Source organism: Mustela lutreola, chromosome 2, assembly GCF_030435805.1.
Source record: "Mustela lutreola isolate mMusLut2 chromosome 2, mMusLut2.pri, whole genome shotgun sequence".
Classification (NCBI taxonomy): domain Eukaryota; kingdom Metazoa; phylum Chordata; class Mammalia; order Carnivora; family Mustelidae; genus Mustela; species Mustela lutreola.
The window spans coordinates 134614460-134686548 of NC_081291.1; positions in this window are offsets into that span (position 1 = coordinate 134614460).

A 72089-nucleotide genomic window follows, 5' to 3' on the forward strand; every position below is an offset into this window, starting at 1 on the left:
TAATTCAAAAGAAATAGGATCACGTCAGTAGACACTGCCAGAAGAAGCAAGTCCACCTTCTTCACCCAGCCCCATCTTTTGTCCTCTCTTCTTATACTCCAAAATAATGATCACAGATTGTGGTGGAGATTCTGGATAAATCACAACTTCTTTAAACCCTAGAGCTGACTGGAGTCTTGGAGCCAATCAAACAGGGTGTACTTTCACACAGACTAAAAAAAAAAATAAATAAATAAATAAAATCTTTCTCAATAATAGAACAAAAGTCTTCCCTAATTAAAAACAAAACAAAACAATTTTTTGAAGATTTTATTTATTTATTTGACAGATGGAGATCACAAGTAGGCAGAGAAGCAGGCAGAGAGAGAGGAGGAAGGAGGCTCCCCGCTGAGCAGAGAGCCCAATGCAGGGCTCGATCCCAGGACCCTGGGATCATGACCTGAGCCAAAGGCAGAGGCTTTAACCCACTGAGCCACACAGGCACCCCAGCAAGTTTTTTTAAGAGAGAGAGTGAAAGTGGGCACATTCGGGCCCTGAGAAGAAGGGGGAGGGGCAGAGAAGAGGGAGTGAGAGAATCTTAAGCAGGCTCCACACCAAGCATGAAGCCCAATGTGGGGTTCAATCTCATGATTCTGAGATCATGACCTGAGCTGATATCAAGAGTCAAATGTTTAACCAACAGAGCCACCCAGGTGCCCTTAAAATTCTTTTTTAAAGTTTAACATTTTTGTGTTAATTCATCTTTTGCATATTTTATAATTTTCTTAAATGAATAATTGGATTATTTCCAATTGAGAGCTATAATAAATAAAGGTATTATAACCATTTGCATAAGTCTTTGTGTTTCTTTTTCCTATTATAAATACCTAAGTTTTGAATGAATGGGACATTTGATAGATTTATGATCTCACTTTTAATTACTGCCAACCTTTTTCTAAATGGATTATGCCATTTTGCATCTCTGCTAGCAGTGGATAAAAGTAACAGCCCACATGTTTGACAATATTTATGTTTATTCTTATTTTCTAATTTTTCTAAGTGCTTTTTTTGTCTTTTGAAAATTGAGATGGTTGTGAGGATTAAATGAGATAATGTTTTTAACATAAATCATGTATCTGACTTCAATAAATATTAGTTATTATAATTATTACTCTGGTTTTCTCAGTGTAACTATTTCCTTCAACTTTGTAACCCCAGAACATATGCACAGCGGCTTTCGCACAGTAAATAATCAATAAATCTTTGCTAATTATTAAGGTAAGAATTGTAGAGGGTGAGAAAGTGTCTGAAAAGGCACATCAAAAGTGGTGATGTTGACACCATTGTATCTGCTCCTATGTGGCATCACTAGCATGTAGGGAGAGGATAGGACTACACTCTTTACAATAGCACATGTGGGGGTCAATTCTGGTGACTAAATTCTCATCGACAGGTTTGGTTAAGTGCTATAATTTCTTTTGTTTTTTTATGAAGATATAACTGACATATAAAATTATAGGATACTTCGCATCATGGTGATTTGATACATGTATAACATTGAGCTAGGACTTCTCCCCACCACTAGTTAAGTTTCATATCCATCACTTTACATATTTAACCTTGTTTTGTTTTGTTTTTTGTTTTTAGTAAGAACACTTAAAGTCTAGCTCTTAGCAAATTCTAATTATACAATAAAGTGTTATCACCACCTTTTACATTTTGTCCTCGGATTTTACTTGTCTTAGAGCTGAAAGGCTGTGCCCTTTTACCAAGCTCTCCTTCCAACTTTGTTTTGTAAACATAAGTTTAAATTTTTTTCTAGTGATCCATCTTACTTAAATAATCTTTATGGAAGGAAATGCCAAATATTTTCTAATGCTTCAATATAATGACTATTCTGAGTAATATCTTTTGGGTATAGTTTCACTGAATTTTTATTTCATTAGGACAGGATCCTAGAAGTAAAATTAATGAGTAAGGGAATGTAAACAGTTTTAAGACAGAATTATTGTTCAAAACCAAATGGAGACTGGGCGCCTGGTTGACTCAGCCAGTTAAGAGCCTGCCATTAGATCAGATCATGCTGGGTTCATGCTCCTCTTTACATTGGCTGCCTGCTCAGTGGGGAGCCTGCTTCTCCTTCTCCCTCTGTCCTTCCCCTGCTTCATTCTCTTCCTTCCTTCATTCTCTTCCCCTGTCCATTCTCTCTTTCTCTATCCCAAATAAATAAAATCTTTAAAATTTAAAAAAAAAAAATGGAGATGACCCTTAAAAATTTTCTGGGCAGGCAAAACCTATTTAGTCATATAAACAAAGCTTTATTTAATTTATTTTGCAAGATCGATTTGGGTCATTTCTTGTTTATGCTTCTGGAAATCACAAGCAGAACTTGAACTGTTTCCCAAGGTTGAAATGAGATAACCGCTGACCAATTCCCTATTATTTAAGAAAATTCTATTATAACCAATCACTCTGAAGAATACATAGTCATTGCTTTCTCACTATATCAGCTGCTTTATGACAATATTCCCCTGACCTTCATTTCATATTTTGGTTTGAGTGCTCCTTCCTGGTTTACAAACTGCATATTTGGTGTGTATGCAATAAACTTTTACTAATCAGCCAACTGATGAATGGTTTTACTTCTGTTATTTTTTAACTGTTGATATGATCTTGCAGAATGGAATATTCCTCCAAATAACTTATTGACTCAAGAAATAAATATTTCCCTTCTGCAAAATTTACATGGTTTCAAATCATTCTCACATAATTATGTGTAAATTTTCTATCTGTTCCTCCAAAATAACAGATATTTTTTTTTTCTCTAACAAATTCCTTGAAAGTTCTTCCAGCTAGCTAGAAATTATTAGAGAGGCCAAAGGAGAGGCAACAAGCATAGCAAAGCCAGGGTTCTTGGCATTAGCAGCCTCACCAGTAACTCTGGAATAAGAAAAACTAGATTCCAACAGATTAAAAGCAAAAATCCCACCTTTCCTGAAACTTCAGACATTTTCAGCATTGCCCTTTTATATTTATCATGTAAGCAGTTTTCATTGCAGTTATTTGTGCTAGTGCTGGGGAAGAACAAGAAGACATGAGCCTGGGTGACCCATGAGCTGAACCCCACAATCAGAAGCTCCTCACCCCTCCTTTGCCCTTAGAAGACATTTTCTACCTTCCTTTCCTGTTCTCAGAAGCTGCCCCAAGGATGTACTCTTGAGACAGTGATGTGGTGTTGAGATCACCTAAATGTTATACAAGATAGAACCCAGGTAAGGCCTCTATTTGAATTTTCAAAACTTAGCAAGCAGATATGGAAATCTAGTTTTCTTGCAACCTCTGAAGACGAGCATGATACAAAAGTTTGGGTGCTTACAAAACTTGCCATCTACCAACCTGTCTTTCTTTGGTCTTTTCCTGTTCTCCTTCACCCTGAAAGCTCCCAACGAGGAGCGGGGGCAACAATTGGCTCACCAGCCAGAGACTGGAAAATGGGACTTGGCAAAGAGACATCCAAGAGAGAAATCCTGCATTGGTTGGTGACCTCTACAGAAGAAGTGGTCCCTATGTCAGGTGATTGTGGACCACCTTGGGAGTACACGGATATCCTGAAAACACTGTTAGCTTCAATGGGCTTGCTTGAGGAACTGAACACAGCACACTGCCGCAAAGAAAATCCTAGGAAAGTGATGAGAGTGGAGAGGCAGGTGTTGTGGTGATTGACAAAGAAAGAGACAAAAAACTTGGCGCGAGGCAATCACTAATAAAAAGGAAAACAAAAACACAGCAAGAGCAATCCCAGCCAGGGGGCAGTTCCTAGTCTAGGACATGGTCATGATGAGCGAATATATAACCATGGAGTTTATGGATGTAGCTGTCAATTCCAGCCAAAAGCCAGGGAAAGTATCAAGGCATGGTTAGTGCAACTATGGGATATGAGAGGATACACATTTCTCTGACTAGGCAGGAGGCAGAGAAAATGAGCAAATTACCACACACTCTGCCCTTTAGCAATGCTTGCATGGTAGAAAGAGGTTAGCTATCTTTGAAGTACTGACTCCCTTATAGACTGTATTATTCTAGCTTGCAGGAAGGCTTGACCCAAGGACATGGCCTCCCTGGGCATGAGGAACCCTGGAAACCTATAGAGGAGGTGCAGCAAATTCTTAGGGAACTGGGAATGATACAAGGCCCTGTCTTTGAAGGCCCTGTCAGACCACATTCACTGCAGAAATAAAAGCTAAGATTCTCTAATCCACCTCCATAATCTGGTAGAGGACAGTGAAATCCATTCTAAATTGAGTTGTGGGAGAAAATATTCATGATGCTGAGCAATCCATTGTTGATCTGGTAGAATCTGACAAATCCTGAGAATGGGTCTAGGCTATGGAAAAGACCTGAGACAGAGAAGTTTCTCAAATAGCCAAACTGGGTATAAAGGAACCAGCAAAAATCACCTGACAGCAAATGTGGTTTGACCTCACTGCTTCAGGAACCCACTGAACAGACAGACAAATAACCCAACACTGTGTTGATCAGTCTGTGAAATGCCTCAAAATCTGAACACTTCAGACCTGCCCCATCTGCCCCAACCCTCCCTGATGCCCCACCTGCTCCAGCAGGAATACACTTCTTATTTGAGGTGGGTGCAGGCCAAGATCACCTCCAACAGAGGGCCACTGCAGATGATCAGAGGCCTCAGGTGGAGCTCACGAGTCACTGGTCCTCCAGTGACTCTGGTCGATACTGGAGCCTAATATACTCTAATACATGGTAAGCCTCAGAAGTTTTCTGGCTGCTTTGACACCATTAATGGTTACAGAGGACAAACATTTTTTGGCCTGAAAGATCCTTCTGACACTTCACACTGGAGATTCTACCTGAAGAATATAAGGTTTTCATGTCTCCAGTTCCAGAGAAGAGATTGGGCATTGATGTTCTACAAGTTTAAACTCTACTGGTGAATTCCACCTCTGGACTAGAGGAATCAAACCAGTGCTAAGGGGAAACACCAACTGGGAACCCATAAGTCTACCACGCCTTAGAGTAGTTACTTTCAAACAATATACATTTCCCAGGGTGAATAAGGAGATAGGAGAAACTGTACCAAGAACTGTACCAAGTGGGTATTACACAGTCTGCCCACAGGGCTTCAACAGCCTCACAGGGCCAGTTAAAGAGCCAGATGGCTCATGGCAGGTGATGGGGAACTACTGAAAACTAAGCAAGGCAGTTCCCCTGTTTCTGAGACTGCCCAACACTGCCACTAGATACCTTAGCAATGGTCCTAGGAGTGGACCATGCGGTGCTGGTTTTAACCTTTTTCCGAATACCCCTGGCCACTGAGACACACGATCAATTTGCCTTCACAGGGGCGGGGCAACAATGGGTCTTTCAAGTGAAAACCCTATATTCTTCAGGTAGAATCTCCAGTGTGAAGTGTCAGAAGGATCTTTCAAGCCAAAAACTGTTTGTCCTCTGCTTCCCAAAGTACTACCTGCACACCCCTTCCACAAATCATGGGGTGGTAGCCTGAGACTTGTCCCTGTTCCCCTTCCCCACATCAGAAAAACAAGCCATTACATTGACGATATAATGTTAGCATGTGAAGACTCACCCCCGTGGCAGGACACTCTGACATCTTTGCTGGAACATCTGCAAGGAAGAGGATGGGCCCACAAAATATTCAAGGCCCAGGCAACCACCACAGGTTTTCAGAAGTCATTTGTTCAGGTAAGACTCGTGGCATCCCAGAAGCAGTGATTAATAAGGTGTGAGCTTATCAGCACCATAACAATGTAAAAAAGATATAAGATTTTGTAGGGATTTGGGGATTTGGAGGGCTTTTGTTCCTCACCCAGTACAATGCCTGCATCCCCTGGTAAAGAAAAGGCACTTGTGGGACTAAGGATCAGAACAGCAAACCGCCTTTGAGAAGGCAAAAATACTATTGAAACAAATTAAAGCTCTGGGCATCTCCTAAGCAGGGTGACAACTTGAGTTAGATACAACTACAATCCAGAAGGTATGGGTTGAGCTCTGTGGCAGAAATGAGAGAAGGGGAGAATGCCCCTGGGATTCTGGCATCAGTTCAGGAAGGGAGCAGAAACTCAAAATACCCTGGCAGAGCAACCGTTCCTGAAAGTGTAGTGTATGCAGACCTCCTCAATGTACAGCCTCCCAGTAAGAGATAAACCTCAGCAGCCAATGGGCCAAGCTCAAAGCCATTCACCTTGTGGTAACTCCTGACTCCTGGCTCTTAACCCTTTGTACTGACAGTTGGGCCATTCTAAAGACAGTAAGAAGTCTGGACAATGGGAAGTCAAAGGGTGGATGATCAAGACTGGACCTTTGTGGAGTCAAGATGTGGAGTGGTGGGGAGACATTTGCGTTCAACTGCAGAACTTAGCAAAAGAGCATGGCATTAAATAGAGGGTCTGGGGGGAGGGGGGAAGGGAGAGGGTGATTGAGTTATGGGCATTGGGGAGGGTATGTGCTATGGTGAGTGCTGTGAAGTGTGTAAGCCTGGCGATTCACAGAACTATACCCCTGGGACTAATAATACATTATATGTTAATAAAAATTTAAATAAATAAATGAATAAATAAATAAATAGAGGGTCCATCTCCCCTGTAGCAGCAGGGTTGGTAGAAAAGAAAACTGGAACATTGAAGCAGCAAATTAAGTTATTAACTGTTAAAACTTCCTTGGTTGGATGGACTGAAGTATTGTCCTAGGCTTTAATACATTTCAGTGATCAACCCCTAGGGCCTGTTGCCCCATATGCCAGACCAGGGATGCCTACCAAGCCACCCAGTACTATAAAGGTATAGAAGTTGTGGGAAACAGCCATTGGCTTGACTCTTCTGGTAGATTAATGTGCCATGCTACTGAGAACATCAGGCCCCATCATGTCTAGGAAAGGAATTATCTACTGGAATTTGCAATGGTATGTCCCTCTGGGATTGGTGGTGAGTTACTTCATACTCCTGAGGGGAACAATCAGTCTCCACTAGGATCCCACTATCCTGCTGCAAGCTGGACTTGTTGAAATGCATTACAGTTATAAAAGAACACACACCATTAAAAGAGGGGAGAAGGTATGGATTTTGATCTGGCATATCCTGCCCCCAGTCTGTCTCCACATGCCTGACAGTGCTGCTTCCCCCAACCAACAACTAAGTCAATCTCCTAAAACTGCCGATCTCCCTCTTCAAGGTCAGGTGGACATGTACAACCATTTGACTGCTGTTATTGTTCCCTCCATTGGCCTTGAGGACATTATAGCACACATAGAATCCTTTACTAAATTCATCCAGCCAGCTTTGAATGCCAGTGACAAAAGTATTTAATTTCAGAACACTGAAATAAATATAATACAAAAAGCTATCTTCTAAAATAGGATGGCCTTGGACATTATTACTGCTTTTCAAGGAGTCACCTGTGCCATTATCCAAATAGAATGCTGTATGTTTGTACCTGATGAGTCTGCTAAGGTTATCATCTTTATTAAATTACATGAAAATACAAGTGAATACCTTGAGTGATCCGACCTCCAGCCTAGGGGATTTAATAAATCAGTGGTTTGAATTGTGGGGCTCTTGGTGGAAAAAGTTGTCACTGATTTTGGGAATCATTGTTTTAACCTGTGTTTTCTCTTGCATGTACCTGTTTTGTTGCTATGACATCTGCATCCAATGCAGCCAGACTGCTGCCAAAGAAGCTGCCTCTATGCCAGTGAAACCCCTTGCTGACCGGTCAGGGCAAACTGTGGAAGAGGGGCTCATGTAAGTCATCAGGGGTGAAGTGTTGAAAGAGATCATTGAGAGGACTTAACCCCTAGTTGACCCATGAGCAGCACCCTGGCCATTGGAGGTTCGTCATCCCCTCTATCTTTGGAGTGTGCATTGTTCTTGCCTTCCTCACTCCCAGAAGCTGCCCCAAGAACATAGCCTTGAGATAGTGATATGGTGCTGAGGCCATCTATATGGTATATGTGACTGAATGCAATTAAATCCTCTATATAAACTAAGATTTGGCAGGTGGGTGCAGAGATCTACTCATCTTGTGGCTGCCTAAGACAAGTCTTGTATGTAGGTTCCCTTGCTTATTAAACATGCCATCTACCAACCTAGAATGATCTGCCTTTTTCTTTGGTTTCTCTCCTCCTCCACATACAGGGATAGTTTTAGATTTCACCCAGGGAACCCCCAAATGGCTTGCTAAAGAACTAGTGTGGTCAGGAGTACATTTTACAGCTGTGAATTTTAACAAAGCGAACCAAAGAAATAATTATTTGCATAGCTGAGAATTATACCAACACTGTTGTATATAAATTATATTGCTCAACATATAGTAACTGCTACAGCACAAACAATAAAAATCAATGCATTAATATCCGAGTGTAAGTTCATATGATAAAAACAAGTAAGTCTGGCAGTCAAGATACAATGAATTAGAAGCATTTTCCAGTCATCATCTGAAATGTAAGAGGCAGAGAAATGTTATGGATTATTCTGGTTGGAGCCAGAAGTCATCAAGTACAGCTGGTTGTCAAAACCTAAGATGGGGCAGAGAGAAACAAAGCAAATGTGCAGTTCATTATAAAAGAAGCTGGTAGCAAAATGAACCCAGAGGAACACCATCATTCAAGGTGATAGTAACAGCAATGCACAGTAACAGCGGCAATGAACACCAAAGATAGATCTCAGCAGCAGACAGAAAACCCAGAAAGTAGAGTGGACCTAGTCAGATATCTACACAGACTATATTTCTCCTTCCTAGCAGAATAGTACCTTCTGTAGTAATCATCTTTCCTCCCCATGAAGCCCTTGTGTTGTCAGAAGAATCTCTCCCAAGTATAGTCTTGAGCACTAAGTTTTGATTTTAAGCAGTCATTTATTCCCTTCCTTGATTTTACATTAGAGTTATGTGGAATGTATTTTGTTTTGTTATTTTCAAATAGCAATACCCAGGGTTTGTCCCAGGGATTATGTTTTTCTTAAGAAGATTTTTATGGGGATGCCTGGGTGGTTCAGTGGGTTAAAGCCTCTGCCTTAGGCCCAGGTCATGATCCCAGGGTCCTGGATTGAACCCCGAATCGGGCTCTGCTCAGCAGGGAGTCTGCTTCCCCCCCCACTACCACCGCCTGCCTCTCTGCCTACTTGTGATCTCTGTCTGTCAGATAAATAAATAAAATATTTAAAAATAAATAAATAAATACATAAAAAGACTTTCATGTATTTATTTGAGAGAGAGAGAAAGCACACAAGCAGGAGAAGGGGCAGAGGATGGGGGAGAAGCAAACTCCTTGCTGAGCCGCAAGCCCAATGTGGGGCTTCATCCCAGGACTCTAGGATCATGACCTGAGCTGAAGGCAGATGCTTAACCAACTGAACCACCAGTGCCCGGCAGAGATTATGTTTCACTGGGTAAATAGGAACATAGGACCTTCTATAAATATGGGAGAGAGAAAATCTTAAGAGCACTCCCTGCTGAGTACAGAGACCCTGAGATCATGACCTGAGCTGAAACCATGAGTCAGACACTCAACAAACTAAGCCACCTGGAGGCCCCTATATATTTAATTACCCTTCCCTTGAAAGCTTTAAAAAAAAAAAAAAAAGTATTTAGGACTAAGTACCAATTAAATCTATCAGAACTTCTGAATTTGAGAATAAGACACAGGTACTTTTTTAGAAACAACATTTTTAAAAAAATACATACATACATACATACATACATACATACATACAACTTTACAGATAAATATAATCTACAAAGAAAGTTAAGATCAACATATCTAAAGTGGAATATCATCCCCTTTATAGGGATTGGTTTAGAAAAGGATATAAAACTCAAATTGCCAAAATATTACAAAGGGAAATGATGGGTAGGTGGAGGAAAAGAAAATTTCTGTCTCATGAGAAATATCCTCTAGAACCAGGCTGTCCAATATGGTAGCCACTGGCCACATGTGGCTATTAAAATGTCACTAGTACAACTAAGAAATGGAGTTTTTAATTTTACTTAATTAACTTAAATTTAAATTTAAAACTGATACTCCATTTCATTATTGGAAAACTTTCAAATATATATTTTTTAAAAAACTTTAAAATATAAATCAACTTTCTCAACTGTATATTTTATACATTATACATCAAATATTTCTGATGAAAATTTAGTGTCCAAATCAAGATAGCCAATGTTAGGGTATGGAGTGGACTACCCCTCAGTTAGACAGAGAACACTCTCAATAATGCAAGTCACACAGCAAGGTTTATTTCCAGCTACCTGGGGCCCAAGTATTCACCCAGCGCAGTGGGTTTCAACAAGGACCCCAAGCACTCAAAGCCAAGGGCTTATATAGCATTTTCAAGGCATGTCTTCATAGCTACATACATATCTTGCGCCCCACTTTGACAGTTTAACTTTGTTTAAACTTTTGCCACCCCGGCGTCACCCTGGAGCCATCCTGGTAGTTAATTGAGATTTAGGTTTAGAAGAAATTTAACTTTATTTACATTTCCTTCTGCCTCAGCCTCCTTCAGTTTTATGGTGGGGAGGGCGACCTTAGGCCTTGAGGAACTGAGCCACTAGTCTCTGGAAATTGGGCCTTTGAAGAGATAGCCTTTTTGTTGTAAATCACCAGGACATTTGCAAACTAAGGGAGACTCCTGTCTTGTAGGATTGTGATCTCTGCAAGTTAACTATTAGTTTTCTTTAACATCTGGTCCCTGTGGCACCATGGCCTAACTGCCCTGGTGGTATATGATTAAGTTGTTTCTTAGGTTTTAGCTACTTTCTCTTATCTCAAGTTAAGTGCGCCCTGTGGGCTGGTTAGGGACGCTCAGTAAAATGTCTTCCCGGGCTTCAGGATGGCCATTCTTATGCTAACCCACTCTTACAGTGCAAGGTGGCAGCTTTTGCTTTGCCAAGATGGCTATAATTATGTCAGGGCTAGACTTGAGGTGGGTACAGCCTTGTTTATCTTGGCCTCCACACCTGGAGCTGGCTCCTGGGACTTGTTTGTAAGTCCCTTGGGGGAAGAGGAGCAAGGACAGTTTAAGGGTTAAACAACAAAGTTATTGTTTAACTTCAATGGAAGCCTCTGGCTAAATTAGAAATATAAAATAGATCCTTACACCAATACCAATTGATTTCTAAGATTTAGCTGAAAAAGGTAATGTAAAATATCTCAGTAATTTGTTTTGTGGATTATATGCTGGAATAAGAATATTTTGAATATATTGGGTTAAATAAAATATATTATTAAAGTGAATTTTGCCTGATTCTATTTGCTTTTTAAGCATAGTGTCTAGAAATTTTTAAGTTATAAATGTGGCTTCTTTTAGATTTTCTGGACAGTACTGGTTAGATATGAGTGAAATTAAGGCATGTTGCTGCCATAGCCCTCTAGACACCAGCATGAGGATAAAATCACAGAATATGGCAAAGTCAGGCTGAGGACAGAAAAATGGAACAAGAGCCTCGTAGAAATCTGCTGTTTTTGCCAGACTACCAGACATTTTCAATTATTTCTCTGTCCCTCCTGTGTTTGTTATCTTTGATATTTAACTACCCTGAACCCATTAACAGTTTAAAATAATAGGTAATAGGTAATTACTATTTTATGGTTTCCTTGGGGCAGGAATCTAGATTAACCTTAGCCAGGTAGTTCTGCTTTAAGGTGTCTCACAAGCTTGTAATCAAGAAGTCAACCAGGACTTCAATCTCATTTGATTGCTTGACTAGGGAAGGATCTGCTTCAGGGATCACGCATCTTTTATTGTCAGGATTCAATTTCTCATAGGTTTTTGAATGATACCCTCAGTTCTACACTGGCTATTGGCCAAGGGCCTCCCTCAGCTCCTTGTCATATGGGCCCCTACACAGGACAGCTTACAGCATGCTAGCTGGTTTCCTCAAACAAGAGAGAAAACTCAAGATGGAAGTTATCCTGTCTCTGATTATTAATTGGAACTGAGAGTCCACTGCTTTTGCCATATCTGATTTATTTAAAGTGAGTTACTAGGTCCATCCATGCAAAAGGAGGCTGATCATACAACAGCATGAATATTAGGGGAAAATCATCAAGGGACCATCTTAGAGGCTGCCAAACACACTTCTTGATGCACTCCATCCCAGCCTCAAAGGTAACCACTACTCTAAAGTTTGTAATTATTTATAGACAAGTAATTATACTTTTATTTCAAATTAATGATTCACAAATAATACATATTGGGTTGTTTTAAATAGATCCATTTGATATTCCCCCTCCACACTATATTTATAAGTTATAGCCATGTTGACGTTGATGCTGAGTAATCTAGTTCATATAATTTACTTGTTATCTAATATTTCATTATATGAATAAGCCATAGTTAATTTATGCAGTCATCTACTAAAGTATATTTAGTTTTTTTTTCCACAGTTAATTTAATACAAATAGTGTTGCAAACGACATTTTTCTAAATGGCCCCTGTGCATATATGTGAGAGTCTCTCTAGACCTGGGATTACTGGGATATAGAGAATATGCAACTTCTTATTCGTTAGATACTACAAAATTCCCTTCCAAAAAGAGATGTTAATTTGCCATCTTGTTGGCAAAGTGTATGAGTTCCTGTTTTACTACTACTTGAGTTTATTGGATTTAACTACATTTTTCCATTTTGATGGCTAAAAAATCACATTTTGTTATGGTGATAATTTACACCTCCCTTATTACACATGAAGTTGTACATATTCAGTTCACTCTTTTATTTATGTTTTGCTGTACAGATTCCATTAGTTGAGGCTTATTTATATACTTTGTCTCTTTTCTAATTGGTTCTTTTTTGTCTTTTTCTTATTAGTTATTGGGGCTTTCTATGCATTCTTGATACAAACATGTTATCTAATCTATGGTTGAGAGATATATGACTTGTCTTATTTTTTTAAATTTTTCATGTCAATTAACACAAAATGTTTACATTTTAGTGTGTTCAATTTATGGCATTGCTCCTTTTATAGTTTCTCCTTTTTGTATTTTGTCTAAGGAAATACTCCTACACTAAATTCACAAAAATATTTTGTGTTTTACTTTCCTCTTTTGACTCAATTATCCATTTGGGAAAAAATGTAGTTTTTGTTATTGTTTTTACTGTTTCTAGGCATTTAGTAGTAGGAGAATTTTCAGATTCATCTCAGTCTTTTCTCTTGCTTGAGCAGAAATAGTCCATCTCATACTTTAAACTACTCTGATTTTTTTTATTACTTGTAATAAAAAGCATCCTTAATGAAACAAGTAGCAAAAAAATGCATAGAATTCAATAAAAAATAAACTGTTCAACAATTTAAAGTGCTACAGAAAGCTCAAGAAATATAAAATGAAAAAGTGTTAACTTGTCATTGGTGATAACAAATCTGGGAAGTAGTGTGGATGGCAGCCAAATGTCATGAATTGAAAACTGTACTAATCATTAATTCTGTTCTCTGGTTGTTTCCACCTCTCAGTCCCCCAGGATCATGATGAAATTGCACTTCCTGGTTCCCTTGTTACCATCTGACTAGTTTTGGCCAATGAGTTGTGAGGGGAAGTCACATGCATCCCTTTTGGATTGACTATGTCATTGTAAACACATCCAGGGATCTTTCCCATCAGCACAGCAAACAGCAAGTTTCATGGTGTGCTCCTTCATCTGGTTGGGTCCAGCAGTAAGGAAGCCTGAATAAAGGAAAAGTGAATCATTTTCATCATAAACCATTGGGATTTTGGAATTTTATTACCATAGCATATCTTGATCCATCCTGATAATATATAAATTGATACGAGAGGGATGTGAACTCATGCCCATAACATAAGGATGGACTAGCTTATGCTCTAGTGACAAATAATGGGATAACTCAGCAGCTTTAAACACTAAAGTTTCATTTTTCTCTCACGCTACACGTTCATCATGAGTTAACTGGAGGCTCTGCTCCACATTTTCCTCGTTCTAGGCCCTAAGCCAATAGAGCTGTCACTATCTGGAACATTGCCAGTTTTCAGGGTAGAGGAAGAAAGTAGGTGGCAAATCACACATGAGCAATTTAAGCCTAAATATGACACATGTCAACTCCACACATATTTTATTTTAGTTTGTTTTCCCCAGAAATAGCCTCTGAGCTAAGGGCTCAAATGAGAGTAATATAAGGGGTAAAAGTTCACAGTTAAAACCAGGAAGAGAGCGGGGAAGTGGGACTGAAAGGAAAGGAAGCCAAAAAATGTTGCAGTGTTAAACAAAGTGTCCTGAAATTTTCGCTCCATCATCAAGGTAGTTCTGGAAACTGGGCAAGTCAAATCTGAAATTGTCCTGACCAGCTTCTCAGAACCTGCGTTATTATACACTGCTCCCTGTCAGTTACTATTTTAGGGTTTCCATTGTGGTGATATAAAATTCCAGGCTTTTGGGGCTCCAGAGGCCCAAAGTGAGCCACAGATCTGGATGTTGGCAGCGAAAACACTTGAGTCTTTGTGCACTAAAAAGGGAAGGGATCCTAGGGGATAGGAAGGCACTGGCAGCTCTGATATGCATTTCAATGGCAAGGCACAACACACCTAAGCTTAAGGAGGCAAGGAAGTGCAATCCTGCCATATTAGCAGGAGAAAGAACTGACAATAGTCAGTGAATGGCACTAATCACAACCACAATGAAATGAGAGACAATATAGAAAGACATAGAACTGAAGCTTTTTTACAGAAACATTTTTGGATGACTACCTGTTTCCAAGGGGCAGTGGAATGGAGAAGGGAAGAAGAGATTATAAAAGGAGAGGGGGGAAAAGCACAGGTTAAAAGTGGAAGAAGCTTCTTCTGTTTTTATTGTTTTGGGTTTGTTTGTTTGTTTTACAATGAATGTCCTTGAAAATATGAAAATTTGATATGAAAACATGAAATATGGAAGGTGAGTTTGAAGATGTAGGTTAGGAGGGATAATAGATGAGACAAAATTTTCTAGAAAACACAAGAGAATAAAATCAACTGGTAAGTGAAAACATTTTCAACAAGGTAGAGAGAAACCATTTACTTAAATGTGAAAAAAATATCAATAAGACTGATTGGGAATGAAAATAAACCTGCAGGCATGGGGCTTGAGAAGTAAGAAAGAGCTCAAGTGTTGGTCTCCCTGTTCTGCTGGAAATTAAATCACCAAGATATCAAGCGTATAAGGGGAAGAAGAGGAAACCTGGTAGTAATGGTGGGTTTGAAATAAATACTGAGAGGAGTGTCCCTAGGTTTATGATGAAATGCATATGGCAACAATGAGGGCCAAATGAAGATCCAGATTATGATTTTGAAATGAATCAACCCACATTGTTCCTCCTTACACTGAGATGTCTGGGGCTATTGTGCAGAAGGATATTGTAAGGTGTTGCATGTGACAATGCAAGAGGGAAACGGGATTCGTGCTTTTGGCCTGAGAGTAATTAAAGTGAGTTACTGTGTGGCATCATCTTTCAAAGAAACAAAAGAAGCCAAGAGATGGCTGAAGGATAGGGATAGTATAGGGTATCGAGGGCTTTATGAGCCAGAATAGAATTAACAGCACGAGAGACTCATAAGGAAAGATATTGTGTATACATACAGTTTCAAACTTTTGAATTCAGAGGTTCTGCCATTCAGAGTGATAACAAGATTTAGTGTATGACATTAAGTTATGGTCAAAAAAATTATGGGGTTAAGATAGGGTGTTGGGCATTTTATTCACATGTAGAACTTGACTTAGGTGTTGAGATGACCAGGAGATCAAACATGTTTTAACTTTGGAGCATAAAAATTCTCTAGTGCAAAATGCACAGAGTTAATTGTTGAGACATCACTGATATAATCCCAGATGTCTAGAATTTAGTGTCTAACCCTATATATTGTGATTAATACTATCTGTTCTACCTACTTAAGTAGTTGTTATTCCTAATGATTACGATATCTCTTGAGCATTAAATGCAGTAATGAAAGCATCTTACCTAATATGCAAAGCATTAGGCAAATATTATGCTGCCAAACTAGATTCTATACTAATGTCTCATATAACAGCATGGATAGTACAGCACATCAGATATGTCCAATATGTGCTAAGCTGAACTGAACCAATATTTGAAAATGCCAGATATCTTTGCTTTTGTTTAAATGCAGTGTGATTAGGGACAAAGAGGTACCTGGCCTCAGATCACATGGTATTAATCAATGTTCTCCTTAGATAAACAAGAATAATTTGATGTAAGTTACTATTTGTCTTTGTCTAGGAAATACAATTGAATAGTCAGCAGGAAAACCAAATTGCAACTCCATTTAAGTAATAAGAAACAGCAGGGTATGGTATTGTTACATCAAACACCCTGAAGTGAGTTGATGTGATTATAATGTGGCTTCTTTAAACAAACCAATTATAGTGTGCCCTGGTAATAAATCATTACCAGTATTAATATATGAAGCTTAATCTCACATTTCTGTTTACAGATATATAAAAATGTAAAATGCATTACTATAAAATATAAACTTCCTATTTTACTGTTTTATAGTTCACCCAGCTAGAAATGGTTCACTCTTCATTGAATTTTTTTTTTTTAGACTTTAATTTTTTTTATTTTTTATAAACATATATTTTTATCCCCAGGGGTACAGGTCTGTGAATCATTGAATTTTTAATTCTTTCATTCATGTGTGTATCTTTTCATTCACTTATGTAAAATGTTTACCAAAGAAGGCTAAATAGGGTATTAAAATATGATACATGCTATATATGTGTCCTATGATTGTTTTGTTTTAAAAAGTTCTATTATAATCACATTAACTCACCAGGGGATGTGTAAGGAGGGGATTCTAATGTAACAATAACCTAGGCTCCTGTGTCTTAATATTTAAAAGGAGACGTCTTCACGGAATTTACAATCTGATAGGGGAAAGAAACCTTTTCAAAACAATAACTCAAATGTCAGGAAAAAAACTGTTTTAAGCTCCACAGAGAGAGAGAGCTGGAATGTATGCATGGAGACTTAGGGAGTACGAAGTGGCACTTCTTTGGAAAAAGGAGAGAAACTTCCTAAAGAAGAGACTATTTTGAATTAACCATGAAGGATAAGTAAAGTTTCTTGAAGAGAAGAGTTGTGGAGAGAGGGAAATTATACAATTAAACTCATGCTGAATGAGTTCATTAAACAATGGGCTTTAAATTAATTTTTGGTTCTTTAATGGTTCTATAGTATTCTAGGGTTCTTTCAACTATTTTTTTACTAAAATTAAGTGGACGTATCTTCACATACTCTTTCTATGAATACATGCATACATGTGTTTCAAGCAATTCTTTAAGAAAAACAATAGTTCTTCACTGAGCATAGACTATGTTCCATATGCAACGGAAAGAGATCAGGGTGATCTGATAGTATATTTGTGGGGAAAAGAAGAGAAACAATCAGGTTTATAATCTATTTAATGTTAAAACTGACCAGCTCTGCTGATGGACTAGAAGAATGTAAGAGGAAAAGTAAAAAATTACTTTAATGTTTTGATTTTAACCAAGTGAATGAATGGTGTTGCTACTTCCTAAGAAGGAGGACAGGAACAGCAATCAAGAATCTGTAGGCCTGTTCATCCAAGACACATAAGAACTATCTCTTATATATTTTTTTTTAAATGTTAAAATGAATGTTTTTCTGCATAGAGAGTTTTCCATATTTAGGGGGCTATGGACTTGAATGGGTCTGTCTTTTTACCTCTCTGAGGTGGAAACTGAAGTAGGCTAATTCTTGGACGTTCTCTGCCATTCTTTTGACCATTCAAACAATCCATCTCTGTTCAGTCTCAACACCATTTCTATATTAGCAATGAGACAGGTCAGCATGCACCCTTTCTCAGTATATATTGCAACACATAAAAGATAGCGACCAAACTTCTTAGAAATCCCTTCCTTCTGATCTGAGTAGTGAGGTCAGCCATGTGCCTTCCTTCTTTACACCTCTATGAGGAATGATATCTCCACAGAGGTTTTTTCTGATAAAAGCTGACTGACTTCTCTCTCACCAATTATCAAACCAATTTGGTCACCCTCGCACTTGAGAAGAAACTCAGACTCTCATTTTGAGAAATCGACCTTGGTGAATTTAATAATTTCGTTTTCCACGTGACGCTTGCTATATTGTAAACTTTGTACTTTTCAAGAATCTGTAAGAGCAGGAAAATATGGGTTATATAATGTTTATTCCTTTGCTTTTATAAAAAGCAAATATCTTTCAATAGATCTCTGTTCAAAATTTTGTGTCATTATTATTTACAGGCTATAATAATCACTCTAGTCTATATAGTAAACAAATTATACTTATTCCTCCTTTAAAGGTCACTAGTGGGTTTTTTTTTTAATTTTTTAAGATTTTATTTATTTATTTGAGAGAGAGGGAGAGAGAGAGCACAAGCTGGAGGGGGTGGGGGAAGGGACGGAGGGAGCCCGGCATAGGACTCCATCCTAGGACCTTGAGATCATGACCTGAGCCAAAGCAGATGCTTAAGGACTGAGCCACCCAGGTGCCCCCATGTCACTAGTCTCACTGCTGTAAATACAGCTGTGGTTTTGGCCTCTAGCTCCATTTACTCTCTCATATTTAGAGTTGATTATCACCTTGGGCTATGATTCTCTGATGTACAAATACACACACACACACAGGTCAGCGTGCACCCTTTCTCAGTATATATTGCAACACATAAAAGATAGCGACCAAACTTCTTAAACCTTATTATTGGTTTAATTGAAGAATTCCAACTTGGTAAGATTTTTTTTCAGGTAACTGCTACCAAGTGTGTTCTTTGGATTCTCTTTGGAATCACACTTTCCTACAGTTTATGACTTCTCGTTAGCAATATACTAAATTGGTTGCATAACTTTTCAGTTTTATTAAGAAGTTTGAACTTACTCTTAATACTGGTAGAAAGTTATTTATGAGTGTTAAGCTAAGGAGTGTCATAACATATTTAGTGCATTGGAAAAATTACTCTGAGTCAATATAGAGAAAGAATAGGCCTAAAAACAAGGAAAAATGTTAGTTAAGAAATTTTTAAGTCACCACAGGGAGAGAATATTGTCATAGGACTTAACTATGTATCAGAGAAAATGGAGATAAGTGGAAGGTTTTAAAATATAAGTATCAAGTAAGATCAACAGAAATTCAGGAATTTCTGTTGCACAAAGTGAGGGAAAGAGAGACACAAGGTTGGTGCTGAATTTCTTTGACAGCAGCCTAGATGATAAGGATATTTTCTAGGATAGGATGTACACAACGAGAAGAAGGGACAAACTGTTAGCAGTTTTAATCATGTTGGTCCTGAGCTAAATGTGATGTTTAGTATTCAGTGGGATATAAGTCGGAAGCTCATCAAAGAAATGATATGTGGCTATCTAAATGAAAGAATCATCAGAACTGGTGGAAATTAGGTCATGAGAGGATGCATAATTTCTAAAATACTAAGAGATGAGAAACAAAAGGGTATTCTACAAGAAACCTGACAAACTGCAGTGACATAGAAAGAGAAGAACTCTGGATGTTTGGTGATATGGAAAGTCTGTTAAGTGTATTTCAAGAAAGAAGGATAGAAGTAAAATGCACCAGGGATTTGATAAAATTAAAAGCGTCCATTGTATTCCCAAAATAAAGATATTTGTTATATCATAATACAAGTTTCAGGAGAAAAGACTAACGGAAGCTGAAAAACAGTGAACTGTGGTATAAATGCCAGTGTAAGGACTCAAAGGGAGTAAACATTTTGAGGTGGTTTGGAGACGGCTAGAACAGACACTGGAAGGGAAAGATGAGACCAAACAAAATGGTGACTATCAGGGATATAAGCATATGGAAACATTTACAAGAAGAGTGTAACAGAGAGAGAACTTGAAGATACAGGGGCTATACGGGAAATAGTGAGGTCCCTTAGGAGCAGAAGGTACTCAGTGTTGGTGGCCCATGGAAGGATTACCTTTAGAGTTAGAAAACCTATTTCTATTCTACTTTAGAGGAGAGTTATAAAAAGAGCAAGATGAGTGAAATTATAGGTAAGTGTTCAGGTTTAATACTTGAATTGTGGAGAAGAGCACATTTGACAATCCTTGTTATAAAGAAGTACACAATGAAGCCCTCTCCAGAGTTTAAGAATCATGGTAGAATCTGATGGACATTGGGGAGGGTATGTGATTTGGTGAGTGCTGTGAAGTGTGTAAACCTGGTGATTCACAGACCTGTACCCCTGGGGATAAAAATATATGTTTATAAAAAATAAAAAAAAAATTAAAAAAAAAAAAGAGAGATGGGACTAAGAAAAGGAGAGGGAGCTAAGTCAAACAAAGGAATTTCTAGACTACATAGAAGACCCAAATAAGGTTAGCTAGGATGGGTTTATATCTACACAGTTGATAGTGTATTTCTTTCCTTCTTTACCTGAAGTGAAAGGCAACCTGGTTCTTGGTTTATTAACAGGTTGAATTGGTTTGCCATGGGAGGTTGCCCAGGTGTCACTTCAAAAAGACAACGAGGGATGAGGATATTGGCCAGTGTTAGCGAGGTGAACATAAAAAATCAGAGATTGGGTTTTACTTGTTAAATAATAAAAATGCCATGGTATTACACAAGGTAGTGCTGGTCTTATAAAATGATATCTAAATTTTACTGTAAAATATGATCAATTTTGCTCTCTTAATCTTCATAAGTTTTTAAAAACATCATATCATATATATATATATATTTTTTGCCTTAAAGTCATGTAGAAGACTTACTTTCTGACCTAAATTAATGATTACTTAAAGATAACTTTTCTAAATGTGTAATATTTTTCTTTGGCCTGAGACTAAGGGTTATATTGTTATATTTTTTGTCCTGTATTTGAAATAAAATAGATTTCAGACTATATGAACATGAACAGATGATTTTTTTGGCTCCAATTTCTACCATATCAAGTATGATTAAGTCTATATCTATATTCTGGGATAAAATAATAATTATTTAAACATCTGCCACTTCCCAGAAATAATTGTATTTTGCTTTGACTAGATTTGTTCAGCAAAGTTTAAAAATCCATGTTATACATATTTGAAAGTGGATGGTTCTTGATTTATATATCTAACACATCCAAAAATCTTCAAATTACTATGTCAAAGCATAATTACCTTATAAAAACAAAGTGAGTATCCTTTAAAAAAAATCCCTAAGTCTAACCTTTTGTAATGCTAAATGAAGAGATGGTCCTTCCCTCTGATATGGAAAAGTTGATATGAAGCTAAGCTTGGGTGTAGTGATTAGAGAGAGCTGAATCACTTGGCCAAAAAAGTGAAAAGAATTTATATTCTTTATAGTTCCTTAGGAACAAGAGCTATTGAATCTGAAATACCTTTATCATTGATAGAGTAGTACCCAGAAGGGTGTTACGAGGAAGAATATCTAATCAACTTTTTATTAAATTTTTCAGCAAAAAATATAGAAAAAAAAACTACAGAAATAAAAATGTACAGCTAAATTAATTTTCCAAAGGAAAAAGATGTAACCAAAACCCATGCCGGTTAGAACAATTACTATTTTCATTGACTCCTCTTCTGCCCCTTCTAATCATTGTCCCCCATCAAAAAGAACCCTGAGCTCTAGCATAATGATATATTTCATTATTTTGATCTTGAAGTTTTTGTAAATGGTATCAGTCAGTATAAAACTCCTCTGTGTCTCATTTCCTTTGTCTGTGTGTTTATGTATAGTTTACTTAATAGTTCCATAGCAGGGTTTTCAATCTTGAACTCTTCACATTTTGGACCAGAGAATACTTTGTTAGGGGAGAATGTCCTGAGAAAGGCAAATTATTTAACATCACCTTGAGATCTAACCAGATGTCACACATAAGGACTCCCTTATGTGTGACCACTGAAAATGTCTCTAGACATTGTCAGTACTCCGAAAATCAAATTGCCTCTGTAGGAGAACCACTGCCTTATAGTATTCAACAGGATAGACCAGAAATAGTTAATCCATTTCATCATTGATTGATGTTTGAGTTGATTATTTATTGTTATAAACATTCTGGTACATGACTTATGGTAACCATATGCAAATTTATTGGGTATGCACATAGGGGTGGAATTACTGGGTCAACACACATGCCTTAGTAGATATGTTAGTTTTCCAGAGTGGTTGTGCCAATTTATTCTCTCAAAAGTATGTAAGGGTCACAGTTGTTACACATTTGGATTGTAGCCTAATTAGCACTTCAGGGAGGTATGAAATGTTAGGTTATGTTTTTCTTTTGCAGTTTCCTGTCAGTAAATAAATGGAGTGCTTTTCATAAGCTGAACAGATATTTGGATATCTTCTTTTGTGAAGTGCACATTTAAAACTTCTGCCAATTTTTTTTTAATTGGTTTGACCATCTCATCCTTACAAATATATGAGAATTGTATATATGCTGAATACAAATTCATTGTTGTATATACTTATGACAAATATCTTCTGCTAGTGTGTGGCTTACCTTTCCACTTTCTAAATAGTGGTTTTTGATGACCAGAAATGTGTAATTTTAATGCAATTCAATTTATGATTTTTCTTCCTCTATGATTAGTATTTTTCATGTCCCAGTAGATGTAATTTGTCTACTGTAGATATTGTCATTTGTTTTCTTCAAGGACATCTTTTGTTTTAACTTCCTTATTTAGAAGTGTAATTCATTAGGAATTAATATGTTATATAGGATGAAATAGAATTAAAATTTATTTTGTTCTAAACTGATGTCCAAATAATACAGTATCATTTATTAAAAGACCATTCTACTCCACTGCAATTCTGATGTAGCCAGTTTACTATGTTGTGACATTATGGTATCTATGACTACCTATGGTCTCGTATGGGCCTGACTTTCAGTTCATGTTCCATTCATCCATTTGTCTCTTTGTACATCAATATCACACTCACAGTTGCTGTAGGCTTATAGAAAGGTGTGATATCTGTTCAAATTCTTCAGCTTTGTTCTTCATTAAGATCATCTTGACTCTTTATATTTCCACAAAAATTTTAGATTCGGCTTTTAAATTTCTGTTAAATGGGGTGCTTGGGTGGCTCAGTCAGTTAAGTGTCCGAATCTTGATTTCAGCTCCGGTCGTGATCTCTGGGCCGTGAGATTGAGCCCCATGTCAGGTTTGGTGCTGAGCATGGAGTCTGCTTAAGTTTCTTTCTCACACTCTCTTTCTACCCCAACCCCACCATTCATGCTCTCTCTCTCTAAAAAAGACAAATAAATTAAATATATAAATTTCTCTTAAAACTGCTAAGCATTTGATAGATAATATGTTGCCCATCTTTTAGCCAGAAAAATAGACTCTAGTCATGCTTCCAAGGAAGTGACCACTCATCTGCCCACAATTTCTACCTAAAAAATGGTGAAAAATCTCATGCAATTGTAAAACTGGAACATTTTTTTCTTAAAGAAAACAGTTCCATTATAGTATAATAATATGCAAAAAGAACTGTACATATTTAATGTATACAATTTTATAAATTTTGTTATATGCATACATATGTGAAACTGTAATAATGAAGTGATAAATATCCGTCACCTCCAAAACATTTCCTATACTCCCCAGTCTTTTATGTTAAATACATGTAACATGAGATCTACTCTCTTAACATTTTTTATGTGCACAATATATTAGTAACTGTAGATACCATGTTGTACAGTATGTCTCTAGAACTTATTCATCTCGCATAATTGAGATTTCATGATTCCTTTCCCTCAGACCCTGGCAACCATCATTCTATTCTCTGATTCTATGAGTTTGACTAATTTAGATACCTCATGTACGAATACACAATCGGGAGTGGGTAGTCTCTTCACTAAAAGGTGTTGGGATAAATTAATATTCACTTTGCATTAAGTTCTCAAGGGTCATCTATATCATTACATATGGCAGGATTTCCTTCTTTTTTAAGCTGAATAAAACAAACAACAACAACAACAACAAAACCGGACATGGTCTCCTTAGCGTGCTGGATTTAGGGTCCTAAACTTTTTATGTGTCAGCTCAGGGTTCTTTAGACACTTTTCATAAGAGAGAGATCCAGGTAGACAATCTATAGTCTGTTTTTTCTACCTGAATAGGCATATGGCATCACTCCTACCGTAATTTGATGGCAATTATACCAGTTCCTAGAGTTCCCATATTAAACTACCATAAACTGGGTCTTAAAATGAGAAAAATTTGTTGTCTCACAGTTCTGGAAGCCAGAAGTCCCAAATCAAGGTGTTAGCAATGACATTCTTTCTCTGAAACCTGAATCCTTCTTTGCCTCTTTCTAGCTTTTGTTGGTATTCTCACACTCTTTGATGTTCTTTGACTTACAGATGTATCTCTTCAACCCTCTTTCCTCAATGGCATTTTCCCTGTGTGTCTCTGCTATCACATGACCATCTTCTTACAAGGACACCAGTCACATTGGATTAGGGGCCCACATCATTCTAGTATGATCTCATCTTAACCAGTTACATCCACAGTGATTCTGTTTCAAATAAGGTTCTGAGATACTGGAGGTTCAGACTTTAGGATCTTTTTTAGGGGTTTGGAGTGGGGCAAAGAAGCACAATTCAACTTGGAACAGTTGTGACCATCACAAAGATGTGTTTGCTTCAAGGGAAAGTGACATAGACTCCAGCTATCAGAGGAGAATGGCAGATATATTGAAAAAAGAAAATGTAAGATATTGACTTAATCCTTTAAGAATGAACATCTATCTTCAGATGTTTGACTTCTGGCTTCCTCAATTTTGAACTTTTTTTTTTTTTTTTTTTTTTTTTTTTAGAGAGAGAGAGGGAGAAAATGTCAGTGAGCAGGGGAAGGGCAGAGAGAGAGGGAGAGAGAGAACCCCAAGCAGGCTCCCTGCCCAGTGTGGAGCCCGACTTTGGGCTTAAGCTCCTAACCCTGAGGTTATGACCTGAGCCAAAATCAAGAGTCAAGCACATAACAGACTGAGACACCCAGGTCCCCCAATTTTGAATAATTTTAATTATATCTTTAAAGAATATCATTTTAGGAAGTCATATACATGCTCATATTTTTAAAACTTCAAATAGCTGATTATCTTTTTCATGTACTCTTTAACATGAAGTGATACCATATAAACTTTTGGAAATTTTCATACTTACTATCAAATTTTCTATATTAGTTTTCTGGTATTTAAGTCTTTTGTTTTGTCTTAATCTAGACATTTAGATGATTTTTGTCTCAGTAATTAAGCTGCATTTTTTTTTCTTAGATGCTTAGAGGCTATTTTTTTAAAAGATTTTATTTACCCATTTGATAGAGAAAAGGGAGAGAGAGAGACAGAGTACAAGTAGGGGATAGGGGAAAGGGAAAGGGAGAGGGAGAGGGAGAAGCAGACTCCCTGCTGAACAAGGAGCCTGACAACAGAACCCTGAGATCACGACCTGAATAGAATACAGATGACTGACTGAGCAATCCAAATGGCCAGAGGCTATTTTTAATTAAAAAAAAAAAAAAAGAAAAGAAAAAGAATCTGACTTTTATAAGTTTATTTTTGTCAGTTTTGTCAGAATTTTGGTCTTTGGATGACTTTCTTTTTCCTAATATCAGGGAATTTTTTATTTCTTTCTTTTATTTTTTACTTAAATTTGATTTGATTTTGATTTCACTTCAGTTAGCAAATAATCTTTATTATTTGTGTTTCGTTAATGTGTCATGTACATTCATGTGCATTGGGGCTTGCCTCCTTTAGGAACTATTATTACTTAAATCTGGATCTCTATATTTTTGTCATCCATAGCAATTATATTCTTTTCTGTCATTTTTATTTCTTTGAATTTTTCATAATTTCCTTCCCCTAATTTGCTTTGCTGAGTGTCACTTTTACAACTTATTGCCTCCAATAATTTTTTAAAACTTTTTCATATTTTTCATATATTTTATATATGAAATATTTCATATATTTTATATATATTTCATATATATATATTTTCCGCAATTTCTTTTGCATCTTACCCCTTTGTTCTGTGACTATAAGAATCTTTGCCATAGCATAAATAGAGCCTGGAAAAGATCAATAAATTTGTGATAAGATTGATAGCGTATCCTCAGGACCACCAGAAATAAGACAAGAAGTTCTATTAATTTCAGCCATTTGCTGATTTTCCTTCACAATGAGAAAAAAAAATAATAATGTAATAAAACATTTTCAATCAGGGTAGATTAAATCCATGATGTGTAAAATCTTAACTTAAATCATGTAAAATATCTTAATTGTTTGCACTGGGAATGAATGGATAACTTATTCCAATTCTAATTTAACTATATGATTTCCTCTCCTATTTAGAGAGATCTTTAGCCATAATTAGTCTTTTCCTTGGTCAGGGGTTTAATATAATTATATTATGAGTGGACATTATAATTTTACCACACAAATCAGAAACTAGGAAATGCTAGGGGAGAAATGATTAGGACACCTTTCCCTTTGCAAGAGCTATAGCCCAGAAATTTCCTGTAGATGTCCACCAATGTCCTAAAAGCAAACCTCTATCATTTATCTTCAGTGCCTACAAACAATGCCAAATCTGGTCTAAAGATGTCTTGATACCTTTAAATTGTTTGAGCTTTAATTCGTAGGGACTTAAAAAGTCACCTTGAGTTTAATTCATAGGACCTCAGGATATATTTGAGTTATTTGAGAATTTAATGCATATGGCTTAAAAGAAATGTAAAACCATTTTCTTTAACCATTCAAATCTGCATCTTAATGTGATAAAAAAAAAAAAAGAAGTTAAAAAGCTGTTCAGCCCAGAGAGGGAAAGCATCCTAATCTAATGATAAAATATCTCAGAAATCTGGAAATCATTAAGTAAAATATTTAGGAACCTCGAGCTAAAGGAGATTATATAAATCTTGCCATGATTATTACCAGATAGAAACTGATTTATTTAAAAATAGTTTTTAAAGGTATAAGTTATAGGGGCGCCTGGGTGACTAAGTAGGCTAAAGCCTCTGCCTTCAGCTCAGGTCATGATCCCAGGGTCCTGGGATCGAGCTTCACATTGGAGTCTCTGCTCAGCGGGGAGACTGTTTCACCCTCTCTCTCTCTCTCTCTCTCTCTCTGCCTACCTTTCTGTCTATTGTGATCTCTGTCTCTCTGTCAAATAAATAAATAAAATCTTTTTTAAAAAAGTATAAGTTATAGAAATACAGAATAATCATTTTGGAAGTGACCTCAAAAACAATTATATCCCCATTGTTTTGTATCTGGGAAAAAAAAAAATAAAACCCAAAAATCAAAAACAAAAAAAACAAAAATCAAAAACAAAAAAATTAAGCTCTTAAAAGACTTAGCTAAATTCATACAGTCAAAATTATAGCAGCACTGTGCCTGTGTCTTCAGTCTACTGACAGCAAGTGAATTTTTTTTAAGTGTGTCTATTTTATCACATACAAATATATGAATGAGATAGTTCAGAGTTTCTTTAAAATATGATTTTTTCCTAATTAAAGGAGTATAAAGATTCAAGGCTTATGGGATGCCTGGGTGGCTCAGTGGGTTAAGCCGCTGCCTTCGGTTCAGGTCATGATCTCAGGGTCCTGGGATCGAGTCCCGCATCTGGCTCTCTGCTTGGCAGGGAGCCTGCTTCCCTCTCTCTCTCTCTGCCTGCCTCTCCATCTACTTGTGATTTAAAAAAAAAAAAAAAAAAAAAAAAAAAAAAGATTCGAGGCTTAGTGTGAATCATGATTTTTGTCACAGCAAGTCATCTCATAGTGTCTTAGGTTGTTCGATATAAACATATTGAAAGATTATTTTTTCAAAATGTTATTAAGAGAAACATCCTGGTCTCTGGAAAATCGAAAGGAACAAACATGCCATGTGTGTTGATCTTGAAATGCCTTAAAAATTAAAAACCTGAAGAGCAACATCAACTGTTCTAGAATTTAACTGATAAAACAAGATCTGTGACTACTAGTTTTTTTGAGTTTAAAAAACAGAGAAAGGTGCAGAACATAATAAAATTAATTTACCATACAGGATTAATAATTAATTGTGAGTCATTGTGGGTTACTTTCACTTAAGATTTAAAAAAGAAAGAAAAAATGGACCATACTGTTTAAATCACTTTTTTGTTTGTTTGTTTTCCCAGACCATCTAAATTCATATTTTTTTTCTTTTATGTTTTTTTGTTTGTTTGTTTGTTTGTTTGTTTAAAGGGGGGAAAATAGTGGGGCACCTGGGTGGCACAATTGGTTAAGCACCCTGCTTTTGGTTTCAGCTCAGGTAGTGATCTCAGGATTGTGAGATCAAGTCCCACATTAGGCTTCACACTCAGCATAAAATAAATAAATAAATCTTGTTTTAAGAAGAGGGAAAATAAAGAAAAAGTTGACTACTTCAGTAAAGTTTAATAAAATACATTTATAATAATGGCCATTGATTGGTTTTATATATTAAAAAGTGCAAAAAGAGATGGAGGGGAACATAGAGGACTAAAATCTGAATTTGCAGACTTTGTTTTCACCCAATTTAAAATAACCCCATGTGATCATATCATTAACCAGCACAGAAAATCATTCCCATCAGACTGCTGCTCAATTATGTCAAAAGTACACTGAGTACTCATTTTAAAATAGGTGACTGTTATAAGAGGTACAGGGACAGCATGCAGAAATGGATTCATGAGAAAAAAAAATTAAGCATTTGTCATGATATATAGATAAAAGACAACTCAGATCTCAGCTGCAGCAGATTATCTTCTTTACACCCACAAAAATCTTGGCTAAATATTGTAGATATAGAAATCAAGTTGATTAAGTGCTGAGGATTCTTTCTGTTCTGGTTCCATAATCACTAGTTAATAGTTAAAATTTATGTACAGTGCAAAGACTGCCATGAGACTATGGGGAAGTAGGTGTTTCACTCATTTGATGATTTGATGGGGGATAGGAGAATGTGATTGAGTGATTCACAAAATAATTGCTCAATAATTTTTGAATTAAAATACTTTAATAAAGATATAAAAATACTAAAGGATATATATATATATATATATATATATATATATATATATATTTAATTTATTTATTTTAAAGAGAGATCACAACCCAGAGGGGCAGAGGGAGAGGGAGAGGCTGAATCCACACTGACATCAGAGCCTGACTTGGGGCTCCATCCCAATTTCCTGAGATCATGACCTGAGGTGAAACCAAGAGTTGGGTGCTTAACTGACTGTGCCACTCAGGTGTCCAAATACTGAAGGATTCTTTTCTTCACATATTGGAAGATTAATTTCACAGTGTTGTATGTAACTGACAAATAAGTACACTCCTTAATCCTTTGTTATATTTCCTCAAGAAAGTAATTATAGAGTAACCAGAGACTTTGTAGATCTCTTGGAGATTAGAGATGAAAATAATTTTTTTAAAGATTTTGTTTATTTGAGAGAGATAGAGAGAGAAAGCAAGAAAGTGGGGAGGGCCAGGGGAAGAAGCACACTCTCCGCTGAGCAGGGACCTGATGTGGCACTTGATCCTGGGACTCCAGGATCGTGACCTGAGCCAAAGGTGGTCATTTAACCAACTGAGCCACCCAAGCATCCCACGATGAGAATAATTTTATCTCAACAAGTCATGGGAGAATTTTTGTGGGTCAAGTGCTCTGGCAGCACGTGCATGAAATATGTAGATTGATATTACCTCGATGATACCTTCATAGATTTAGGAAATATAATTTTATAGTTTCATTTAAGTGACATCACAGAGATAAATGATCAGGCATAAGGCATACTATTGGACTAGATATGAATATAAACTTTTTCACTCAACATTGGTTTAATAAAACAGAGTTTCTTTTATAGTTACTCTTGTTAAAATTATAAGTCCAGAGGTGCCTGGTTGGCTCAGTTGGTTAAAAGTCTTCCTTTGGCTCAGGTCATGATCTTAGGGTCCTGGAATACAGCTGTGTGTCAGGTGCCCTGCTCAGCAGGGAGTGTGCTTCTCCCTTTCCCTCTACCCCTCCTCTCAGCTCATGCTCTCTCTTTCTCCTCCAAATAAATAAAATATTTTAAAAAATAAATAAATAAAATTATAACTCCAAAATTACCTTTAGGAAAATCCCAGAAAATTATTTTTTTAAATGAACAATATTTTGTTTTCTACTTATATATTTGTTTTATTCCTTTTAGTAATCCCTGAAAAATAATAACTATTTAACAGTTTTCAATAACATTCTTAAGGCATGGATTCCAAACAATTCCAAAGATGCTTTTGTATCACTGTCATATACTACTATTATAAATTTACTTTTTTGGGTATGTATTCTATAGATGCCAGTTAAATGAACAAGTTGGGTTTTTGATTTACAAATGAAACAGTATATGAATTAATGACACAATCTCCACATTGTGTCATTAATTAAGTCTCCAGATTAGAGAATTTGTATTCATTGAGCAGCTACCATGTGTTTGTTCTATGCTTACTATATTATAAATACTACCTGATTTAATTTCCCTTACAATTTCAGAAAATATATCATTATATTCCCATTTATTTTACATTGACTAACTGACCTTTGGGAAAGTTAATCATCTAGTTCAAGTGATGAAACAAGCAGAAAGTGATGAAACCTTGATTTTCATGTAGAAATTCCCGTATCTACAATCTTCCTCCTTTTTCCATAGAAGGAAACAAACCTCTTAGAATGTGTAGTTTTCAGAATAAATCTGTAACATCTCTCTCCTAGCATAAACAACTGATAGAATTTGGGGTGCCTGGATGGCTCACTCATTAAGCATCAGCCTTCAGCTCAGGTCATGATCCCAGGGTCCCAGAATCAAGCCCTGCATCTGGTTCTCCCTCTCCGACTCCCCGTTTGTGTTCCCTCTCTTCACTGTGTCTCTCTGTCAAATAAATAAATAAAATCATTCAAAAAAAAATGATAGAATTTGATCCGTACGTAAAATAAACTTGAAAGAAATCATTTATTTCAGCTGAGAAAACAGCTTCTCTCTTAATTTGTTTCTTCAGAAATGTTATTATGGGATCCTGGTTAATTTTTTTTTTTTTTTCCATTTGACCTGGATTTTAGTTTATTCCTCTCTGGAAATTTCCAATGTCTGTCATAGCTTTCTGCTAAGTAGTTAATTTGGAAAGGCAAATGATGAGGTGAACTAAAAGAAAAAGTAGAGCAGATTAATCACTTTCAAACTTTATATTCTATAATGACTTATGAGATTCAAGAATTTTCTGAAGCAAAGAGTATAGTTTCTCAAAACCTGAATGCTAAGAAAAAATATATATAAAGCTGAGTTTTTCAACTTCCTCTGTTGTTCTTTTTTGGATCTGGCACTAGCTAGTGTACCTTTCTACTCCTTCCACATTTGTTGAAGATTCATGTCCCCTTGGAGTAAATATTCTGCTCAGTGGAAAGAACTCTGATTACAATGATCAATATATTCTGTGGAAATATTTTTGATCATGTTTTTGTAAGTACATACTTGCCATGCTCAATACATAGTTATGACCAAGTGAAGGAATGAGTGGGGAGGATGGGGACAATTAATTAAATGCTTCAGGGATAGCAGGCATAAATTAATTGTTTGAAAGCCAGTAAGTATTCTGTAACATGTTAATCAATAGCTACAACATCAGATTTAATTTTCAAATATTTGGTATAGTATTAATTATTATTCCTTCATTATTTAATGGATTTATTCAGAAATGGCATCAGCACGGTCTCTGTCCTCAAGCATAATACAGCCTAGGGAAGGGAGATGGAAATTTATTTATTTAATGCATTAGAATATTGTACATTATTTCCTGTAATTACCTAATATGATGGAAGCACAAGATTCATTTTACCCTAGGAGATATGGATACCGCATACTTTGTAAAGTAGAAAACTCCACATATTTTGTATCTTACTTACAAAACTCGAATAACCTCTTTTCACAACTGTCTGTAATGCCCTCCCCCTTTCCATTCAGGAAAACATTACACGTTCCTTGAATGTATGTACCTTCAACACCACATATGCCGTTTATTCTTATTTATTTATTTTTAAAAGTTTTATTTATTCATTTGTCAGAGAGAGAGATAGAGAGCACAAGAGGAGCAGCAGACAGAGGCAGAGGGAGAAGCAGACTCCCCACTGAGCAAGGAGCCCAATGCAGGACTCCATCTCAGAACCCGGGATCATGACCTGAGCCAAAGGCCGATGTGTAACCCTCTGAGCCACCCAGGAGTCCCAGCTTATGCCTTTTTAAAGAAAACAGGGTCAAGATTCTTTAATACCATGGTTTAGTCTCCTAGTTGGAGGTTGATTTATTAAATATAATTGAAGAAGGAATAGCTACAGATGAAATATTTTAACAATTGAAGCAAAAAATATTTGTTAATATTAGCTTATTAATAATCTATTTAAGTTACCACAATTTAGAAATCTTTACTGTACATTTCTAGTGACTCATCTTTAAGAGTTCATAAAGGAGTAGATTTGCTCAAAGCTAGATGTCCACTTACAGTTTTTTTGCTTGACTATTATTCTTGTTAGTGACTATGCTTTTGTTAGTAAATGCATTGCTGAGTTATGCCTTTAGTTGTGCTGCTGTTAAAATTTTCCAAAATTACACATGATGGCTACAGCTCACAATGGTTTCTTTTTCTAGTATAAGCAAAAAATAAATTTTGAATGAATATCTAGCTAATGTCTATTTTATATAGCCTAATACACTTGAAAGTAGAGATTATATTTTTATCTTCTGTAATACTTCACCTTCTGCATGTACTCAAAAAAATTTGTTAAAATGTATTTCATTCTTTTCATATTTCATATTTTTTTCACAATTAGCTTTTCCTGTGCCTTGAATCAATGTATTAAATAAGTGTAGGAAAATTCATAGAATGTATAATTTGTGAATACTGATTTTTATTGATATAATCTGAACCATTATATAATCTATAACATATATAATTCTGTTTAGCTATGCAACCATCTACACGTGTTCCCTTTTTTTAACACAAGTTCAGTGTCCTTATAAAGGTTCCTACTCAACTTATTCATTTTGTCCTATTTTTACTTGTACTATTTATTTTACTATTCCATTATCCTTTGGCCCCCTATGCCCTTATTTTACATTTATGAGTTTCTTTCTTGCAGAATAAGTTTTAAAAATTCCAGTATCATGAATAATCTGTTTGTTGTACCTAATGGTTCTAAACCATTGCTGCTTTATTTACCAATTTTTCCATTACTCTTTAGGCATTTCCTCAGTGGTCCACAGTCTCAATGGTACTTTTGTTTCCATCACTTTTTTTCCTGTAAGCACCTTATCCTGAACAGAAGTTCCCCCATATACTGCTGCTTTGTTTTTCCCCCTTGAGATTGAGTTGAATCTGATATTAAGTGAAGAGATAAAAAGTTAATATTTACCAGAAAAACATAAATACAGTTTTGTTGTGCAGAAGAAAGAAATGCGTTCTTTAAATATTGGCCGAGTTGCTTTGTTTGCATTAATAAAATATCTTTAGCCAATTATTAAGTACTTGCATGTCAAGTGCTCTGTTACACACTGTTGAGGAAATAAAACATTTCTTCCTAACTGCAGAAAAATGCTCCACAAAGGTAAGAGAAAGAAAGCATTTTTTTTAATAAGCATTAAAGTAAATGCAATCTGCATCATAGGCAATCAACTAAGATACTGTCAAGTTAAAAGAAATCTCACCCTTTATATAGCCAAGCAGAGACAACCCATTGCATACATGTTTTCAAGATAAACAATCACTAGTCCTCAAGTAAGAAGAATTAACAGCACCATTTGTCATGCATAATTCATCCTAAATTCAGCTATAAATGGGATGATGATCTGTGTTACCTAACTGGCTTTATCCAAGGGAAAATAAACTCATATCATTATGGCAGGAGGTAATTTTGGAGCAAGGAGTTGAGCTTCTACCCTCCCTCAGAAACTGAGAGATAGGGGCTGATTATATTTCAAAGAGATGGCTCCCAGGACCTTGTGAAAGACATTTCTGGTTTGTAAAGCTGACAAGAGGCTTATTTAGGTTTCAGAAAGATTATATACATCTCCGAGGGACAGAGAAAGAATTTGCAATTATAAATTTTTTAATGAAATGCTCTGAAAGAAAGGGGGTGGGAAAAAGAATCTTTCCCTTTTGGTTCCAGGGAATTTTTTTCTTTTTTCTGATTCTATTTACCCTTACAACACCCTTGGGCTGTTACATATGGTTCTTGACAGAAAATAAATGTTCCTGAACTCATGCAGATGACTTTAACAAGATTTGCCATACATACCTACATGTGTGCTCTCACACACAAACACACACCACAGGGATCTAGATGCTTGTGATCTCTTTTCTGAGATTTTTCTTTACCTTTTAGATGTGTTCATTCTAAGGAAAGACCTATTGATATACTTAGTGACATTTTATTTATATAAATGCATTTTATAAACGTACTGTTATTTTTTTTTTATTTCTGTTCAACAAATGATAATTGGGGGCATTTCTTTGTACAAAGTATTGTATGGACATGATATGCTTTATAGCATTGTTGTTTAAGGTCTCATAAAATTATTCTAGAGTTTGGAATAGATTTCTTTTAAGTCATACATATATGAAAAGTCTATTTTTACATTAAGAACCTAAACAAATGATCTCTTAAAGAATTTTTGAATAACTACATCACCTTAGTAACACATTTATTGTACATGAGTTCATTTGTCCTCTCTGAGAAAAGCTTAACATTTTTTTCTTTTCAGTTTTTGTTTTTCCTTTAGTAAAAGCATATTTTTCAGTGACAATTAAGTCAATGCCAATGCTACTTCTAGATAAATTTAGAACATCTGATGTATAATCACTCACTACAAAGAACATTCTGCTTCTGACAATGCCTGTATTTTGAGCCCTTAACTTCCCCTCTTAAATCCTGCAGGACATAGACAATTCTGACATTGGCATATATACTAAGACACTCTTTTTACTGTAGCTTGAAGTTATTTTTCTTGATAAATGGAATGATTTATACAATTTAGATTCTCTATTTGATACTATTATATTCAAAAGTCCATTCACATGTTAAATTTTGCTTTAGAGTCTCCTCCTTTTTTACACCTCACCTCTTTCCCTCTCTTCTCTATCTCACTCTTCTAATCTACCGTTTAAACATTTAAAGATGGTGCCTTTTCCGTGGGTTATTTTACAATAGTCTTAAGAGTTTTCAAAATCTTATATGCCTTGTACTATATTGCCATAGTCTAGACTTTCATTATTACTTCATTCAGAGATTTAATTGGATTCCATGTTCTTTGTGTGATCAATTTTTGTTTATTACTTAATTGTATTTGTTTATTTAATTATGAGGAAAAATTATTACCTGAAGTTATTTATTTTACTAGAAGGAATCCAGTTGGGTGGGATTGCCACTATTATGGTAACAGCAGAACTAATTGCAATCATTCTTCTGGTTGGAAATTACAAAGTAACATTTAGAACTTTTTAAAGTAGGTTAGGAATTCAAATATTTATAAGCAGTACATCCTAGAATTCTGAGTAATTTATAAGAAGATTCAGTTAATTATGAAAACATTTTGCCAAAACATAATTTAAAAAATAGCAAGTCCCAGGGCTCCTCGGTGTCTCAGTCAGTTAAGTGTTGGACCCTTGATTTTGACCAGATCATGTTCTCAAGGTCATGAGATGGAGTCCTGGTCAGGCAGAGAGCTGGGTATGGAGCCTGCTTAATATTTTCCATCTCCCTCTCCCTCTGCCCCTCTCTGCCCCTGCCTGCTCACACACTCTTTCCATCTCTCTCTTTCAAAAAAAAAAAAAAAAAAAAAAAAGGCAAGTTTCAAATCAGATTAGACTTCTTCAAGTACTGGTAAATTTCCTGAAAGAAAATAATAGCATAGTCCTTTCCTGCAAGAAAAGACTTTTCTTTTCTTTGGACTAGTAGCATAGTCCAAAACAGAATATCAACTCTCTGAGGCAATATTCCAAAAACATTACAGATTATTTTAGTTAAAGACATCAATAAATTGCCTAACAGCACTAGCCTTTATTAACATGGGTTCCTAGGGACTGTTTCCCACCCCCAGCCCCCACCGCCATATTCAGAGGCAACAAGTTAGGCAGAAAGGGTAGACACTAAATAATAAGCTTAAAATTACATGATGGAAAGTTCCCATATTATTCAAAACCCTTAACCTGATACCTTACAGTAAAAGCTCATACATTTTATAAGTCATCAAAATGTCTCTTCCTCTGGGATTTATTATCATAGCACTTTTTCTTTCTTTTTTTTAAAATTTTTTATTTTTTATAAACATATATTTTTATCCCCAGGGGTACGGTGATGCAACATGGGGGCTTAAGTGGGTAGGAGAAGAATCATAGCACTTTTTTAAAAACGTATTTCCTTTGTCACCTAATGTTGACGTTTCTACTTTAGTTCACTCCAAAATTATAAGATAAGCACAAAATTCTACTCTGGTTAAGAACTGTAATTGATCCTACAAGATAGAAAGAAATAATCCTATATGACAAAGCCATATTATAAGCCAGGTTATTTCCCTGGGATGTTATCAATATCAAGTAAGATTCCAACACTTCTACGCATACAACATAAATGGCAGTACTTAACAAAATTTAACTTGCATCAGAGTCATCTAGAAGGCATATTAAAACACAGGATCCTAGGCCTCACTCCCAGAGGTTCTAAGTCAGTATGTTCGGGAGAGGCAAGGAAATAATTTGCATTTCTGACAGGTTTCCAGGTGATGTTATGTTGCTGGTCTAGAAGTAACTCTTTGAAAATTACTGCACTAGAAAACTGGGTAACTTGTCTCAAAGTGTCATTTGCATGGTAACTTCACTGTTATTGATTAGATGGGCAAAGTTTTTATAAAGATTATTTAATTCATATTTTACATTGAGAAAATGTCAAATGCCCATGCTAAGAATTTTTTTTTTTAATTTGAAGTGACTTTGGGAGAAATATAGAAATAATGTAGGAAATGAAGCCCACTTTGGGGGTAACTGTGGATTTACACTGTGGATTTTTAGGTGCTCCAAGGAAATTGTGGTTGGTTGGTTGGTTTTTGTTTTGTTTTGTTTTTAATATATAGATTTTATTTATTTGCCAGAGAGAGCCAAAGGAGGAGGAGTGGTAAGCAGAGGGAGGAGCAGATTCCCTGCTGAGCAAGGAGTACAGTGTGGGGCTCCGTCCCAGTACCCTGGGATCATGACCTGAGCCTAAGGCAGATGCTTAACTGACTGAGCCACCCAGATGTCTCCCAAGAAAACTGCTTTCTTTGCAAAATCACAATTTTACATTTAATCTGCAATAGGCAGAAAAGTTGCACAAACCCCAGAATAAATAAAACAATTTAAAAGAATAGTCTAGCTTAATGAAAAAAGCTTATTATTAAGTTTATTTTTCTACAGTTATTCAAAGATACCCTCACTTTAAAAGTAGGATCATAAATTAACAGTGATTTTCAAGAAGGCTAATAACCTTGGAGATCTTTCTGTGGTCTCATTTTTCCTTTACTCTTCACCATAGATTGTATATTTTTTATCATTTTAATTTTGTCTTTTTTTGAATAATCATTTGATAATTATATGTCTCCTTCCATTTATAAATTGTCTACTCTTGCTTTATTTATTATGTATGATGCACACAATGTTAAGCACAAAAAGAGATCCCTTATGAATTAATAACTTGCAGGAATATTTACAGACTGTTTTCTTAATAAAGAAAGGACAAGTGCTCTATACATAGGTTACCAGTATGTATGGTTCCAAAGAGTAAAAGTGACAGGCAATCTTTGTTGTTGTTGTTGTTGTTGTTGTTGTTATTTGCAAAGAAGACATGATACCAAATACATAGTCATTTCAGAAATGGCCTGATTAGCAATCTCAATGCTTTCAGAACTCATTGTTTATAAATATTTGCTTTAGGTTCCTCTGGATCCGAAGTTAGGAAAATCAAAATGCATGGAAATAATGTTTTTTTTTATCAGAATTTTATTTATAATCTTGAAAATAAAATAATCTTGCAAGAGTAAAGGGAATTTAGAGTTGAAAGAAAACTTAGATACCACCTGGTTGAACATGTATTCGATCTAAGAATTATTTCTTTATCATTAATATATTCATTAATAAAAGGTATGTTTGAATTAGTACTATTTGGGGGAGAGGAACTGTTCTAAATACTAGGTCCATAAAAATTAATATATAGTTTGTTTCAGCAAATTTGCAAACACCTAGAGCAAAGAGTCAAGCAGATAAATCACTGTGGTATAAGGTGTGAAAGTTACAGGGCACAGAGGAAAAGGTATGCACTTGGCACTGTTCACTCTCCTCTTGTCTTTTACATGAAAATTCTACTTTGTTCAGTTTATATTGGAAATCTCTTAATCATGAGGATATATCCAAGAGATGGTTATCTTTGGTGTAGCCTAGTTCTGGTGATATGTTTCCCTTTGCCCAGCCATATAATCCAGTTAGACCAATGAGTTCCAGGCAGAAATAAACTGGGTAGGGTTTCCAGGAAAACTTTTGGTTTCCTGATAAAATGAGAAATAACCAATTGGCATTGCTCCCTTTTGCCTTCTGCCCATTATCCTATTTCCTTCCCAAAATGTTGATTGAAAGGACCATTTTATGACAAGGGGAAAAGCAGAAGAAAAATATAAGAAGTTTGGAGATATGCTGTCCGTGACTATTCACCCATTACATCAGTCTTACAAACTAGCTATCTCTGGACTCCTTGGTATCACATAACAAAATGTCTGCCTGCTTAAACTAATATTAATCAAGGTTTCTGTAACGTGGAATCAAAGTCACTCATAATTCATACAAAGAAATAATGTCCAACATATTTCCTGTAATCTCTGAATAAATGCTATTTGTTAAGTCTCACTATGACAAGGGCTCTTTCTGTTCTAAAGAGCAAATATTTTAGAGAGTGCTTATTTCATTAAAATAAAGTGAAATTTGATTGCTTGAATATCCATTTAAAATAGCACTGTATAGGGATGTCTGGGTGACGCAGTGTGTTAAACCTCTGCCTAAGTTTAGGTCATGGTCTCAGGGTCCTGGGATTGAGCTCTGCATCGGGCTCTCTGCTTGGCGGGGAGCTTGCTTTCCCTTCTCTCTGCCTGCCTCTCTGCCTACTTGTGATCTCTGTCAAATAAAATAAATAAAAATCTTAAAAAAAAAACTAAAATAGCACTGTATATAAATTCATTATTTTTTCAGAGCCAGCAATAGCTTAAACATTTTAAAGATACATACATTGTACATTTTAAAGATACACACAGCAGAGATGGGCAATGGATCTGGGCCCACGGGGTTTTAATTTCAGATACCAATACCAGTAATCTTGATTCTATCAAAACTTATATGGTACTAAGCACTTGTGCCCCAGTAAAATAGTACCAAGAAAGCAGGAAATAATATTGTTAGAGCATTCTTCCTGTATACAAGTGAGGAATTTCTCTAGATTGTATACAAGTAAAATCACCTGAGTATAGAGAGTATGCTTATTCTCAACTTGTTAAAAGTTGTCAGTTGCTTTCCAAAGTTGTTGTTATGACTTATATTATAATCAACGGTGCTTAAGGTTTTCTACTTCTTTATATATTCATAAATAGTTCATATTGTTAGATCTTTAACATTTTTTCCCATCTTATGAGTTAAAATTGTATCTTGCTGCTATAATTTGCGTCTGTCTGATCACTCCTGAGTTAGACAGCTCTTCATATGTTGATTAGACATTTGTATTTTATTTTCTTTGAAATATCTATACATATTCTTATCTATTTCCTTAATTTTTTTTATTATTGTTAATGTGATTGACACTAATATTTTCTCTATTAGATCTGTGGAAAATAGCTTATTCTAATCTTTCCTTTTATTTATATTTGCAAAAGTTATTTTGTGATAAAAATGTTTAATATTTTATATAATCAATTATTTTTCCTTCTGCTTTCTATTTTGTATCTTGTCTAGATACCAGTTTTTTATGCTAAATGTTCCAAGATATCTATATTATTTCAACACTAGTAAATATCTGTATATCATTTTAGGAATTTATCCCAATTAAAATTTATTTTATGCCTAATATGAGAATATTCCTTTTTTTCTTACAGAAGACTTACTTCAATCCAGTTTATTAAATAGTACACCTTTCCTCACTGATTTTTTTCAACAAGTTGCCATGTATTGCTTTGAAATACAACTGACAGTTTACCACAGTGAAAAATTATCATTATCAATGATTGTTATAAGGACATCTCACTGCCTTCAATATGTTTTCTATTTTTAGAACTGTATTGTGCAATCATGATATAAATTTTACATTTTTGTAAGAATTTTAGAATCACTTTACCAAGATTCCGCCTTCAAAAAAGCTATTGGGATTTTGATTATAATTATATTATCACTATATTTTAATTGGGGAAAGTTTGATATTTTCAATATTGGGCATTAATATTTTGATAATTATTATCATATGATTATTCACAAACATGAATATTCCTTCATTTATTCAAAACTTCTTTGAGGACTTTCAATAAGGATTTTCTTCCTAGAGCTTTTCCATTTAATTTAACAATTTTAACCACAATTTATTATAGTACTTATCTAATTAATTTTTTATTTGATATAAAGTAAAAGTACACATAAAATATGCAGAAATTTTAATGAACAATTTAGTGCTTTTTTTTATATATAATTTTTTATTTTTTATAAACATATATTTTTATCCCCAGGGGTACAGTCTGTGAATTTTAAATGAAGTGTGTAGTACCTTTATATAGAGTTAATGTAAAAACAGAGTGTGTGCTCAAAAAAAAAAAAAAAACACCCAACAGTGGTTTCCTCTAGAGATGTGAAGAAAAGAAAATGAGATAAGTAAAGAAAACATAGAGGATTACAACTTCATCTGTAATTTATTATTTCTTTGAAACAAGAGAATAATCTGAAGTAAATATAAAACTTTTTTTAACTTGAATAGTAGACATATGTGTAGTAATTATATCCTTGTCATTATATTACCTTTATATATTATCTTTATTTAATTTTCCATATAATTAAAAAAGAAATACAGCAATGCAGGACTTTAAAAGAGAAACATAATAAAACTAAATAAGCAAACAAACAAGCCACTAGAAATAGAACATACAACTATGTACTAGGCATTGATTTATCCAAGAGGGGTGTTCTCCAGTCATCAGAGGAGGAAACTTTCAGGGTCAACAACCCAGCTCTTCAAAAATTCTTAGAATCCTAAGCAAGTGCTGTACACTGCTAGGTGTCAGCAGATCTCCACTCTACCTGATACTACAAGGCCAGTTAATAGTACCATGCTTCACAGCCTTGTCAATTTTACACAATGGTATTTTACATGCTGGCCTGGGCCTCCTCTCAACCACCTCAACAGTGATCTCTAAACCTCCCATTCATTATAAAGAGATCCTGCTTTAACCTGACAGTCTTCACAGAATTCTCCTTTCTGGTCCTTTCCTGAGGCTAAGACCTGACTGTTTTTCTTTTCTCCCTGAAGCTTTCTTAAGGGAAATAGGATGTTCGTTCTCCCATACTTTATGTATCCCTGGACAAGGAGATAACCTTGTTAGTATTCTCTTACTGTTTCATTGTCACTTCCAGGCAATTTTTCCTTAAAAAAAGAACATGAAGGTTAAGCTTAAAGACTTCTGAGATCAGACTGCCTGACCTGAAGTCGGGCTCCACTATGTCTATGGCTATTTGATCTTGGGAAATTAGTAAATCCTTCTGTATCTCAATGTCCTCATTTAAAAATCAAAGATTAAAAAAAATACTTAACTTCTAGACTTGTGAGAATTAAATCAGTTAATACATAAAGCACATAGAAAGTAGTTTGGTTACAATTTTTTTTTTCCATATACATTCATTACTATAATGTTTTCTAGAAAATATTTTTTATAATGATTTCTAGAAAAGCCCAAACTATATCTTTTAATTCCTACTATTGGCTTCATATATGATCTCTGTAATAGCACAAAATCTCAAATATTTCAATATTTTTAAATAAAATTCTGATGTTTCCCTTTAGTTTTCTCTGTGGAAAATTCTAGTCATTTATTTCATGTATTCTCTTATGAGATGATTTCGGATACTCGTAAGCTTATCTACTCCATATTTAATAAATGGTTAATAGTGTTCCCTCCTAAATTTTAAAAAGGACATGTAAACATAAAAATGCTGGTTGGGTATAAGTAGGTGAACTAACGAAAAAAAAAAAAGCTCATAAAATAATAGCTTTAAGTATATAGCTATTAATTTTCAAATGTGTCAAATCAAAAAGAATCAAGACAAATACATGAAACAAAAGATGAGAAAAAGTAAATTCTCATTTCTTATTATCCATTAATAAAAAGGGTCTATATTATAATGCAGATGTAGATGCATTGTACTGCAGGTGAACACCCCATTGCTCCAGTGAATTAATTTACATTTCAGTCAACAGGATAGAATCTCCTCTCATGGGAGTTAAGCATACTGAACAATTTTGGTGGTCTCCTCAGAGCCCTCTAAATCAGAATAAAGACCAAAACTAATGAAAATATAATTATGGCTCTAGAGATTACATCTACAAATTTATTCTCTACCACAAATTGCAGAAAACCTTAATAAAAGTTGAAAAACATGTTTAAGATAAGTAGCTTGGTCTAAATCATACTTGCTTGTTCCCCCTTGAATGATATAACGAAGATAAAGTACACATTCAAATCATTATAGAGTTAAGATACTTGCACAACATTCCTCAATTCTTCAAGCAAGAATTCCAGGCTTACAACAGTCCTGAATTGGCACTAATTCCATGATCACTCCCAAAACATAAAAAATTAAGTTGAACCAATATGATGTGTTACATTTGTTTTGTGAAAATCCGAATTTGCAGGCTGATGGTCTGCACTTCATCACTGACTACTGTAATAAAAAGTACTCTATCTAGTAGGACAATAGCATCATTAGTCTTCAAGTCTTCGTAATTTTAAAATAATAATTAACACTTCTCAAAGTATAGTCTATAGACATCTAGGTGACCTCATTACTGTTCCAGGGGCATCCAGGATGATAAGAGAATTTTCCTAATGATACTAAGATGCTATTGGCCTTTTTTGATGTGATGGCAAACAGTTTAAAAGCAATGACACATAAAGCTCCAGGTTCTTAAGCATTAGTCAAAGTCATGGCACCTAACAGTGCTAGAAATCATTAAAATCTTCACAGCAACAAACCTGAAGTAAAAAGAAAAAAAAAAAAAAAGGAGAGAGAGAGAGAAAGAAAATACAATTTAAGAATAACTTTAAGCAGTAAAAAGCATATTCAATATCAACCACCTAGCAATATTTTTCAATATTCTATATGATGAAATAGAAAGTGTGCATAGAGTCTTTTCAGGAAATTTGAATCATTATGGTCATCTGGAAGAGAAGCAATTGTACAGTTGTTTGAGTTGTGAGCTGATCTAGCCTGTGTGTGTGTGTGTCTGTGTGTGTGTGTGTGAAGCCATTTTACTTATAGAAAGACCGAAGTATATTTGTTTAGTCTCCAATACCCAACAAACGTTTTCTTTAATATGAATTAAGCAAATCTACCCTTTCAAAGACAACAACTGAACTAATGGCTAATGATAAAATTTGAGCTTTTAAGTAAAATATTAGAAATTTGGGAAACAGACAACTATCATCATGAGCTTGATGGCTTCCCAACACAGAGACTTTTCTGATGAGATTAGGAGTGACAAAAATGAATGATTTAACTTTTAGTATTTTTGAAAAAAAATATGTCATTATTGGCAGATCTGCATAACTCAATGAAACAACATCTTCAAAATGATTAATCCTTGCATAAAAGGAAACATTCAAAATACAGGGTGGACCAATGGGTTTTAGTGTAATAGAGCTCAAAGATGTGGTTTTAGTATCCATGTTACAATTAACTTTTAAGAAAGTACCACTTGTCTAGTTTTGGCATAATAACAAAGAAAAAAAATTCTGAATTATATAAAAATGCTATTAAAATACTCTTCATTTTTCTACAACATACATGGATTTTCCTCATATATTTAAACCAAAATAACGTGCTCAGCAACAGATTGAGAAAATATTGAGAATCCAGGTGTTTTCTATTAACCCAGATATTAAGCTGATTTGCAAAACTATGAAATAATATCAATATTCCCTTTAATTTTTCTCCTGTTTTGGAAAAATGGTTATTTTTCATTTAAAATGTTCCTCCATGTTAACATATGGTAGGTTTATTATTGTTCTTTTTAAATGAAATTATAATTTTTTAAAAAATTCTTAGAATAAAATATCAGTAGATGTAACCTTTGAAAACAAAAGCTTTTTGGCATCCTTAGTGATTTCTAAGAGTGAAGGAATCTCAAGATCGAAAACTTTGAGAAACATTGATCTGGATCAAGGATCAGTGCCTTTCTCAGCCCTCACATCTGGATTTCTTCTCCAGGGGCAGGACATCTCACTCATTCTCTGCAGCAATATTAGGGAAGGCAGATTCTTCTACAACCTGCAACAGCATTGCTTCCTGGTGTCTAATTTTTAATTCAACGAAACTATCTTAATAATTTTCTTTCTTTTTTTTTTTTTTTCATGGAGAGCCTGGCTTACCAAAATATGTTTTTCATAAAGCTTTTTAGCCACATTCCTGTGATAAAATTGCTAGTTTTAAAAAATCTTGTTTTCACTTCTATTAATACCCACTTTTGATTTGGTTCATTGTTCAAACCCATTTAACATTTTATAGCTGATTTTTCTATTGTAACATAACTCTGCATCACCTGAAAATTTAATTTTGGACTCCTAATATTTATTAATAAAAAGTATTTAACTGAGTAGCTGATGAGAGCAAACTTTTTCACTTCATTAGAGTCCGAGAGATTATGAGTAATTAATCAATGTCATTGGTATATTTTTAATCAGTAGTAGAACTAATAACAATACTATTATTAATTGCATATTAAATCATCTTAGGAAGAAGAAAAAGAAGAAGGGGTTGGGGTGAGGAGGTGAGGGAGAAGAGAAGAGGCAGATTTCTCTGCTTCTTTTTAGAGAACTCATGATGGTTTCCTTGTGATCCCTGTTATTATTCCTGCATTCTTTTAAGATTTTGAGAAGCACTGAAAGGGTGAAAAGCATCATGCTTTTCAGTGTCTTGCTTCTAGGAAACTTCTATATTCATTGCATACTTTTAAAATATAGAACATTTTCTTATAGCCTGACTCCAGAGCCTCTCATTTTGATTTCTATTTCTTAAAGATTAACAGAAATAATTTTTACTTGCCTCTATAAACCCTTCAGTAAACTTTGGTATAATATTTAAAAGAGTTTATAATGTTCATATTCTTATTTTGTCCAATTAGGATATCCACAATCTCCCAGTGTGACCTAGTATGTTGTTATTTTAAGTCTCATCTAAGAGGATATGGCAAGCACTAGGGTAAAGAGTTTCTAAGATGGTCCCCAATAATCTTTGCTTCCTAGTATCCATATCCTGTGTAAGTTCTTCTTGTGTGTAGGCTTAACTGTATCACTTGGATTAAATAAAATGTAGTAGAAGTGCTGGAATGTCACTTCTGAGAGTAGCTTATAAAAAGGTGTGATTTCTGTCTTAGACATAGTCTTTCACATTTTCTCTTGGATTGTTTACCCTTAAGAAAGTCGGCCACCAACGGGGTGCCTGGGTGGCTCAGTGGGTTAAACCCTCTGCCTTCGGCTCAGGTCTTGAACTCAGGGTCCTGGGATTGAGCCCTGCATGGGGCTCTCTGCTCAGCGGGGAGCCTGCTTCCTCCTCTCTCTCTGCCTTCCTCTCTGCCTACTTGTGATCTGTCTGTCAAATAAATAAATAAAATCTTAAAAAAAAAAAAAAAGAAAGTCGGCCACCATATTATATGACAACCCTGTAGATAAACCTATTGAGTGAGGGATTGAGTTCTCCCAACAACTACAGGAGTGAGCTTGGAGGCAGAACTCCCTCCCTGTGATGGATCTTTCAGATATCATAGACACAGTTGACAGCTTGAGAACAACCTTGTGTTAGATTCTGAGCCAGTAGCGTTTGGATAAGACACATTCAGATACTTGACCCACAGAGAACTGTAATTTAATGAACATTTGTTGGTTTAGGCTGCAAAACTTTAGGGTAATATCCTATAAATGATCAATATAGCTACCAGTATGGGTTTTCTTAGTGTAGAATCTGAATTTTACGTTGTGTTCATTATAGGTTTTTATAAATTAATCAAAATTTAAAAGCCAGCTAGACAAAGATGATAGTGTGTCAGGCAGAAAATATCAAATTCTCTAAGACAGTAACTATAGCATTAATAGTGCTGAAGTCATATCTTCAAACCTATATATAGGGGTATTAGCTAGCAAAGTAATTAAGGGTAATGTCTTTGAAGCACATACAAATGCTGCAGGGGTTATTTTAATAGAGTTTTACCCAATTTCTGAATTTTCAGTGGCTCCTGGTTCTGATGGATATGTCATGGGAACATAAGACCGAATTAAATATTATTTATAAGAATTGTTTTTAGAGAAACGGTAGTGTTTTCCTTGGAGTTACTCTACTAATGACGAAACTGAGTCCTCAAGAAATAAATAAATGTTGATACTACTGCTTTGGGGTTTGATTCATTGTTTAAAGCAACATTAACCACACTAATATAATGTGTCTCTTTTAGTGTTCACTCACTAACTTCTGAGGTAGTGTGAAGGGACCCTGCTTCTCCCTCTCCCCCTTCTCCTACCCCCTCTTGTTCTCTCTCTCTCTGAAATAAATAAATAAAATCTTTAAAAAAAATAAAATAAGTTCTGCCAAACTCAAGGTCACCTAGAGTTTTCCTATGTTATCTTCCAGAAATTTTACAACTTTACATTTTATACTTTTGCTTTAGTTTTTTGATTTCTAAAATTTTTTTGATTCTTTTATAGAGTTTTCATCTCTCTGCTTATGTTAGCCATTTATTCTTGCATACAGTCCGCTTTTTCCATTAGAGATCTTAGATGTTAATCATAGTTATTTTAAATTCCAGATGGAGTAACTTTAAAATCTTTGCCATATGTGGGATTTTAATACCGTTCTGTATCTTCAAACAGTGGTGGGTTTTGTTTTGTCTAGTTTGGTTTTTTGTTTTGTTTTGTTTTGCCTTTTTGCCTTTTAGTATGCCTTATAATTTTTTTTTTTGTTTTGTTTTTTGTTTTTTGTTTAAAGCTGGTATGATGTTCCAGGTAAAAGGAACTGAGGTAAATAGGCTTTTTATGTGAGGTTTTATTTATCTGTCTAGAAGTTAGGCTGTGTTTATTGTTTGAGGTAGCTATGTCAGAGACTAAAATCTCCTCTGGTTTATTTGTGTTTGTCTCCTTTATTATCTTTAGATTTCTCTAGTGACTTCTTAAATAAGGTCTAAGGTTTGCAGGTATTTTTGGTTTTAATCATCTATTATAGCACAGATGCTCCACTGATGTGAATATAGATGTTGGGGGAAGCAATGAATCTCTAAATCTATTATTAGACATTGGCCTTTAAGTGTCCTTGAGGTGTGATTTTCCCAAATGTTTCTTTGCTTTCTCATCCTCCCTTAGGTAAGACAAGAAGGCTACAGAGGATGCCCTTCCTCATGCCAGATAATACTTCAGGAAAGTATTCTCTTTGAGGTCTCCTCTTTGTTACAGGAATATAATGAAGGAAAGAATACTAGAGTATCCTTATTTCATTTTTTTTTTAATTATTAATTTTTTTTATTTTTTATAAACATATATTTTTTATATACATATATTTTTATCCCCAGGTCTGTGAATCACCAGGTTTACACACTTCACAGCACTCACCAAATCACATACCCTCCCCAATGTCCATAATCCCACCCCTTCTTCCACCCCTTCTTGGAGGCATGAAGGTTTTCTGCATTCTTCAGAATGAGAATCTAGTAGGGTTTCTGGAGGCAAAAGATATAGAAGGCTGAGACCTCTGGAGTATTTAATTCTCTAGCTACTCCACACTGAACCTCCTGTGATTCCTCAATTTCAGGAAAACATTCCCATGTTATTGATTCTAGGGGTCTGAATGGGTGTGCCTACTGCTGGGTTTCTGAACATGCAGGATCATTCCCTGGACCATGGCTAAGCAGGGCTGCTGCTGGGTCACAGGACTGCTACAGGAGATGCAGTTAGATTGAGGTTGGTGGATTTGCCAGAGACTAAATCTCAAATACAGATAGAAGATACATCACCCTCAAAAGAAAAACTAACACCTATTTTTCAGTAAAAATGTTCAAAAACTACACAATAACCTAAATCTCTGTAAAGGATTGAAGGAAAATGATACAAAATTCTAATGCAAAATTATATAGTCAACAAAGATATCCTTCAAAAATAGAGACGAAGACTTTCAAAGTTAGCTATGATGAATAAAGAACTTGGAAGCCATCATTTCTATCCTTAAGATAAGAAAAAAGCTAAAGAAATTGAAAAATGACAAAGTTTCTTAAATCTGTCAGAGAACTGAGGTTACAGGACAAACAGTTGCCCCCTAAAACTGGTGAGAGAAGCATATAGAAAATGACAGCTTACTGGAAACAGAAGCCCACCACTAGAACCAGTACTATCACTAATCAACATCATTAATTATGAGGGAAATACAGATCAAAATCACAATGAGACAGCACCATACCTGTGAGAAAGGGCTATTATAAAAAAGACAAAAGATAACAAGTGTGGGAAGGATATGGAGAAAAAGGAGCCCTGGTACACTGTTGGTGAAAATGTAAATTGGTACAGCCATCATGGAAAACATTATAAAAGTTTCTCAAAAGATTAAAAATAGAACTACCATATGATCTAGCAATCCCACTTCTAGATTTTATATGCGAAGGAAATGAAATCTGTACCTTGAAGACATACCTGCACTCCTATGTTTATTGCAGCATTATTTACAATAGCCAAGAGAGGAAAACAACCTGTTGATGGATGAATGAGCAAAGAAAATGTGGTATATATATACATATACGTATATGTATATAAATATATATACGTGTGTGTGTGTGTGTATATATATATTTTTTAATGGAATGTTCTTCTGCCATAAAAAGATGGAAATCCTGTCACTTGTGACAAAACAGATGACCCCAGAGAACATTATGCTAAGTGAAATAAGTCAGATATAGAAAGGCAAATACTATATTATCTCATTTATGTGTAGACTCCAAGAAAGTCAAACACATAGAAACAGAGAGTAGAATGGTGGTTGCCAGGGTCTGGTGGGTGGAAGAAATGGGAAAATGTTGGCCAAATGGTACAAACTTCCAGTTATAACATGAACAAATTCTAAGTATTTAGTGTACAGCAGAGTGACTATAGCTAATAATATTGTATGGTATACCTGAAATTTGCTAGGAGAGTAGACTTAAATATTCTTGAAACACACACACACACAATATAAAGTGACAGGTTTGATGACTAGCTTGATTGTGGTAACATTTCACAATGTATACAAATATCAAATCACTACTTTGTATAGCTAAGATACATGCAAATTTTGTCAATTATACCTCAATAAAATTGAGATAAAAAGTTTTGCCTCTGGTTTGATTTTTAGCAGTCTTAAGATATGGCTAGATTTATTATTCTTTATATTTATCTTGCTAAGGGTTTCACAGATTTTTGAATATGGATTTGTTAAAATTTTTAAAAAACATAAGCTCATTAACATTTATTTCTGTCCCATTCTCTTGTTTTTTTTTTTTTTTTTTTTTTTTAAAGATTTTATTTATTTATTTGACAGAGAGAGACCACAAGTAGGCAGAGAGGCAGGCAGAGAGAGAGAGAGGAGGAAACAGGCTCCCTGCTGAGCAGAGAGCCCTATGTGGGACTCGATCCCAGGACCCTGAGATCATGACCTGAGCCGAAGGCAGCGGCTTAACCCACTGAGCCACCCAGGCGCCCCTCTCTTGTTTTTGTCTTTCTGATTTTCTAACTAAAATTCTGTTAAGACTTTTCACTTTATTCCACCTTAATCTAATGCTTTAAATTTTTCCTTTTAGTTCACTTATCTGTGCTTCAGTTTGTATATTTTCTATTATTTTTTTGTCACTTCTTAAATTTGTTTTCTGTTTGTAGTTTGCTGTTAAACCGAAATAACAACAGTTTCTGATTTTACATATTTTAGTTCTCAAGTCTAGAATTTTAACTGATTTTGTCTATGGTTTTCTAATAAAATTCTCCAGTTTGTCTTTTTATTATATTTATATTGTATGTTTATCTATTTTCTTAAACATGGCAAACATAGTAATATTAAGGATTTTTAAAAACCTAATTTATGTTTGCATATCCATGAGTGCTTCTATTGTGTTTTTTAAATTTTTTTGTTGTCCCATAATAAATTTTGATGTTCTTAATATTTTCTTTATGTTCCTCATATATGCTGATTGAATAATTAATATGTTGTTAAAAAATTTCAGCTTGAAGGCACCTTGGTGGCACCTTGTTAAGCATCTGACTTCAGCTCCGGTCATAATCCCACCATCCTGGGATCAAGGCCCACCCCCAGGCTCTCTGCCTGGTGAGGGGCATGCTTCTCCCTCTCCAACTCCCCCTGCTTGTGTTCCCTCTGTCACTCTCTCTATATATATCAAATAAATAAATAAATAATCTTTTTTAAAAAAGTCAGCTTAACTGGGTTCTTATCTGAAGACTCTGGGGAAAAATCTGCTTGCAAATACATTCTTATTGGCAGAATTCAGTTCCTCATGGGTGTAAGACTGTGGTCTCCATGTTCTTTCTGGCTGATGGTGACAGGTCATTTTCAAGTCCTAAAGGCTATTCTTCCAACTCCTTGCATCTTCAACTTAGCAATGGTATACTGAGTCCTTCTTTTGCTTAGAATCTCTCTAACCACCCATTCTGTTCTATCCATTTTTTTCATTCTATTTCATTTCTTTTCAGTGTTCCTAAAATTCATTGTTTATGCACCACACCCAGTACTCCATGCAATATGTGCCTTCTTTAATACCAACCACCAGGCTTACCCAACCCTGCATCCCCCTCCCTTCCCAAACCCTCAGTTTGTTTCTCAGAGTCCACAGTCTCTCATGCTTTTTCTCCCCCTCCAAATTCCCCCAACTCACTTTTCCTCTCCACCTCCCAATGTCCTTCCTCTGTGTTATTCCTTATGTTCCACAAGTAAGTGAAATCATATAATAATTGACTCTCTCTGCTTCACTTATTTCACTCAGCATAATCTCTTCCAGTCCCATCCATGCTGATATAAAAGTTGGGTATTCATTCTTTCTGATGGAGGCATAATACTCCATTGTATATATGAACCACATCTTCCTTATCCATTTGTCCATTGAAGGGCATCTTGGCTCTTTCCACAGTTTGGTGACTGTGGCCATTGCTGCTATAAACATTGGGATACTGATGACCCTTCTTTTCACTACATCAATATCTTTGGGGTAAATACCCAGTAGTGTAATTGCAGGGTCATAGGAAAGTTATATTTTTAATTTTTTTGAGAAATCTTCACACTGTTTTTCAAAGTCACCCATGATTTTTCTTAACAAAGGATTTTCCAGCCACATCTTTGATATTGTCTCCAGAATATGCTTTCTATTTTTTGCAATATGGGTAGAATTTCCCAAATCTTCAATTTATATTTCCTTCAGCGTATCTCTTTCAGCTTGCATTTTACTATAAGCAAGCATACTTCCCTTTGTTTGCATGACTATAAGGAGTAGGGAGAAACCAGGCCACACCTTCAACACTCTGCTTAAAAACTTGTCAGCGAGGAGGATCTTCAGAAGTGGGGGTCACTATTACTGGAAGGTGATCATTATTATTTAGTTACTAAAATCCAAGAAGAAATATTTAGGCTACTATGTTTTGTCCACCCATTGGTGATGCTATCTTATTCTCTCTCCCCTCTTGTCTGGTGGAATTCCTTCTTTGCAGAAAGTTTATATTTCTGTTGGTGTAAGGATGTGCTTCAGGCTAACTAGAGATTTTCCTATGATCCAGGATTTTTTTTTTTAAAGATTTTATTTATTTATTTGACAGAGAGATCACAAGTAGGCAGAGAGGCAGGCAGAGAGAGAGAGGAGGAAGCAGGCTCCCTGCCGAACAGAGAGCCTGATGCGGGACTCGATCCCAAGACCCTGAGATCATGACCTGAGCCAAAGGCAGCGGCTTAACCCACTGAGCCACCCAGGCGCCCTGATCCAGGATTTTTTTAAAAGATTTGTTTGTTTGTTTGAGATAGATCAGATAGATAGATAGATAGATAGATAGATAATAGATAGATAGATAATAGATAGATAGATATCTGGCACACATGCGAGTTGGACAGAGAATCTGAAGCTGACTCCAACATGGGGGTCAACTTCATGACCCTGAAATCAAGACTTTAGCTGAAACCAAGAGTTGACCACTTAATCAACTGAGCCACCCAGGTGCCCCTATAATCCAGGATTCTTAATTTTGAGTTTTCTTTTACCCTATTCTTTGCCAGTGATAATAGGAAACAGTTTAGTACTTTCCCTACCCCATCAAGCAATAAATATTTTTCTTCTTATTCTCACAGAGCAAAGGGTTTCCTGTGATTATAGTTGCAGATATAATTTCTCATTTATTCCTGTGTCATCTGCTTTCATCCAATTCCCTCTTGATCCTGTTGTAGCAGTAAAGTATTCAGTTTTTGCACCTTAGCTGAGTATTTTGCTTTTTCTTCAAAGAGAAACTTTTTGCTGGACTCTTGGACCTCAGGTGTGGCGATATTTGCTAGGTATATATATATATATATATATATATTTTTAAAAGATTTAATTTATTTGACAGAGAGATCACAAGCAGGCAGAGAGGCAGAGAGAAAGAGAGAGGGAAGCAGGCTCCTCGCTGAGCAGAGAGCCCGATGCGGGGCTCCATCCCAGGACTCTGAGATCATGACCTGAGCAGAAGGCAGAGGCTTAACCCACTGAGCCACCCAGGCGCCCCTCTGCTAGATATATTTTAACTACTTCCCTTTGTTTGCATGACTTCCCTGACAAATAGCCACTTCTATGGACATTCTTTCCACTCATTTTGGATTTTGAGTTTTCACTCCTCCAGCTTTCATGGAATATAGAGTTTATGTGGTTGTTTCTCATAAATGGTGTGGCTGTGGGATGATTTCTTGGAAAATAATGAAGAAAACAATTTCTGGAACACTGAAGTTTTTCATCATATGCAATATGCACTTTTTAGGAAGTGATTTTATCTCGAATAATTTATTGGAAAAAGTTCAACATACTACCAAATAAAATAATCAACAGGTAATTGTTATATTCTTGAAACAAACTTGAAGAGTATATATAGTATAGTGTACTTGAAAATTGATATTTGTACTTGAAAATTGATGATTGATATTTATACTTAAAGAAACCATTATTCTAAATAGTTTCTTGACCTATAAAATGTTTTGGAGAGACCTCACAATTTCTAACGTCACTTTCTATTCTAAATATTTAGAACTCCATTACATACTTCATCCAAGTCCTGGCTTGCCAAAGTTTAATTATAGTAAGACCAGTTTTTCAAGTAAATACTCCCTTTAGATTAATGAATTTGGATTATGTAAATATTTTGTAAGGGACATGTTTATGTTAAGAAAGTTAAACTTCCAAGAGATTTCTTCAAAATCTCTTAATTTATAGTGGAAAAATTACTTACATTTTCAAGAAATTACAACATATGCTTATTATTATAAATGATTCAAACTGTCTTAATACAAGAACACAACTGTATTTTCTCTTTCTTTTGTTATGTTAAAAGAAAGGAACGCAGAATTTCTTTTCACTTTTACAAATTTTTAAAATTAAGCTTTTTCTTTTCCTCAAGGAAAGAAGAACTGGTTTTTGGTTTGTGATGTTTCTAAATCTGAGTTTACTAGGCCATATATGTCTCTTGCCAGATAAGAAGAAAATTTTTTGTTAGAAAAGATAAGATATATGGTTCTTCTTGGAGAAGCAATAAAAGATTAATGCTTTCCCCTAGGAGAAAAGTAGGTCAGAGAATTGAGAAGAGAGCTTCCAAACCAAGGAGATGATCATGGTGAAGTTCAATGGTACTCAGTCTGGCAGGAATTGAATGAAGTGACCATGTAAAGAGTCATTTTATTTTATTTTATTTATTTATTTATTTATTTATTTATTTATTTATTTGACAGGCAGAGATTACAAGTAGGCAGAGAGGCAGGCAGAGAGAGAGAGCAAGAAGCAGGCTCTCTGCCGAGCAGAGAGCCCGATGCGGGGCTCGATCCCAGGACTCTGGGATCATGACCTGAGCCGAAGGCAGAGGCTTTAACCCACTGAGCCACCCAGGCGCCCCTAAAGAGTCATTTTAAAGAGCTTTATGGGAGAACCCTGCATACCCACTGGAAAGGAAACAGTGCCCAAACACTTCTCAGTCTTTACTTTAGGGAAAACTTTTTATTCTCTTAATCCAGAAGATTATTATCATCTTCAAGTAGTCTTTGTCAAAACCTATTGAATAAAAAAATCCACTAATCATAGCATATTTTTCAAATAACTTTATTAATACATTCACTCAGATTGAATAAACTTTAAATGTACAAATTAAATCAGGACATCTGGAACTTTCAAGATTATTGCCTAAGGATTATGTATAATAGCTATTTATTCAGCACATTATTACTTTTTCAAAGAACAATTAAGCTCATGATCTTATTTACTCTCCATAATAAAAACTGACAGTGAAATACAATTGAAAAATTCTGGCCTAGGACTCAGAAATCTAAGACCCAATTTGGCTGTTTCCAAAGTCACTTAATTTCACTATAAAGTCACTTAATTTCAGTATGCATCATTAAATTCCACTTTTTTGGTAACAAAACACCATTTTTTCAATCTTTTAGGAGTTTATGTTATCCAAATGAGATAAGTCCCTCCATTGGCATAAGAGTTGAAACCATTGCCTGGATGTCAGTGATTTATCCATAAAGTACTTAGAGACCAATTATGACCAGCAACTGTTAATTCCTGAGACTTTCTTTTGAAGAGAGATGTCCTTTCCCTGGGATTGCTAAACTGGTATAATGTAAGCCTGGAGGTCTAGAAGTCCCTGTGTAGACAGCCCTGTAGCAAACAAGGCCAATGCAAGAGTAAATAGAAAAAAATACTGGGAAAGACAGAGACCTCTCGATTCAACATGAGTTCATGTATTCAGGTATGTTTATCCAATAAATTCTTTTTTTTTTTTTCCTTTAGAGTTAGTTCAAGTTGGAATTCTGCTATTTGTAAGAAGACAAGAATGACTCATATATTATCTTTAACTATAAAATTAAATAGGTAACTACATGATGACTTCCAAAGTTAAATCACTATAATGCAAACCCTAAGAGGAAGCATTTAAATACAGAATCTAAAGCCTCTAGATGCAGGGATCTTTTTTTCAATGACAACTCATCGGTATAAAGAACAACCTTTGAACATAGTAAACATATTCATATGTTCAATACATATTTGTTAAATGAATGAATGGATTTTAATTTTAAAATGGGAAAGCTATTTTCTTTCTTTTTTTTTTTTTTACTTTTAATTTTTTATTTTTTATAAACATATATTTTTATCCCCAGGGGTACAGGTCTGTGAATCACCAGGTTTACACACTTCACAGCACTCACCAAAGCACATACCCTCCCCAATGTCCATAATCCCACCCCCTTCTCCCAAACCCCCTCCCCCCAGCAACCCTCAGTTTGTTTTGTGAGATTAAGAGTCACTTATGCTTTGTCTCCCTCCCAATCCCATCTTGTTTCATTGATTCTTCTCCTACCCACTTAAGCCCCCATGTTGCATCACCACTTCCTCATATCAGGGAGATCATATGATAGTTGTCTTTCGCTGCTTGACTTATTTCGCTAAGCATGCTACGCTCTAGTTCCATCCATGCTGTCGCAAATGGCAAGATTTCATTTCTTTTGATGGCTGCATAGTATTCCATTGTGTATATATACCAGATCTTCTTGATCCATTCATCTGTTGATGGACATCTAGGTTCTTTCCATAGTTTGGCTATTGTGGACATTGCTGCTATAAACATTCGGGTGCATGTGCCCCTTTGGATCACTACGTTTGTATCTTTAGGGTGGTTATCAGATATTTATTGAGCACTTAGAATGGCATAGAAATTATGCTATTGCAATATATTATCAGAAATAGCAAAATAATTCCTGAATTTCTTTCCCATTAGATATAAATTATATGTTTACCTAATAGAGTTTATGAAGGTTAAAAAGATAAAAATGTAATTATACATGTGAAAATATATTGTAAACTAGAAAAATTGACATGTACATCTAAGGTGTTTCTTTCTTTCTTTCTTTCTTAAGATTTTATTTATTTATTTGACAGAGAGAGATCACAAGTAGATGGAAAAGCAGGCAGAGAGAGAAAGAGGGAAGCAGGCTCCCTGCTGAGCAGAGAGCCCAATGCGGGACTCGATCCCAGGACCCTGAGATCATGACCCTAGCAGAAGGCAGCGGCTTAACCCACTGAGCCACCCAGGTGCCTGGTGTTTCTTTAAAAAAAAATTATTTATTCATTTGACAGAGATCATAAGTAGGCAGAGAGGCAGGCAGGGGGTGGGGGAGAAGGCTCCCTGTTGAACAGAGAGTCCAATGCGGGGCTCAATCGCAGGACCCCAGATCACAAACTGAGCCAAAGGCAGAGACTTTAACCCACTGAGCCACCCAGGCACCTCTATAAGGTGTTTCTTAAGGGCAACCCAAATTAGTACTTAAAATTAGGTCATATTTCACAGACATGAGCAGTTGCACTGACAGTTCCAGATAGAACCATACCTGTGGAATATACTATGAATATGTAATATGGCAGAATATAGAATATAGAATATGGCAGAATTTTGGCAGAATGGTACCCCTAGAACACAGCTCTAGAAAGCATCATTCATAGTAATCATACAAAGTTGCTGCCCTAGGTCATATTAGTAATAATAGCCTTTTTATATCAATGTCTCCTCATCTTGCTGTCAGTGAAATTTCAGTCCCTATTAAAGTATCCTAAAACATACCTTTATTCCCAAAGTTTACTTTATATATACTCACCGATGAAGCCTATAACCAACCACATGGATTCTACCCTCTTTCTCTTCTCCAGATTCAGTTTCACAGAGGAATGTCTATTGCCAGGACCACTCTGTTTGAAAACTGTAGGAAGGCACTTTGACTCACACTCTGTTCCCATGGCTGAACTGTCTCCATCAGGCACTGGCATCACATTTACCAATCTCTTTGCTGCTGCTAGCACTTTTTTGTGGACATTATTGCTGCTTCTTCCTTTGCCAGAAACTTGCAGCCCTGCTGAAATGGAGACCTCATGAAATGGAGCCAATGTGGTTCTTTTTGGAAGAAGAAAAAAAGAGCCATTAGCTCAAGCCTTTTATTGAAATATAGAAACAGCCGTGATGATTTTGTGGATAGCAAGATGCTTAAATATTTTACAAAAAAAAAAAAAAAAAATTGAGGATGGGCAAGTAAAATCCAGTTTTTTCAGAGAACTTTCACTGAATGAATTCTTAAAAGGTATGAAAAATTGAAGGTGTGCTAATCATAGAACATGACACAGGGCCCACAGTACTAAATCCATGGTTTATCAGACATTCATTAACTAACCGGATTTAGCAATAGTTATGGGAGGAAAATTGAAAGCTAAGTCTTGCTAAAGTCAGTGGAAATTTTTATTCCTTCAGCATTTCTAACATTCTGAACCCAGTGCATTTTCCACAGGCACTATGGTCAATGATGAAGTAAGGAATGCTTCACTCACTTTTGCTGTTATGTTTTGTCACAGGGCTATTACAGTGTTTTATAATCTTCATCTCTCAAACCCTTCAGAGGAATTACACATAAATCTATGGGCATCTGGCTTAGGGACTAATGTTTTGACAAGTACAGTATAGTACTTAGAATCATCTCTCCTATTGTGAGTCACATTGTATCTCCCCAAAATTTATATGTTGAAGCTCTAACCCCAAGTACTTCAGATGTGACTATTTAAAGGCTTAAGGTAAAATGAGGTCACTAGGGTTGGCCTTATCCCAATATGACGGATGTCCTTGTAGGAAATCCGGACACAGACACATACAGATAGAAGGCCATGTGAAGATACAGGAAGAAGATGGCTGTTCACAAGCCAAGGAGGGAGGTCTTAGAAGAAATCAACCTTGCTGGCATAGTGATCTCAAATTTTCAATCTCCAAAAGTCTGAGAAAATAAATTTCTGTTGCACTAAGCCACCCAACTTGGGTTACTTTGTTATGGAAGCCTTAACAAACTAAAACATCTCCCATCTTAGAGCTGAAGTTTTATTAATAGAGGATTCTTATTCTTTAAAATAAGTTCTCCCTCAGAAGCCTTTCCAGTCCTTTGTTCCCCTACCATACTTAGCAGGTCTGCATTCTGGTGCTGGATGCTGCTGAAACTTGAAATAAGCCACACGATCCTTCTTCTTAACCCAAACATTCCTATTTTACTTTTAATGACTTGTCACAGCACTATAGTTGGTAGCATCATTATAATAGAGACACTTTTTTTTTCTTAATTTTTTATTTTTTATAAACATATATTTTTATCCCCAGGGGTACAGGTCTGTGAATCGCCAGGTTTACACACTTCACAGCACCCCCCAATGTCCATAACCCCACCTCCCTTCTGCCAAACCCCCTCCCCCCAGCAACTCAGTTTGTTTTGTGAGATTAAGAGTCACTTATGGCTTGTCTCCCTCCCAATCCCATCTTGTTTCATTGATTCATAGAGACACTTTTTAAAACATAAGAATTACTCTGCTATAAATCAGTGTCATTAAAGTTCATAAGTATGAACTAATATAGAGCAAAAGGCAAATTCTACTTAAAAAAGAGTAACGCATGTGTTCAACTGCTTCCACTTTGTAATAACATGTTTAGGAGAACCTCCTTATCGCTCTTCTATTTGCAAGTTTTGGTCAATACCTGATGTAACGGTATTGTCATTAGACTCGCTTAAACATAAAAGCTTTGTGGTGTCAGAGAGAAGGTTCATTGAAAAAGGAATTGACTATATGGCACACTTGAATGTGCTCACACTTCTAAGTGAATTTGTAAGATCATCCTAATGGATGACACATTGGGCAACATCTTGCAGGGTTGGAGAGGAAAATTAAATACATATAGACTGCACACTGATAAAGGATGAGTGCTCTTTTCCTTGTTCTGTGTGAGTTAAAATCTTGTTATATGTTAGCATAATTCATTTTTTCTCCTTATAAATTAATAGGTAGATTATAAACATGGGAGTTAAATAGATATTAATCGTAAAACATGATTAATAAACATAAATAAAATGTTTAAATATTGATTCTCCTACTTAATCCTATAAGCCCTCCATACAGATTAGAATGTCCTAATCTGTAAACTAGGGATAATGCCTGTTTCATAGTAGTTGTGAAGATCATTAATGCATACTGCCTGAAAATTCAGAAATGTTCAATAAATGTTAGTTGCTCTCAATAATGGTAGTCAGCAGAGGCAAAAATTTTAGCATTACAATAAAATTAAATTGAATATAAAAAAATGCACATATGGCATATGTTCTTTTAGAGCATATGACAGTTTCCTGGGGATGCCATAACAGAGTATCACAGGCTGAATGGCTTAAGACAACAGAAATTCATTCTTTCATAGTTATGGATGCTAGAAGTGTTAATTCAAGGTGTTGATAAGGTTGATGCCTTCTGGAAGTCCTGATGACAGAGAAATTGTCTCATGCTTCTCTTCTAGTTTTTGGTGGTTACTGACAATCCTTGGTGTTCTTTGTTTCTAGATGTACCACTCCAATCTCTGCCTCTACCTTCACACGACCTTCTTGTAAATACTCCAGTTATTGGATTTAGAGCCTACCCTATCCTATATGGCCTCATTTTATGTTAACCAATTACATCTGCAAAAATCCTATCTCCAAATATGGTCACATTCTTAGGTTCCAGGCAGATGTGAATTTTAGAGGCGGATACTACTCAACCACATGTAGTATGATCTCTGTCTCCCCCAAATTCACATCTATCCCACATGTAAGACATTCATCCCACCCCAACATCCCCAAAATTCTTAATCCATTCCTGTATTAACACTACATCCCATCATTTGGTGTCAAGTATGGTTGAGACTCTGAGTATGATCTATCCTAGGGTAAAATTCTTCCTTGGCTGTGGACATGTAGAACTGGAAGACAAGTTGTCTGCTTCCAAAATAAGGTGGGAAAGTCTACAACAGATATTCTTATTCTGAAAGGAAGAACATGGAAGGAATAAAGTGTTCACTGGTGCAAAGCAAGTTCACAACTCAGCAGGGGAAGTTCCATTAAGTTTTAAGGCCTGAGAATAATCCTCTGTGACTGGACATTTTACTCTCTGGGCCTGTCAAAGTCTCCCACTGGCATGGTCTCTGGGCCACACTCAGAGTCATTCTTCCTTCTGTCCCTTTCAGTCCAGGTTATTAGTATTTCTGTTGATAAAAAAACATTAATAAGATTCCAAAAATGCTGTCCATCTTCCATGTACATCAAAAGGATGCACACAATTAGCAGGATTTTCCATGGGTTATTCCACAGGTTCTTTTCTTGGGTAATTTTCTACAGGTTCTTTCTGGGTAATCCCATCTCTATTCCTAACTTTTACTGAGAGTGTCCACTGGATCCATGAGTCACACACCTAATTTCTTCACCAAAATGTTGTTCAGTCTTCAAGTTCTCTCCAGTGAAAGCTTTATGCTTTTTATAATATGAATAGCTGAGGATTTTCCAAATCAAACTCTGGTTCCTTTTTGCTTTATAGTTTGTTTCTCAATTCATCTCTCTCCCCTTGCATTGTACAATATACGGTGAGGAGAAATCAAGCCACACTTTACATACTTTGCTTAGAAATCTCCTCAGCTACATATCCAAGGTCATCACCCACAATTTCTACTTTCCACCCAACACTAGAACACAATTCAAATAAGCTTTCTGCCACTTAATAACAAGAATCAAGAATCACCTTTCCTCCAGGGTCCACTAACATGTCTCTTATTTCCTTCAGAAAACTCACTAAAGCATCTCTAATAACCATACATCAACTGCCATTCTTTTTTTTTTAATTTTTTAATAAACATATAATGTATTTTTATCCCCAGGGATACAGGTCTGTGAATGGCCAGGTTTACACACTTCACAGCACTCACCATAGCACATACCCTCCCCAATGTCCATAACCCCACCCCCGTCTCTGGACCCCCCTCCCCCCAGCAACCCTCAATCTGTTTTGTGAGATTAAAAGTCACTTATAATTTGTCTCCCTTCCAATCCCATCTTGTTTCATCTTTTCTTTTCCTACACCCCAATCCCCCCCCACATTGCATCTCCACTTCCTCATATCGGGGAGATCATATGATAGTTGTCTTTCTCCGATTGACTTATTTCGCTAAGCATAATACCTTCTAGTTCCATCCATGTTCTCGCAAATGGCATTCTTTCTGATGAGCATTCTGTTCATATATTCTCTAAGATGATAGAAACTTTCTCTACCATTGTCTTCACTTTCACCTGCTCCTTTACCAGAACCACATTTAACATCCATATTTCTACCAATCTTCTCTTCAAGATAACATAGGCTTTTTCTAGAGGTTCCCCTACCCATACCCAAATCCAAAGCCACTTCCATAGTTTTAGGTATTTCATTACAGCAGTACCCAACTCTCTGGGACCAAAATCTGTCTTATTCTGTTAGGGCTGTTGTAACAAAGGACCCCAAATCAGTTCATTTAAAACAGAAATTGATACTTTCACAGTTCTGGACAACAGAAGTCTGAATTGAAGACTGTAAGACAAAAACTGTCTCATGCTTCTGTCCTTGCATGTGGTGGTTGCTTGTGTTCCTTGTCTTATACACCTATCGCCAATCTCTGCCTCTGTGTTCACATGACTTTCTTGTAAGTATATCTTCCCATGGCCTTCTCATTTCTAAATAAGGACACATTCTGAGGTTCCAGGTGATGCATTTTGGAGAACACTTTCACCCAAGTTCAGAGGATATGTGTTTCAAATCAGGACACAGATCCAGTTCATGTAGTGTCTATGATGAATGGAGACCACTTAATAAAGAATTAGGTCAGAATTTACCAATAAGAAGTATTATTCTCTGTATACTTTCTGCATAAAAGCATTTTTTTTCAATACAATATGCTTAAAAGAAAAATTTAATCTTATTAGTTCAAAAGGTTTTCCACAGAAAACTAGCATGTGAAATAAGCCACAAATATAAATCGAGCAAATACAAAACAACAAAAAAATTAAAAGCACTTGTTTGCCTTTAATTTGAAGAGTGGTAGAGGCAATAAATACTGAAGTAATTTAGAAAAACAAAATTGACTATAGGCTAAAATTATCACTTCATCTAATTCTTCACATTATGCTTCAATGTTAACATAGTGTTTACCTGATAGGGAATTAATTAATTTCTCGTTGTTTATTGTTTGATTTTCCAAACTAATAATCTTCCTAGGGTATTGTTTGTTTTAAGCCCTAATATTATGCAGACTTGTGGTGCAAAGGGACAGTGGAGGAATGTGCTGCTCCTGTGGTATTGGGCAGCTTTGTAGACACTCCTCCAGCTGCTTGTTCTGGATCTCCAGCGAACAGAGCTTACTGGGAGGAAGGGTTCCAGAGGCTACTGGCAGCCACACTCCTAGGGCAAAATGACTTTGAACAAGGACTTGGAAGAATAGTATGACTGAAGCAAGGAGCATTGGTGTTGGTAGAATAGTGAACATAAAAGTAAAATAAAGTTGAATAAGTAGGCGGGAGTGGGAAACTGATGAAATATTTAAATGCCATCTGTTTGTTTCCTATAACTCCTACTACTAACCATTCCTTCTTCAGTGAAGGGGAGTTATTCAGAAACAACTTGTGTGGAACTCAATCTTGAACATTTGGTTTAGAAACAATAATATCCTTAAGTTTATCGTGTGCTTCTTTTGACTGTAGGAGACATTTTTTTTTTTTATTGGATAAAGAAGATGTGGTATATGTAGGAGACATTTTTTATTAATTGTTTTAAAATGTCCTGATATCTGAGGACTTGGCCACAAGCATGAGCTCCTAGATAATTCTGACATACATTTTTCTATTGTTAAAAATTACTTGAAAATAATTATAATTTGTTACTCTATGTGCCCTACCATGACACTCTATCCCCGAACCAAATTGATGCTCAAGTAACACAAGCATTAACACTATACTTAAACTTGCTTTTACAAAACCTCCAGTCTCCTGCCATGTCTCCCCAGTTTCAGGGGTTACCCTAGGTAGGGTTGAGGAATTCCATCCATTCATAAACAGTCTTGATAGCATAAAGGTGAATTCACCTTCTTACCATTCTCCTGCTGAGATCTCTCTTTTCTGGGATCCATGGATAAATTTTTCGGATGCCTACCAGTGCACTCAGCCCCATGAATTCATCAGTCTCCACCTGGGCACTGACACTGCTGCAAATGTGCTCGATGGGAGTAGCCTCCCTTCTCTGCACTCTCAGTGTGCCTGTGCCCTCTGTCCACCATGCAGAAGTAGAAAAAAAGATCTCTTGGTCCCTTTAAATTTATTATACTCCATTAAAGTTTCAAAGTGAAATTATTCAATGTTATAATCTCTTACAGAGTTTTTACTGAAAAAGTTCCCTTTTGCTAATTCATTAGGATGAAGGGATGGTTAATGATAAATGCATATTTTCAGACAAAGGGTTCAAAAGAGTTTGTGGGGGAAGCTACTTCTGTCTCCAAACCATTTAGTTAACTTCAGTAGCAACAGCTTTTACACAGATCTTTTGAATAACTATCGATGTGCTTTCTTGCTAAAATCACTGCATAAAAGTCATACTCCTGTGTAATCATTTTTTAATTTAACATACTTTGGACATTAGGACATATCTTACTATTTATAATAGCTATCTTCAAATATGTCACTTTTTATTGCATGTACCATATAATGGATATTTTAAAGGTTTTAATCATTTGTTATTTCCAGAAATAGCCAAAATGAGTAATCTCATACATATATATTTTTCCACTTATAGGAATATATCTGGGGGCACCTGGGTGGCTCAGTTGGTTAAAGGACTGCCTTCTGCTCAGGTCATGGTCCTAGGGTCCTGGGATCCATTCCCGCATTGGGCTTCCTGCTCAGCGGGGAGTCTGCTTCTTCCTCTGCCTGCCGCTCCCCCTGCTTGTGCTCTCTTTCTGTGTCAAATAGATAAATAAAATCTTTAAAAAAAAAAAAAAAGAATATAACAGGAAGACAGATTCCTAGAAGTAGAATTCCTCGGTCAAAGCCCATATGCATTTAAAATCATAATAAATATTGCCATGTTGCACTCCATAGAAGCTGCAACAATATTGTCTCCCCACAGCTACATGACTTTGTAATCTTCGCCAATCTGAAAAGTGAAAAATAGAATTTCCTTATAGTTTTAATATGCATTTATGGTAATATAATTTATGTTGAGCTTATTTTCATGTATTTTAAAGCTTTTTTCATTGAATGTGAACTTCTTTTACGTATGTAACCCTTTCCAATTCTTTTTTTTTTTTACTCATCAATTTGTTAGGGCTTCAGTATTTAGGTAAATAGCATTTTGTCTATGATGAGTATCCAAAACATTGCCCCACTTTACCAGTTTCCTTTGAATTTTGCCCATTGTTTTCCATTTCAGGTTTTTAAATGGCTTTTGGTCATCGATTGTCCATATTGGACTACCAGAAAAACTTCTTGATCAAGTAAACCTAAATTTAATAAACTTACCATAGCAAAGGAAAACATGACCCTGAGAAAACTTGGTGGCCTTTCAAAAGGAGCTGTCAGGAAATGGTATTCAGAGGGTATTTTGGTCTATATTCAAATAAGTTGTATTTTTCAAGGAGGAGCACTGGTCAGAATTGGGCAAAGTTCATAATGATATACAGCAAAGCAAGGGTATTATTGTAGTAGGTCTTGGTGAGAACATTATTGTCCCACTATGTAAGCTGCTCAACTAGGTGAGTAAACTGTCCAGATGAATTGATTCGCAAGAATTTCCAAAAGCAAACAGTGAATTTATTGATTTTTAGTTTATTTGATTTATTGATTATTTATTGATTTTTAGTCTTATCTTCTTAAGTGAGAATTTCATGGAACAGTTAAGTTATGTTAACACATGTGGTCTTAGTTTTCAAGCCTAACAATTAATTATATTGATACAGGTGGTATCAGTTCTTGTGATTTTTATTTAATATTTATAGAGGTCTTTCCCATTTCAAAAATAATTTTAATATAAAAAGGAAAAACAAATTTCTTCTAATAATTTTATACGTTTTTTTCTTCCTCTTCCTCTCCTCTTTCTTCTCTTCTTTCATAGTCTTAATTTATTTGCTTCAATTGAAATTATGGTATAAGAAATGAGGTTGGTATAGAAGTTTATTTTTTTAATGTGCCTAACCAATTGCCCAGCCCCATTATTAATCTACCTTTTCTTGACTGATATAAAATGACATTTCTATCATGTACTAAATACCCATACATATTTGCATTTGTTTCTGGACTCTTTTTTATTTGTTGTTAATTCTATTTTTGAATCAGTACTTTATTACTTTAATTATTAAGATTTATAATGTTTCATAATATGCTTGAGTATCATTAGGTATTCAAGTCCACCTGATTAGTTTCTTCTCAAAAATTTCCTAGCTGATTTTAAAGATTAATTTATCCACATGAATTTTAGAGTCAGTTTGTCTAGCACTAATGAAGAATAGCCTATCGGTACACTGCAGGATTCACCACTTGTGCATTGTTTTTAAGATTTGTTGAGATTCTTCTAATATTAAGTCTGTCTATCCAACAACAAGGCATTCCTTTCTAAAAAGTCAAGTCTCATTTTGAATCCTTTGGTAACTTTATAACTATCTCTTCATAAAAAGCTGCTGTATTTCTTGTTTAGATTATTCACAGGTATGATTGTGTGGCTATTGTAAATAAAATATTTCTCCAACATCTTTCCTCACAAGCATTTTACAAATGTAATGTATATGATGTATATATAATTTTGGTATATTGATTTAGCACCAGCCACCTTACTGAAATCTCTTATTGATTGTGATAATTTTTTATGTGGTTCTTTTGAGCTTTTCTACTATATTATTATAAACAATTTCAACTTTGTCTCTTCCCTTCCAATTTTTATACTTGCTTTCTCATATAAATTCTAATAACTAGTACATTCACAAAAATATTAAATATAAGTGATAGTAGTCAATTTTCTTATTTTCAACTTTAATACAAATCCTTTTTTGCATAAGATATATGTATGCACATATAGATATGTTTATATATATTACATATATATCAACACTTATATACACATATTAGGAGGAACTGCCTTTATCTATATAACATATTAAGAAAGTATATGGGACGCCTGGGTGACTCAGTCAGTTAAGTGCCTTCGGCTCAGGTCATGATCCCAGGGTCCTGGAATTAAGTCCTACATCAGGTTCCTTGCTTAGCAGAAAGCTTCCTTCTCCCTCTGCCTGCCACGCCTCTGCTTTGCTATCTGTCTCTGGCAAATAAATAAATAAATAAATAAATAAATAAATAAAATCCTTTAAAAAAACTATATCCCTTAGCAATTTTTAAAAAATATATACTATTATATTACCATGAATGATATTGATGGAGATTTAAATTATGTCATTTTAAAATGCCTTCTCTGTTTTATTTTTTCCTTTTTTTATTTTGAATTTATAATCAGTTAATTAACATATAATGTATTATTTGTTTCATAGATAGAGGTCAGTGATTCATGAGTCTTATATAATACCCTGTGCTCATCACATCATGTGCCCTCCTTAATGTCCATCACCCAGTTACTCCATCTCCTCATCCCCCTCCCCTCCAACAACCCTCAGTCCATTAGCAATCTTATCTAGTATGAATGTAGACTTTGATCAAATTAGTTTTCAGTATCAATAGTTATAATCTTTTCTCTATAGCTATAGTAAATTGTGCTTATTGAGTCTTAATATTGAATCAGTCATCTTTGAGCTATTGATATGAACTCTAGTTGGTGTTTGGTGTTATCCTTTCAATTATTTGGAATTAAACTCAAAAACACATAATTGCATAGTTTTTGTAAAGACAAAGCAGCAGGATTGACCAAGAAACGCCAACAAAGGAGGCAATTTATCTACTCATGTCTACACGGAGCAGTACATTTTGTCAGAAGAGCAGGTTGTTAAAGATACTGCCTTCTCAAAGTGAGGATGTTATCAGGTCTTTCAGAAATATTTCCTCCCTAAATTCTCAAGTAAGACTTTATAATTTCCTGTATCCTTCAAACTCTTCTGGAAACTGTGATTTGAATATCCCTGTATAATGCACATGTAACTGATAATATACCATACCTACATTTTTGGGTACTTAGTGAGAACCTTTGATTATGGAACCTCAATTTCCTAGGAAAATGATTCTCTGTAAAGATCTGAGGTCTATTTCTGAAGATCTATATCAACTAGATACACTTTATATATTACATAATTTTGGACTTCCATAGCTGTATTTATTTTTGGTCTACTTGAAATGCCACCAGCAAAAGAGAAAAATTAATTAAAAATCTAACTCCCAAAATGTTACTGAAAATTTCCTTATAGTTTTTATTTCATGAGTTTGGGTTTTGTATTTATTCATACATTGTTCTATGTGACTGTGAAACTTTTATGAATTGAAATCCTTGCTATTATAGTGCTTTTGTCTTGAATTAATATGATATTAATACCATATTCTTGCTCTTTTTTTTGTGTTGCTATTGGTCTCTTTGGTGCTTTTAAATTAGTTTAATACTTCTCCCTTCTCTTCCATTTACTTCTTGATAAAAGTGATGGTTTATGATAGTCTATTTATACATATAATTTCCACAATTGGATTAGCTTTAGTCCTGCAATTAAATGAGCCCAGTGATCATTGCCAATCTTTTGCCTTAGTGTCTATGTTTACTACTATATTGGTCAATTTGCCATCTAGAATTTTTTTCTCAGAACTCTTGTGTGTTGGAAATTGTCTATCAGGAATGAAATTTTGACTGAGTAAAGAAGACTCAGGTTTTCTTTGCTTGAGAAATTGAAAAGAGCCTGGATGGCTCAGTCAGTTAAGTACCTACCTGCCTTTGGCTCAGTTCATGATCCTGGAGCCCTGGCATTGAATCCAGTATTGAGTTACCTACTCTGTGAAGAGCCAGCTTCTTCCTCTCCCTCTGCCCACTGTTCTCCCTGCTTGTGTGTTTTCTGTCAAGTAAATAAATAAAATTAAAAAAAAAAAAAGGCAAGAGAGAAAGGCAGAGAAATTGAAAAGAGCTGGGGATATGTGAAGTCTTCTGTTCTTTACCCACTTTAGACATCTTTGTCCTCAAAGCCTGAAAGATTATTCTTTTAAATTTGAATTCCAGGAAGTATAATACACATTGTTGCAGTTTTACCTTGACATAGTTTTCTTATTTAGTGTATGCATTAAAGCTTTTCTGGTCAATCTACAAGGTTTTTTTTTTTATATATAATTCTAGAAATCTTTTATTTATATATTGAAATTCTTATTTCCTTTCAGTTTTATTATTCAAGTATACCAATTATATCTATGTTGGATATGCTTTGGGTTTTTTATTTGTCAACCAGTGCTAATTCCTTTAATTCTTTTCATTCTCTTTTAAATTCCATTTTGGTCTACAATCCCAATCTGACTGTCCACTATGTTTCCAGCAGACTCTATTTATTTCTCTTAGATGTTTTCTGCAAAGATTTCCTTTCTCTGAAGATTTCATTCTCTCTTTTTCTTGTCTCTTGAGCTCTGGAGATTGGTGTATGTATGTATGTATGTATGTATGTATGCCTATATCCAATGTCTTCCTCATTCTTTCATTTCTCTTCCTCGAGCTCCTACTTTAAATTATGTATTTTCACACAGTGTGTTAAAAATTTTGTATCTCCCCCAAGGTGACATTTTTCTGTCTTCCTAATTTGCCGCTTGCATTTTTGTATATTCCTTAATTTTTAACTTGTAGAAATATTTGTAGATGCTTAGTAGAATATTTTTAAAATATTAATTAACTGTGCATAAAGTGAATTCTGTCTATAACACCATCCCTTGGTAGGAGATGGCTTATGTGATATTAGAGTAAAAAGCTGATAGATTACCAGGATTTTTCCCCAGTCCATAGAGAAATTTATTATGACACAAGGTTTTGAGCTTATGTGTGTGTGTGATTATGATTTACACAAACACATGTGCACATATACACACACATAGAGAGAAATATACAGAGACAGAGAGGGATTATTTAGCTTTTACTTCTCCCAGCTGAAATAGTTGCAGGACTGCTTACAGCTGAAAGGCTTTCCTTTATCTGGTATCCCTGGCAGATGGCTTTCTGTACATTTGCCATATTTGTGTGCTTCTTCCACCTCCTCTCTTTATTTCTCTGTGATGATAAACAAAATCTAGAGAAGTTGCCACAGCCCATCAAACCATTGAAAAAACACAATTGTTAGTGATATTTTACTCCTTGGGATGACCACCTGCATTGGAACATTCTCTATGCCAGCATTAACTGATGGCGCAGCTGTAGATTTCTTTTTTCAGCATTTTCTTGCATTCTATTATTATTGCCATTGAATTTGATAGCCAAGCATTTTTCATATATTTTTAGGGTTACAGATAGTTTTATTGTCATCAAAGATGGAGCTGTATTTCTCATCTCTTTCTTGTAATTCTCATTGTCTTAGAATAATTTCAAAGAGAAGAATTGAAAGCAACAAAGATGTTATTATTATGCTTTGTCAATCACAAGTCAGTTCCTAAAATTTTGATGTTACCTTGTATGTCCACTGTCATCTGTGGGCTCAGTCAGTCATTAGTCTGCTGAGGGTTTGTGTTGGGAGAAATCTGAGTGACAGTAACACTGATATCACACCCTCACAAAAACTTGAGGTATTGCTGTTGAATCAATCAAATATCTTCAGCATATCTAGGGTATGATTTTATCAGAAGATTCCTGATAATCTCATTCCAGTATGGCATTGGTCTTGCCAAGACAGGAGGTCATAGCTTCAGTTCAAAATGAGAACACTACTGTTCTAATATAATAGACCTGTGAGAGAGGAAATGTTAGAACAATGAAAACCAGTGAGGGGGGAAATGAGGCATGGCAAAACAAGCTGGAGTTAGGAGAAAGGTGTTTTGCAGAAGGATTTTGCTGGAGGATTTCTAAATGAAGCAATGGGTACATTGGATCTTGAAGGATATAAGTTAGGTACCTACCAGGCAGACATGGACTGAAACTAGAGAGAACAATGAGTGAAAGGTAAAGAAAATTAAGCAAGCATGATGTATTAATGTTCTATTGCTGCACAATAAATGACCACAAATTTAGCAGCTCAAAACAACAACACCCATATTATATGTCATAGTTGCATAGGTCAGAGTTCTGGGTATGTCTTGGGTGAATTATCTGCTTAGTGTCTCACAAAGCACCAGTCAAAATGTCAGCCTGGCTGGGGTTCTCTGGAGTTTTAGGTCTGCTTTCAAGTTATTCAGGTTGTTGGCTGAACTCAAACACTTGTGGTGACAGAACCGAAGTCTCCTGTGGTCAGGAAGACATCTGATTTGGCTGACTGTCTCTAGATTCTTCCACCTCTGACCCAAAGAGCTCACCTGATTGAGTTAGAGGGAAGTATTACAAAAAATGTGCATACCAGGAAGTAGAAATCTTATGAACCATCTTGGAATTCTGCCTACTACAACTGGTTTGTTGTCAGAAGAGATTTGAGATCTTAGCTGTGACGGTAGTACAGCTAGAGGCAGACAGGCTGGGTAAATAAGTAGAGGCCTGATGTCTACATACAATAGAGTATTAATTTGCCTTGGTAGGTAATAGAGCACCATAGACAGATTTTAAGCAGATAAGATCTTTTCTACCTTAATAGCAATGTGGAAGATGAATTGATAGAGTATGAATTGTGGAAAAATATATTTTAATAGAGAGTATTAAAGCATTCCTAGAAAAAGCTGAAACTAAAGCTATGATAGTAAATGAGCACAGAGAAGCTTACCTTTAGACATTTAGGAAATATATTTGATATATTGAATGTATTCATCATATATTTTTACATATTCATTCAATATGCCAAACAAATTCCAGGCATTGGGTCAGAAATGAACATAAAACAATGTTCTTTTTTTTTTTTTAATGCAGGAAAATAAAGACAAAAAAAAGGAAATGCATAAATAAACAAAGTAATTTCAGATTTTATTGCCTGCATTAAGATAACTGGTCAGGGTAATGAACTAGAAAACATATCAATTAAGATACTTTGGTAGGCAATTAACATGAGACCCAACTTTAAATCTTTAAATGGTTTAAGTAAAAGTGAGATTTGTTACCTCACATTAAAACAAAACAAAACAAAAAAACAGAACAAACAAAAATTAGATTTCATGTGGTGCAAGAGTTACCTAACTTAATGCCATTTAGATTCTGATTCTGTCTGTCTTTTTTCTCTGTCATCCTGAGTTGTTTTTTTTTTCCCCCCTCAGGCTTTTACCTCCCTAAACATAAGATAGTTGCAACAGTACCATAGTTCACAATCTTATACAACAATGCCTAGCTGATTGTTGAGAAGTTAGATCTTCTTCTTTCATCCCTCTTTTAAGACAAAGAACATTTCTCAGATTCCCATAAATAATTTTTCTTTCATTTCTCATTTAGCGAATTCAACCTATGCCCATTGTTACACCAAATCACTCAAAATATACTCAAAATACCATAACTGATTTACAAAAATGGTTTTTAACCTCAGAACAAGAATATTAACATTTTTGTGTGCAGGACTCTGTCCTGGTTGAAAACCATTGAGTT